General features: G+C 37.1%; 2 protein-coding genes and 2 long non-coding RNA genes across 4 annotated transcripts; 3 read left to right on the top strand and 1 right to left on the bottom strand.

Annotated features, from left to right (window-relative positions):
- Positions 1–20,449: 20,449 nt before the first annotated feature.
- LOC110932589 lies at positions 20,450–20,902 on the bottom strand. The gene has a single exon (XM_022175915.1). It carries the CDS (start codon positions 20,900–20,902, stop codon positions 20,450–20,452), a length of 453 nt encoding a protein of 150 aa, XP_022031607.1.
- Positions 20,903–23,348: 2,446 nt separating this feature from the next.
- On the top strand, positions 23,349–24,571 carry LOC110928336. The gene is made up of 3 exons (XR_002586301.2): positions 23,349–23,465; positions 23,999–24,052; positions 24,309–24,571. It is a non-coding gene; the product is annotated as an uncharacterized LOC110928336 (long non-coding RNA).
- Positions 24,572–25,407: 836 nt separating this feature from the next.
- On the top strand, positions 25,408–28,557 carry LOC110932590. The gene is made up of 2 exons (XM_022175916.1): positions 25,408–27,171; positions 28,255–28,557. The coding sequence occupies exons 1-2, from the start codon at positions 25,408–25,410 to the stop codon at positions 28,555–28,557; spliced, it is 2,067 nt and encodes a 688-aa protein (XP_022031608.1).
- Positions 28,558–30,143: 1,586 nt separating this feature from the next.
- LOC110928337 lies at positions 30,144–31,366 on the top strand. Its single transcript, XR_002586302.2, has 3 exons — positions 30,144–30,260; positions 30,794–30,847; positions 31,104–31,366. It is a non-coding gene; the product is annotated as an uncharacterized LOC110928337 (long non-coding RNA).
- The last annotated feature ends 39,381 nt before the right edge of the window (positions 31,367–70,747 follow it).

Here is a 70,747-nt window from a genome sequence, read left to right as displayed (position 1 = left end):
ATTGGTTTACGTGACCTTGTCGATGGACATCGTTCTAAAATAGGAAGAAATGTAGCTTTCCATGGTCATGCTCAGATGCTCTGGGTTGTGGTCTACACTTAACACTGCGAAAATATTGGGTCTTGTGAGTAGGCTCCAACTGGACTTCAACTTCCATAGTACAGGATGTTCCTGACTTCCTGCTTATGGAACTTCAACCTCCTGCTGATGAAACTGCAAACTTCCTGCTGATACTAATACTGAGCAAATATATGAGAATGGTGCATGCAAACAGCTACAAAAAACTTGCAAAAGAAAGTGGCGAAGCTGCAAACACAAAGGACAGACGATGGTTGATGTGTGATGTTGAGATATTGCAGCTTCGTTTTTTGTTCTTTTTTCCCTTATATTGATTCTGGGGTTCAAGAATCTATAGTTGGGGAGTGTTATTATGGTTAATAAGAGATTACAATTAGAAGGTTCATTTTGTAACTTCTGTATTGTCTAATGTATATTGTGTAAAAGTTAGTTAATGCAGTTGTACTTTTGTTACCCTTCTATCGTGTTCTTCCTCTGATCAGTCTAACACACCTAACATACGAACAATCAATCAATCGGTTGTAGCGTTGCAGGTGACATATAGAACCGTCAATAAGGGTTGGTGAATCGATTGATAAGTTAATGAGTTGAGACCTAGAGCTATAAAGATCGACTACTTAGAAAAATTGGACGAAAAAATCTATAACGATCAGCTTTTGATGCTTACAAAGGGCTCAAAGCCTTAATTAAATTGCCTGCAGTAGTAGGCCAATGCAAAAGTTGTGTTTAGTCCAAACAGATACTTGATCCACTAAATTGTAGACAGCATAAGATAACATAAATGCATGGAAACGCTCCCTAAACTCCCCAAACGCCACATTTTGCTATATGTTCATCAAGATGGAGATCAAGACTAACCCCATTTTGCTTTGGTGAAATTCAGGGCCGAGAAGGGGGTGCGATGTTCCCAATTGAGGCCGACGCCACCAAACCCCTCCCCGAACACATACTGTCTTCCCTAATGAAAGAGTTGAACTAATAATAAGACAACATGACAATCATGACTCATTAATCATGTCACATAATCAGGTGATTAGTTTCATGGGAGTAAACAGCAATGCAATGTATACAATATTTCAAGATCAGACTAATGCAAGCTGGTTATCAATATGTTTTTTTTTTCTGTTTCAACTTTATTAAATAACATACAGCCAAAAGTTCTTGTAATTATTGTTGAATCAATGGCTTCAGTGGTATACATTAATTGTGGATTAGGTATGCTTATGTTTATTTTGTGCTTGAATTGCAGGAGTTAATTTTTGAAGAATGGTTGGGTGATATTCTCCTTAGTCATACCTTCTTTGACGAGCATTAGGTTTGTGTCTTGATTATTATTTGCGTTTTTCTAATTGATCATCGGTGCCGGTTCTTACTTAAAATCAAATTTTATTGGGTGAAAGTAGATGTTAGTCGATTGGAATTGGTGGATGTTATTCTAATTTTTAGCTAGGATTCTTATTGTTGGATGTTATTCTTATTGTATCTATGAATAAATCTATCCTTTTAAATCAATATTTTTTCTCCTTTCAATTTAATCAACTTATGATCTACCGTGTACAGATTTCATCGCAATTATCAAAAGAGTAATATAACATAATTAAAAAACAAACAATATAACATTTTCTATGGGTTTACTAAACAACTTTTAACTCGGATCTCAATAACAATTAAAACGTAATAAGCTTTACACAAAAACTATGAATACACATGTAGACAAACTTAGGATAGTGATGAAACGAAACAAATAAATTATTGTCAGAAGGGAAAGAAGATACTAACGACTTTCAATATGTTGTTTGTGTATCTTTTATTATCGAAAACTAAATTCTCCTAACCCGGGATGTTCCCGGGTGATAGCCTAGTTTATAATACTAAAATGAGGTGATAATTAAGCCACGTTTTCATTTTCATATTCCTTCTCGTTCAAAATATTAAACTTTAACGATAGACAGAAATTAAAAGAAATTTGTCGTTAGAAAAATATATATTTTAAATAAGTACTACATTTTTAAAGAACATATTTAAATCACTTGGTAAACCGATTACCAATTTTATTTTTGCCACCTTATTCATGTTATTCTCACTACATACTACACTTTAAAAGAACATACATAAATCACTTGGTAAACCAATTACCAATTTTATTTTTGCCACCTTATTCATATTATTCTCACTTCATTACTTTTAGTGTTACTTGTGATCCACGTCATTTCCCTCTTTAATTATCTAATAACCGTATTCACATCATTCTCCCAATCTCCCTTAATTATACTGGTCTAGGACTTGAAAGTATTGGTGTTAAAAGAAATCGGATATTGATTTTTAAAAATTTGGATAATCGGATTATCCGATATCCGAAAACTAAAAAAATAGTAAATGTATATTATATGGGAATTATGTTTAGTTCGAATATGAGCATTATATTTAGTTTAAATAAAAAAAATAATAAATAATTGGATTCGGATGTGGATTTATGAATCTTTTTTTTTTTTGTTTTCAACTAGTAAATTGTCCCGCGCGTTGCCGTGGTGTTTCGAAAAAAATTACGTTAAAACGTAGATCAATTAAAAATGTACATAAAAATAAACATAAAAAAGTGTTATATGTGACCCGACTCATTTCCGGAAAGAAAAGAAAAATCAAAACTTACATCAAAACGTATCCGAAAAAGTACATAATAATAATAAGCATAAGAACATATTATATTTTACCGGACTAATTTTCGAGAAAAATAATCCAGTCATGATACGTATTTCACCAAACTTGGGACTTTGTGACGGAGGACAATGCCCCTCCTCAATTCGTAGTCTATTAAGATCCCTGAATTGGGGACGTACCCTCCTCAATTCAGAGTTGATTAAAAGCATAATCAAATGCCCAGTTCCATTCTTCGTCCGTCCAACTAACATATTCATCACTTGGAGGAGGGTTTGCACTAGAGGGGGTTTACAATTGCAAGAGGAGGTACGATTATACGATAAGGAGGGTAGACTATTATACGATAAGGATGGTAGACTACTAGAGGAGGAGAATGAGGGTATACAATTTCACCAACGCAATTATTTACAAGAGGAGTTTCAATTGGATGTGGATAACCCCCTATTTTTAGATATGCAAATGATGTCTTTGAAGCAAGTTCTGAAAGTGCAGGGTTTGAAAGTGGAAGACGAAATCTTGTTATAGCCACTGAAATATAGCCGTTGGAATATGTCCGTTTGAATACAACCGGTAGAAAATAGCCGTTGAAATATTTAAAAAATGAAAATTTTTATAAATATTCAAATAATTGTAAAAGTAGATGATGGTGTGGAGAGTGATGTGGAGTTTGTAGAGATTTATACATTGTGGTCAAAGTGGGGGCATTTTAGGGAGGTTTGTAAATCTGATGTGGTGCTAAGGTAACGGTTTATTTATGTTTTTGAGGTTTGTACATTGTGGGTGCTCTTATATGGACCCAACAAAAAGAAAGTTTATGATATTGTTTTCGATGAGTTGATGTGGAAATATATAATAAGGTAGTATCAAGCATTAATGTACGACACATCTAACATCCAAGTTACCTATTTTTTGGATGATGGCACGGAATATTTCCGGGCAATGTCACTACATATTTTTAAACAATCATTGTACTTTGGGACGGTGTCAGGGTAAGTAAAAAGGATAGACCAGGGTTTAAATCCTGGCATGAGGTGTAATGTAGTATTTATTGGTGTAGTTTAGAAAATGCAACCTTTGTTATTTGAAAAAAAAGAAATAAAATAAAACAGGGAGGATCTGACATGTCAGAGTCTAAATAGACATATCATAACATGAATACAATAAATAGACATCATAATATGAATACAATAGAAATGAGATGTTCAATTACCAATTTTGTAATTAATAAGATATTTTTAGTCAAACCATGAACAACTACTTTTTAAATGTTAAAGAGTGAATTGATGAAGAAAGGAATGCATAAACATTATGAGAAATGTTAAGCGTTATACCATCGTCAACCATCTCTCTTTCGGAATCATGATATGGTGTCGCGTCATGAACTATACGAATACCCGATACCTCTGAATCATGATATGGTGTCACATCATGAATGATACAAATACCTGATACCTAATTCATGGGTCCGGAATCGAGAAATCAGGGCACAATGTTACATGTATATGAAAATGGACCAGGGGCGGATATATATTAGACCAAGGGGTAGCCTCCGCTACCGCTTGGTCGTAAAATTTTTGACGTTTTTAGTGTAAATTTTGGAAAAATTTGACGTTTTTTTGATTTCGTTACCGCTTATTTATAAAACGTTCCCGCTTGATCGGAATCCTAGATCCGCCACTGAAATGGACTAAGCTTCGAGCTCATTATGCGAACCAATCTTATTACTGAGAAGTCCACAAAAAGAAATTTTTGAGGCCCAAGTTATTTTAGTCATTCGGAGCAAAAGAATAAGTCTGTTGGGCAACAAAAGTAATATGTTGCATTAGGCCCAGCCCTGTAGTATGTGGGCCAAAAGAATAATATTGTGGTCAAGTTAGTATGTTTGGTTTATGATCCAATGGATTATCAGGATCAAGTAAGTGGTAACTGCCCATGGCTTTATAGCCTAGTGACATCTAAGGGGTGGGATAAGGCTTTGGGACCAATAGGTCCTGAGTTCGATTCCCACAAGAGGGTTTTTCCCATATTTATTAGGTTTCCTCCTGAATTGGTGTATAGGCATTATGCCTAGTGGAGGTAGATATGATTAGGTGGTTCCCCTGGTATAACGATGACACTTCAGTTGTTCGTCAGTGATCCAAAATTTGCCGTTCAAAAAAAATGTAAGTTGGCTAACTTAATATCTACTCTTGTTGAAAATAATTCACACAGCCAAAAGTTGGATGTGATACTGTGAAGAAAGTGAGAATTAGTTACTGTTGCTAAAGCCAAAGCTAACTAGCTAAGTGGATGAATAACATAACGAGTGGTGGGTTGTGCACAACAATTTCTCGACGTCAAAGAACCAAAATTTTATTTGCGGTCGAATTGGATTTGCTATTCAAAAGTGGGGTTGCTGCGCAACTTGTTGCATGTTTACCTGCCATCCTTATGTAATTTTTCTATCGCATAGTCTATTTATTCACTAAAAAAATGTGGGTTCATTTGTATCCGTTTTTTTAGCTTGTAACTGAATATCGACGACACCCACATAATGAGTAAGTTTACCTTTTCCAGATACGATACACACGATTCACGATAGATAATCTATTTTTCAAAATAGAAATTGTTGATGCATAATTACGTAGTGACTGTCATAACATTTTAATATCTCATTCTCCCAAGTGTTGAAGAATGGTTATACATATGACGTCTCATTCATTAATTGTCATCAATAAAATGTGTCACACACATATGGTTTCCTTTATATGGATGTCCATGTGTTGGTAGTTTAACACGCTTGTTGTCTACTATTGATGAAAAATAGATTTTAATTTCACTTTTTCCTCTAGGAATAGATCTCCACAATCCCTACATATAGTAAATTTTGAAGGGACTTTAAAAGGATTTAAACCTCTAATAGTTAGAAAACATAAAAGGAAGTTCCATCAACTATTATCATTTTAACTTAAGCATTTTTTTTGTTTTTGTTTTTTGACATCAAATTTACATGTCTTTAAAGAACTACCACCACCCTAGACATCTATATCTTTATTGACAAACATTGTGTTTTGATTTGTCATTCAGAAACTTTTTACATACTTTATTGACAAACATTGTGTTTTGATTCGTCACTTAGAAACTTTTTACATAGCTTGAGATGACATTTCATTTTCGTTGTGTCATTAAAAGTCGGCTTTGCAACATATACACTACGGTTATTACGGTACTTAAAAATACAACATTAGTAAAAGCAAAGCGATGAGCCTTAAGTTTTATAAACTTCCAGATGCCCACCAGAGATTTTTATCCGACAACCCAGTCTTCTTGTGTTTCAACCGGTCATAGCCCAAGACCGAGCCTAAACAAAAAAAGTTCTAAAATCCGAAACCAGTGATCGGCCCACAAATATGTATCAAGTTTAAGTCTGTTCATGGTTTGATCACTCGGTTCTAACAAACCAAATGGTTAATTGCTCGCCCCTACCTGCACAAAAAATTGGCTATTTGCATAATGTTGGATAAATTTTTCTCTTAATTTAGATTAAAGTTGTTGTTTTACTTCAATTTTATTAATTATGCATCTTATGAGATGGAGTGATCTCATTGACGGTATAAAGGTCGTGTCATGTAACCCACTAGCTATATCATGTCGACATGACGACATGATTCATATACATAACAAGTCAGGTTTTCCGATAAAGTATAAATAATGCAAATCGAAGTTACCAACTATAAAACATTGGGTAAGATTAGAACTTACCTTGCCTTTACACCGTATAATGTGGGTCCATCATTGATCGAATTAAAACTCAACATTTTCCGAACTCCCAACCCTCTAAGTCAACTCATCCTTCTAGCTAAATGGTCTACAAAGCCAGAAGTCATGTATTGTCTTATGAGGGAGAGAGTTCAGAAAAAATTGGATTTCAAATATAAGTCATTGTGCAGTGAACTAGAAAAGAAGAAAAGGGAGGGAAATTGGTAAAGATGAAGACGACTATATATATTATACACTCGGTATACACATCATTGATAATGTCAAAAAACATATACATGACCGTATCTTTGGTTAATACAATCACATTGCTTGTTAACTAAAATTGTTAACGACTTCCTAGATACATGTGACGTGTGTAAGACAACGTTAAACCTCATAGATTTCAACGGCCGACATACATAGATACTCCTTTGTTGCGGAACAATGATTGGGACCACGTGAAAATCTGGTTAAACCAACAACAACGATGATTTTCGATATATTTTTTTGTCCTAACTAACAAAGTGATACTTTAGGACGATCATAAAAGGACGATATTGCTTTTGTACATATTGTTATATGTTCAATTTTCAAACAAAGTTGAAAAATAAGATTTGTCACTACTAGGTTTGGAAGGCTAGCCGAATTTTCAAGATTCCCATATAAGTTTGTATAAGAATTGAAGTTAGGATATTCTAAAAGTAACAAAAGTGTTGCGTTTATTCTCATGTAGACATTGGGTACCAGAAAATGAGACTGAGATGTATGTTGAGAGATATTTTCTAAGCTTTTTCGAGTCGGAGATGTATACGAGATGTGTATGAAAAAAAAATTAGTTTAAACGTGTCATAAAAATTTCATCATATTTTATCTCAGAATATCATTTATAGTTTCAAAATCTTCATTATTAACTATTTCATATTTTATTTACATAACTCATGCAATACATAAGTTTCTTACATGATGTTTTAATATTATATATTAAGTTTAAACATCATAGAGTGAGTCACAACTAAAACTATACGATGTGGGCGTGAAAAAAGGGCGTGGATGCCCCTTCACGCCGGGAACACCACCCCGCGTATGGCGTGGAGGGCGGCGTTGTGGGTAGGGCTTGAGGATTTCCACCGGCGTGGGGGCAAATGTGTGAGTGAGGTGGAGGCTCTTAATTGGTGGGTGTAGTTTAGGTTTGTTTTGATTGATTGATGTTTATTTTTTAATCTATTTTATTCTCTTCTACGCCGTTTTCCCACCCCGTGCTTTTTTCTCCACGCTACCATGCTGACGTGGTTGCCACGGGTCACTTCACGCCCTCTCCACACCGTGTGGCCTAACGCAAAGATAGTAACTTTCCATTTAGACATAAAAAATTAACCTACTCAGTAATTTAAATGTGTCAAAATCTTATAATTCAAATTGTGTCAAAATATAGAATACTATGTTGTGGTTTCAACCGATAATCGATTGGCCAAAGAAACAAGACGGAAACCAGATAGAAATTAGAGAGAAAATTAGATCAATATTTTTCATTCATAACTCCTCTAGTAAACTAACCATCTACATATATAGCAAAACAAAGAGGACATGACCTAAACTACCCACTACTTAACTTGTTAACCCGCTACTACAAAACGTGTAGGACTTGAAAGTGAAAGACTCAACTGAAAGTAATAAACTAAAGCACACATGACCAATTAATTAACTAGAATGACCATGCATCACGTTCCATTCTATGCACATGTCGGCTACATAACATATTAAAGAGCTGAAAATGAAACGAGTAATAGGTTGTTTGTTTAGCTCTTAATGAAGCTCTTAATGGTTCAACACTTGATGGTTTAAACTGTTTGTTTCGCGAGCAGATGTCTGAATGGTTCAGAAATTTGCCTCTGAATGGTTAAGCATTAAACCGAATCTAAATGGTTAAGACCTCTAGTATGAATTGGTCAGATATTTGCCTCTAAACGGTTAAGCATTATATTGGCTCTTAACGGTTCAGACCTCTTACTAATTCAGCACTTAACCATTCAGAAGTTGTCAAACCGCCCCTAAATCGCATTAGTGGAGTTAAAACTTGAAACCCGAAAGTTCCTATGGTGTTACTTCCATATTTCCAAATTTCAACCTACTAATTCTACATATTATTTTAATAATTAAGTTTTTTCAAACAATATTTAGTACATTAACTTTAGTAAAAGTCAAAAAGTTGGGAGTTATTGCGATAGGTCGTGTTAAAAAGTTATAATTGTTTCATGTTATAGCTATTTTAAATCGTTATTCAACTAACTTTGAAAGTTATTTTCACAACCAAATTGGTTGACACATGAGTCAAATATTACAAAGCTATGTTAAAAATAGGTCATCATGAACCACCACCGATACTTTAATCAGTTACTAGAACGTTTGTAAGCCTTTATGAGTTTATACATTGAAGATAAACATTTTCAATATATTTATTGGCAAATATGTCGATTTGAGTTTTATTTCAACTCAAATGGCTAAAGTAACTAAATATAGTTACAACTGAAGCAAAGAGGCTGGCCAAGCTATGCATAGAGTAGACTCGTACGTTGATTAATAAGAACCATAACGTCTAATTATAAATAATTTAAGACACTAGCTAATTAGGGTGGGCATGTTATGGCCCTTTTTCACGCATGGAAAACAATAGCACACCGCCACCATCTTCAAGTTTCACGCGTTATTTTGAAACGCGTTGAACTTGACAAAAGTTACCGTTGGATTTGATTTTTTGACCGTTTGGGCATTATTTTTTTGAAGGTTTTTTTATATAAATCCACCAAACATTCCTCCCACTCAAAAAATCAAAAAATTCTCCAACTCAATCTAAATAGTTTTCCAACAAAGATGGAAGGTTCAAGCAAGAGAGGTTCGGGTTCGAAGAAAAAAGGTTCGGGTACGAAGAAAAATCCCATAAGACCCAAGGTTCGAGCGAATCTTGGCGAGCCGACGCACTTTAGGTTGCAAGACTAACCCGACCAAGTCCCACATTCAAACCCAACAATATCGACCATTTCAAACCCAACAATATCCACCATTTCAATCACAACCGTATCAAAACCAACCGTTCGTTCCACTGTTTCAACCTCACCAATTTCAACCCCAATCGTTTCAACACTTTCAAACCCAATCCCACCAAGTCGACCCACTAGAAGATGACACGCTCATCCGTCATTTTGCACGTGCATATCGTGAACCACAACAAAATCTCGACGACGACGAAATTGGATGTCCAAGGAGGAAACTTTTTTAAAACAGAAAACAGTCATTTTTTTAAAAACCCGAAAACTTTTTTTTTTTAAACATAAACAGTCATTTTTTTAAAAACCAGAAAACTGTTTTTTTAACAGAAAATAGTGGTTTTTATTTTTTAAATATTTTTTTTTAATTTTTTGTAGAACCGAAATCCACAAAGTGGAGCGAGCGAGGCGACTATCATGCAAACCGTCACCGAAGAGTATTGCCGACTGTACAAAAAGAGGAGTTTTCCACACGTGGCGGCATGGGAGGTTGCGAGACGTCACCAGAAGTGGGTACCGGTTGATTTGGTCGACATGGGTGGGCCTACGGCTCCAAAAAAAAAGAGGAGGTCTAAAAAGATCAAAGACCTCCGAGTCGAGGAACTACACGACTTCCGCGTCAGATAACTTGCCCCAAATGAATTTAAACGACGATCCCGTTGACGAACCCGATCATCCCGTTGACGACCCCATTCAAGAAGATACACCTACAAGGTCGCGCCGCAAGAAAAGTGGTGATTCGTCAAACAAAGGAAAGGAAGCGGTGGCGGAGTCGATTTTCGATCTTCTGAATCGAAGAGGCGAAATTGGCGGAAATAAGCGAATTCAAACAAAGAAGAGAAAAACTTGTGTCCGCAAAACTTGAACGCGTGCATGCGTATATGGGACACTTGAAAAAGGTAGAAAGACAAAATGATTTAAAAATCTTGTGTGAGCCGCACGCCCATCTCGACGAACCGTTTAAGTCGGTCGTAATTCAACAAAAACGCGAGATTTGTGAAAGGTGGGGGTGGGAGATGTCATCCGTTTAATTTAAGGTTTTTTTTTTCCAATGTTTAGTTTTTTTTTTATTTTGCTATGTAATTTATGTTTTATTTAAATGACATTTATAATTTATAATTTTAGTGTTTTATTGTTAATTTATAATTTAAAAAAAATTAAAAAAAAAATTTGTGAGTGATAGAATTCCATCACTAGTGATGACCACCCCCACTAGAAAAAGCTTGTGAGTGATGGAATTCCATCACTAGTGATGACCACCCCCACTAGAAAAAGTTTGTGAGTGATGGAGTAATGGTTGATGAAATGATGGAACTTGATTGGATGTTGTGAGTGATGAGTGATGACTACCCACTAAAATAGTTAAATATGTGGATTTGAGTTATATTTTTACTCAAATCAGTAAAATAAGCAGAGGCGAAGGTTAGTTGGTGTCCGGGGGTGCACCCGCCCACCCCAATGTTTCGGTTAGAAGTGTATAGGTTCCGATTTTTCGTTCAGAAATTTTAAAAATTATATAGGATCGTCTTCCCCCAATTATTTTTCCTAAATATTTATACAATATATAAGTTAAAGTAAAGTTTGTTACCACTTTGTATATCCTAAATATTTATACAATATATAAATTAAAGTAAAGTTTGTTACTATTTTTTATATAAGTGATGGGTAGTTTTGTAAATATATTTTAACTCTTATTTGTTTAACCCTAGATTACCCACCACACAATAAAATCGCAAGTTTTTATGTGTAAGAACGGGTCCTTTGAATGAATGAATTTTTTTAGTTTTATTTGGAACTATTATTATTTGACCTGACCCGAATCGATAGCCGACCCGACCCGAAACATAACGATAGGAAAAAAAATCTGGGACCCATCACTTTACGCCCCCTCGAAACTTTTGGTCAAGCTCCGCCACTGAAAATTAGTAAACTTATTTACCTACAACTAAAGTAAAAGGGCTGGCCCTGGCCAAGCCATGCATAGAATGTGTAGGCTTGTAAGTTGATTGATAAGAACCATAACGTCTAATTATAAATAATTTAACACTAGTTAGTTATTAAGGGAACTAAAAACGCCTATGTGTCATCTCAACCCGACCTATTTTGACTTGCATTATAAACCTACGCATGTCGACATTGCACCTCTAGATAAGACGCTAATTGAATAGGGTCATGATATTCGATCCGCACATTCTATTTCTGAGCATATCTTCTCTGTAAGGCAAATGCTCGCCTGAATCCGTTTGCTGGGTCCAGCCCGAAGGGAATTTTTAGTGATGCTAGTGCCTGTTTTTGGTGATCGATGCAAGTGGTTTTGCAAGCCATAGGCCACAAATCTTTCACTGGTGCAGCCTCAACAGAACCATGGTGCACTTGCAAGTGTAGATCGCTTTCGCTCATTGAACCAGACCATGAAACCATTAACCAGCATGATGCACTCAAAGCATGAGATGTCATATACATATATGAATGAATACAAGTGAATCAAAGCACTAGATGTGACACGTTCATAATGATGCTAGGACAACAACAGTTCGAAAACATTTTAATAAAAATGATGCAAACATATAAAATATATACTTTTCTAGTTTTCTTAAGAAAAAAAAAAAACCTGGTGTGTATATTTCAAAACTATATAAACACCCAAAGGGGTTTTAAGATAAAAACACATGCCCTCCGGGCCAAATTGACACTACTAGAAAACTACATTTTTCCTACAAAAGTTTTTCATGGATTTTTCTTTTGTAGCAACTTTGTGGGTAAGGCCAGTTTCAGACAGATTTGCTATAAATTTGGTTGTTACAAACTCGACAGTTTTCTGGTAGTGTGACCGATTAGTGGAGATCTGCAACAACCCTCTAGGGCATCCAATATCGTAGCGTCACCAACAATATGTGTAATGTACACTACAATATTGGAAGCCTTTGAGGGTAGATAAAGATCTCCGTATAATAATAATGCATACAGTTCTTGCATTTATAGTCTTAGATATGTTACCTTGATCGACTAGCAACTTCTCAAGTAATATGCCTCTGCCTCCTCTAGCTATAAGGGGGCACAATAAATTAAAAAACACAAGACATAGGAAATGAAGATGGGAATGATACTATAATACATGGTAATTCACATCATCAACATCAAGTTCTATGTTTCATGCACATGCACACGAAAATGAACACATATCTTGTTCGTTAACAATAGAAATCAAGTCGAAACACCGTTAGATCTAGTCTCATGTTTGGTACTAGGAATCTATAGTTAACTTTTGTGGTCTTGTCTCTAGTTGTCATCTTTCTTGTACATACCGTTAAGTTCCAATATTTTTGCTACAAATATGCACATCAAATTGATCAACCCTTAGTGATTGATCAGTTAGAAGATGCTTGAACATGTGTCATTATGCAATTGATTATTATCTAAAAAAATAGATGATTATTCTACTAAAAATACGGTAGCTAGACAGTTATCATATATTATCAATTTTCTTGTAACAATCATTTACTTAATTTCTAAATCATATTTTGGTGATAACCTTGCATGGCCGGCCCTGAGGGAGGGCGGGGAGGTCCACCGGCCAGGGCCCGATTTTTCGAAGGGCATGTTATTTAAAAAAATTGATATGTATATGTAAAAAATAAATTAATATACAAAACTATTTTTAAGGTTTAGATTAGTTATTAGCTCATTGTCATTAGGTTTTGACCTCCCAATACCCAATTTTGTTAACGCCTAAGGGCACGTTTTTTCGAGGTCGAACATGGTACACGAATTCTCATGGCCGGCCCTGTAACCTTGTAATGTAAAATTTAAGCGTACTCTTAATCATTTATGTAAATGATTAGAAAACTGATTGTTATGATTTCACATCATAATAATATTTTCTATAACATATCTAAACATAAGGATGCGACTCTTAAGATAACGAAAATACGACACAAACCAAACATGACATTTGTATGCATAGGTAATTTACTTCCAACAGGTTCTGATCTAACCCATTAACATGTTTAGCTAAAAAACTGGCCAGCCAGGCCGGGTTTGGATCAATCTTGTGGGTTCCTGGGTTGACCTATTATTTGTTTTTCCAAATGTGTTTGTGTCAAAATTTAGAATTAAAAGGGAACTGGGTTGTTTTAAAAAAATAGAGTATAAAAATGAAAATGATTGTTTGAGTTTAAACGAGCTATTTGTGCCAACCCACCAATACGATGGCCACGTTTGGGCTCATATGTATGACATTGTTTTTTGGTTCGTTTAGTTCGATTAAAATTTCAAGGTTTGTGTGGGTTTGACTCGCTAGCCCGTGAACACAATTTTAAGACTCCTATATCCAAATATCTTTATAATTAGTTGTCACATTAATTTCTTTTTTCTAATGCATTTGAAGTATTTCAACTTTTGGGTACTGGATGATGTTTATGGGCCTGAACACAACCCATCTTTCAGGTTTATATAAAATGTTGGCCATACAATAACTGTCTACTTTAAAAATGTTTCATTCTGACTAATTTATTAATTTTACTACTCATATGATCATTACACGTTTAACTTTTGTATTATTATGAGCACGGTCATTATGATCATAGTGATGTAAGTTATTATATAACAATTAACTAATGTGGTTGTCAACTCTAGTTAAGTTTAGCCAACTATATATAACATGCAAGAATAGCGCCAAAAAGAGACGAGTTGATCTTGAGCCAGATGAGGAAGACTTGGTGTAGAAAACTTGATTGCGAGTTTGAGTTGAAGAGGAAGGGACTAGTAGATGAACCGAAGAGAATTTGAAGGCGAAGTGAAGATGAGCTGAAAGATTAAATGGAGAGTATTTGAAGACGAAAGAGAATATCGTCATCTTTCTTCTTACATAGGTAACCCTAACCGAGAGCTCCCTGTTAGGTTTCGATAGTAAAGGCTAAGTTGCCTCCTCCATTCTCATTCATTCAATATATATAGTTATTTACAAAACCCTAGAATAATTACAATTGGCATAAATATGGAAATACAATCTTGACTTCTATTACACCCCCGCAGTCGAAACGGGAGGTTGCCGAATGTTGAGACTGGAACGAAAATCATCAAATAGTATCCGCGGCAATCCCTTTGTGAAGATGTCAGCAATTTGGTGACGGGAAGGCACATGAAGAACCCGTACCTGACCTCGTTGAACTTGTTCTCGTACAAAGTGAATGTCAAGCTCGATGTGTTTTGTACGCTGATGCTGCACCGGATTACCGGATAAGTAAATAGTGCTGACGTTGTCACAGTACACTAACGTAGCACGAGTGAGAGGTCTTTTAAGTTCGAGCAGTAAATTGCGTAACCAGCAGATTTCAGCAACCACATTAGCAACGCCACGGTATTCAGCTTCCGCACTGGAGCGAGAGATGGTGGGTTGTCGTTTAGACGACCATGAGATCAAGTTATCACCATAGTAGACACAATATCCACTCGTGGAACGGCGAGTGTCAGGGCAGCCGGCCCAATCCGCGTCGGTGTATGCCAAGAGAGATGGATTAATGGACGGGGCTAGTGTAAGACCGTATGCAGTGGTGCCTTTAATGTATCGAATGATGCGTTTTAATGCGTTCCAATGGCCCGTTTTTGGTGCGTGCATATGCATGCAAATCTGTTGAACCGCATAACTGATGTCGGCTCGTGTAAACGTTAGATACTGTAGTGCTCCAGCGAGACTGCGATATAGCGTGGGGTCATGAAAGTCCTCGCCAGAGTGAGCACTGAGCTTAGATTGCGTGTCAACTGGGGTAGAGACGGGATTGCAAAATTGCATCCCAGCCCGAGCGATGATGTCCGCGGCATACGACTGTTGAGAAAGGAACATCGTGTTATGTTGGCGTGTTACGGCAATCCCGAGAAAGAAACTGAGCGGCCCAAGGTCTTTCATAGCAAATTCGTTGGATAACCGAGCCATTAACTGATGTCGAAGCTGGTTCGTTGATGTGACGAGAAGGATATCATCAACGTATAGAAGCAAGTAGGCGACATTCGTAGCATCATGCAAAGTGAACAAGGAAGCATCACATTTACTTTGTTGGAACCCCAAAGTCAACACATAATCCGTAAACCGTTGGTACCACGCCCTTGGAGCCTGTTTCAATCCATATAATGACTTTTTCAATCGGTACACATAATCCGGAAACGTGTTATGGCGAAAACCCATTGGCTGATACATATATACTGTTTCATTTAACTTCCCATGGAGAAACGCATTGGAAACGTCCAACTGATGCACGGGCCAGGATTGCGATAAAGCAATCGATAAAACCGTACGTATAGTAGAGGGTTTGACGACCGGACTGAACGTTTCGCCACAATCAATGCCCACATGTTGTAAACGACCATCGCACACGAGGCGTGCCTTGTATCTTTCTAATGTACCATCCGACTTAAATTTGTGCTTAAATAGCCACATACTGCGTATAATGTTCATGTTCGGTGTACGTGGGACCAGATCCCAAGTGTCATTTTTAATAAGAGCATCGAATTCGTTAGTCATGGCCCGATACCATACCAGTGTGGACAAGGCCTCAGATGGGTTTTTAGGAAGGGGAATGAGAGGTGAGGCAGTGATAGAGTGTAAATTAAGATGTCGTTTAGGCTTGGTGATACCATCCATTGCACGAGTCCGCATGGTACGAACGAGTTGGGTGTGTGTAGGCTGGGCCGGTATCGGGTTAGGCATAGGGGTAGTTTGCGTAGGTGGACTGGATTGGGTATGTGGCGGAGATGTGTGGGCCGATGTAGGGGTAACAGGTGGTTGGGCCGAGGTGTAAGTAGGGGATTGGGCCGATACAGGGGTAAGTGTTTGGGCCGATGTGTTAGTGGGGTGCGATTGGGGTGAGTGGAGTGGTTGGGCTGATGGTTGATTAACAGTGGGGAACTCCACTGATGGCCACAACAGTGGGGATAATGTGGTTTGAAGAAAGTCATAAGAGGGTGTGGGGGAAATGTTGTTGGCAAACGGAAACGTTGTTTCGTCGAAGACGACGTGGCGAGAGATGATAATCTGTTTCGTTTCTAAATTGAAGCATTTGTAGCCTCGGTGGGTGGGTAGCCAAGAAAAACGCACGGGTAGGAACGATGTTCAAGTTTGTGAATGGTGGTAGATGGAACAAGAGGATAGCATAGGCACCCGAAGACGCGGAGATGGTCGTATGTTGGGATCCGGTGGTATAGTTTTTTAGTAGGGGTGGTGTTATTTTTGTTTTTAGCGGGAAGGATATTAAGAAGGTATGTGGCGGTGTCGAGGGTGTGATCCCAAAAATACGACGGTAAGGAAGCATGCGCTAAGAGCGTACGTAGCATATTGTTAATGGTGCGGATTTGACGCTCCGCTTTACCATTTTGAGACGACGTGTGCGGACACGAGAATCGATATTGCATGCCGTGTTGGTTAAAAAATTGTGTGAAAGATGAGTTGACATATTCTCTACCGTTGTCACACTGAAGGGTTTTGATTTTCTTTTCAAATTGAGTATTAATGTATTTGTAAAAGTGACAAAATATAGAGTAGACTTGGGATTTCTGGGAAATGGGATATGTCCATAGGAAGTTCGTGTGGTCATCAAGAAAAAGAAGGTAATATCGATGACCACCCGAGCTTAGTATGGGCGATGTCCAAAGGTCGCTATGTATGATGTCGAATGGTTGAAATATATTAGTATGAGAAGTAACAAAAGGTAAACGAACACTCTTTCCAAAAACACAAGATTGATAAATGTTATTGTTTAAAGTACTGAAATTAATAGAACAAGAACGTTTTAAAGACTGCATGATAGGTTGTCCTGGGTGGCCAAGACGATGGTGCCAAAGTTGAGAAGAGATAGCTGCAAAAGTGGAAGGATTGGTTGTGCTTCCCGGTCCGAGCAATAACGGGTATAGATCACCGCTGCTGTTGCATCGTAGGATAAGGATCCGGGTCTTGTAGTCCTTCACAAGAAAACCAAATGGGTCAAATTCGACTGAAACGGAATTGTCAGTGGTAAAACGTCTAACGGAAATAAGATTTTTAAGTAGTTTCGGTGCGTATAGGACATTTTTTAGGACAAAAGGTGGGAAGGGTGGGGGTAGTATTTGAGTACCATGTCCAAAAACCGGAATGGTCGAGCCATTACCAACGACAATATCCTGTGGGATGCTATTATTAAAAAATGACGTAAAGTTACCTTGGGTGTTAGTCATGTTGGTCGTAGCGCCAGTGTCTATTACCGGTATCGGATCCTGTTGGTTCAGAGACATGGTATACATTGCCTGTTCAATGTCCGTAGGCGTATATGCGGCATGATGGGCCTGAGTGGGCCGAGATCCAAGAATTCCTTGAGCAGAGGATGGACCGCTAGGAGTGGGGTTGAGTGTCAGGTATGGACAAGGAGGGGCGGCCCACTGTTGATTCTGTGGCGGACTGGCCCATGGCTGCTGGGTAGGTGCGGCCCACTGCTGGGAGGCCCAAGGAGGAGGGGCGGCCCACTGTGTAGTCCATGGGTTTGTCCAAGAGTTCCAGTTTGGCCATGAACTGTGGCTGTTGTTACCACGCCCGCGACCCGAGTTTCGGCCACGTCCTCTGCCACGCGAGTTTCGTCCACGGCCGCGACCACCATATTGGCCGTCGGAGCGGTAGTCACTCGGTCCATAGGTATTGGCAGTTGATCGAGAAGCGTTGGCGTTGAGTGCGGTACCGGCGGTTTGAGATGCTTGAAGGGCTTGCTCAGCTTTACGAGATTCCACCAGGATAAGTTTAGAAAGAGCATCATAGAAGCTGGGAAGAGGATCCTGATTTTGGAGGATAGTGGCTGATGTGCGTGAAGTGTGTTATATTTTTGATGTATATTTAAGCCCTTTTTACACTTTTAGCCAAGTTTTAAATTTATAAAACACGATATTCACTAACACTAAACACACATATGGGCAAGTGCACCCATCGTTGACGTAGTATAGTGTTGGTAAGATACCGAGGTCGTCCAAGGACACAAGAGCTTTTAATACCGGTTTATCCTCAACGTCTAATCAAATCAAAAAATGAGAAAAATGTTTTTTAAGCTAAGGAAATAAAAACTAACTAAATGCTGAAAAATAAAAATAAAATAAAAACAGATAGACAAGATGAATCACTTGGATCCGACACGTGTATTAGTATAACCTTTGATTATTTTCGCACTTTTGCACTTGTTTAAGAGATTATCTTAGTTATTGTAGTAGGCCCCTCTTTTGAAGGCGACGTTACCCTCAACCCAGTAGTTTGAGTCAGCAAGGATACAATCCTAAAGGGTCGGATTATTGAAAGATAATGAATTAAGTTATTAATGCAAATTGTGGTAGGCCCCGCTTTCGGCGGTGACGTTACCCTCGGCTAAGTAGTCTGAGTCAGCAGGGATACAGTCCTAAATAGCCGGGTTATAGTATTAATAGTAGTTAACTTATGAGGGGGTCAAAGAGTTTGGATCCCCGCCATCCAATACCTATGGGCATTGAAGGAGATCCTACTAAATTTGACCCAGGTCCCAAGCAGGACCTCTAAACGCTGAACAAGGGCAAGACCTTTACCAAACCGTTCCCTTAACCCCCGACCAGGTAGCCAACATACCTCCATATAGACCGTGGAGATATGAATGGTGAAAATCTTTTATTTTATATAGACAGTAAAATAATGCCAAGACACCACGGACAAACGATAAGGAAAGATCACCTTCAACATAAGCAACTAGTTATTAAAGTCATTAATACAAAACCAAATAAAAAGTGCAAAAGATTAAAAATAAAAAGTATTATACTAAACACTTGTCTTCACCAAGTGATGTAAGAGACTTAGGCAAACATGGCCTTGATTGTCAAGAACTCTTACGATCAATCTTGGATCCCGAGACGACTCGCACACTCTACGATGGACAATGGATGATGGTGGTGGATGATGGTGTTATGGTGGTGGTGGGTGGTGGATGAAGTGTGAGAGAGGTGGTGTGCCAAGGGATGAGATGGAATGAAACCAAGCACTCCTATTTATAGGCTGAACAGAAGGCTGGGCACGGCCCCGTGTCCGCTGGACACGCCCCCGTGCCCGTCTGACACTCTCTCTCCTCACTAATTGTAATTCGCTATTACAATTAATGCGCCTGCTGTACTTTCACCACGCCCCCGTGCCCGCTGGACACGACCCCGTGGTGGGCAATGGAAGCTTCTATAAGTTTGCCTTTTATGCTGCTTCTTGGGCACGGCCCCGTGCTGGCTGAGCACGGGGCGTGTTCAGACTTCTGCTTTCTCTTCTTTGCCTTGGAGGATGCCGTTGAGGGTCCGGGCAGTCTACTTTTATTCCTTTTCTTGTATTTATGCTAGAATTAGTTGTCTTTTTGCTTCTTTTGTGAATTTGAGCTCATTTCATCCTGAAAATACAAAAGAAAGACAAAAACACTCTTTTTCCAACATTAGTACTTAAAAAGGGTTAGTTTTATGCCTTAATTGATGTGATTTATATGTTGTATTTTACACACATCAGTCCCTTGGCACACCACCTCTCTCACACTTCATCCACCACCCACCACCACCATAACACCATCATCCACCACCATCATCCATTGTCCATCAAAAAAGGGCTTAAAAGCCCTTTTCTGAATTTATGTAGTTAGGAATCAATTACACAAGGAAGTGTAGTTAGGAATCACTTGCGAGTTGATCAGAAAGAACCTTCAACTATTGACAATATGCAGAAACATTCGGAAAGCCGCTGGTGGACACAAGGAAGTTAGTTTTGACCCGGTTCTGACCCATATGTGTGTAATTGATTCCTAACTTTCTTAAAATCCTTGTGTCCCAGGTGGTGAGACATCCATTGTCCACCATCATCCACTGATGAGTTGAAGAACAAGACTCTGATTATCGACTGGAGCTCCAACACTTGCGAGTTGATCAGAAAGAACCTTCAACTATTGACAATATGCAGAAACATTCGGAAAGCCGCTGAGACGTGTGTTGGAGAACTTGTGCCGAAGGTGAATAGCCCGGGAACTTTTGTTGTCGTGAAAGATATTTTCGAGAGCCACCCATGCTTCGTGCGCGGTAGCATTGGGTTTTAGAATAGTGTGTAGAAGATCACTTGATATGGTCGCATAAATCCACTGCAAGACAATAGCGTCCAGTCGATCCCACGAGTCGTCGACTGGTTGGGTGGATTTGTCTTTCTCTTTGTCAGGTTCCTTTGACGAAGACGATTCAGCGGTGGGCTTCGGGGACAGATACTGAATAACTTGGAATGCACGGCAGTGGAGGCGAAAAAGTTCGCTCCAGGAAGCATAAAGGCCGCTATCCATCTCAAGGGTTACGTGGATAAGGCTTTTGATATTATTGACAGTGGAGGCAGGATGAAGCTTAGTATCCATGGTGTGGGATGAGAAGAGAGGAGACGAGAGGCGAAGCAGAAGCGATGGGAGGGGAAGGGACGAAGGAGACGGCTGCGATTAACAAGCCTGGTCTCTTGATACCATGTTAGGTTTCGATAGTAAAGGCTAAGTTGCCTCCTCCATTCTCATTCATTCAATATATATAGTTATTTACAAAACCCTAGAATAATTACAATTGGCATAAATATGGAAATACAATCTTGACTCCTATTACTCCCAACTCGTTATACTATGAACAACCTTCAAAAAGTAACTATCAGAAACTTTGTAATTAGGGAAAAGTCTCAAAATACACCCATTACTTTTTAACTAACCTAAAATAAACATTGACTTTTCACATTCCTAAAAATGAACATATACTCTTAGCGCGAAATCGTACTCCATGTGTCAAACTTTGTGCGAAAACGCACTTCACGTGGAGATCCAAGGGGCCTAACAAGTGCATTTTTGTGCTAAAATTTAAATTCTTTTTTTAATATCTTTGTGTGGGCTAAACAAAGAACTCAATTGTGCCAGCAAGACGCACAAAGAAATCAATGAGGGTCACTCAAAGATTCAAAATCTACTAGTGGGATGCACAAGAAATCAATGGTCGCTGGCGAGACACACAAAGAAATCAATGGTCGCTGGCAGGACACACAACGAGTAAACATGTACATGTGTCATGCAACTGAGGTGTACACATGTCACAAAGATTTTTTTTTCCGAAGTCGTTTTTACACAAAGTGTACACATCTCACGCAACTGAGCTGTTCACATGGAGTGCATTTTCACACAAAATTTGACACGTAGAGTACAATTTCACACAAAGAATACATGTTTATATTTGAAAATTTAAAAGTCAATGTATATTTTGGGTGATTGAAAAGTGATTTGTTTATTTTGAGAATTTTCCCTTAGTTTTACCTAATTCATCCTATCTTGCATTTTTCTAAGGAAAAAAATCGTTTGGTATAGATAATGATTACTACACAAATGTAAGCATATGAATTATGCCATATTGTTTCTCTCCTTGTAGCTAACTAGTGTTTAGATCTACTTCAAGAAGCATATAAGTAGCAATTTGGGCCTTGATACGCCTCTAAAAGGCCAGGTTAGGCAAGATCTTTACATTGCATAAGAAAAAATTAGGATTTTAGGTAACCAATCCGACCCATAGACACTTCCAACCGATAAATTGATTGGAAGAATATCGAATACATTTCCATGTTAGAGATTTTTTAAATCCTTAGGGTTTTGGTTTTACTTCATAAATCGTCATTGAAAAACACATGGGTGATTCCACTTTGTTCCCATATTCTCTAGACACATTCTAGTGATAGTTTTGAAACATAAACACAAACCATCACAATTGAATATTACCAGATAATTGTTAGAAACTTTAACTGAAAGTATGATCTATTACTAAGTTAGAACATATATAATTATATTGATATATAAGATATATAATAAATAATTTACAAGTTTGCATTCTTCTTGATGAGATTCTATTGGGTATGTTGTTGTTGTTGCATTCTTCTTGATAAGAGTTTCACAAACGTAATAGAAAGTATCTAAAATGGAGCTAGAGTATGTAAGCTAACAATGCTTAAAGTAGTGTGCATCTTTCATGTAACGTTGTAATGTTTAGCTGTAAATACATACATAGCTAACAATGCTTAAAGTAGTGTTAAAAATATTTGCTAGTTGGGCTTATATTTGTTACATGTCTTCTTGTCATTCATTGGTTTGTTGTTGGGTTGTTATTTGGGCTCATTATATTCTGGATGTGTTATTGAGCTTGTTACATCTAATGGGTTGTTAAGTTGTTACAAGTTGTTGTAACAGGTATCAAAATATCTACAGGGTGTAATGTGTAAATTCAAGGACTGGAAGTGCTTGTTGACATGAGTTTTGGATCAAAGTGAAACTTGCTAAGTTTCATCCTATTTAAAGAAATTTGTCTTCGTCATTAAGTTAGTTGATCAGATTTAGTTTCTCTCTCTTGTTATTGTTCTCTGCTAGGGTTTGAGTTCAGAGATTTTTGTACGAATAATCTCTCTTCTGTATCAGAGAGATTATTCATCTGGTTTGGTTGTATTCTTGTTCTGATGATTATCGTGAATGATCATCTATGAACTATTGTACTTGTGTTGATTTGATCTTACAGTTGTAAGATCCTTTGGGTATTTGGGGGTGTAACGCCCCAGAATTTAATATTTTTATTTTATATTGCTATAACATGTTATAAGAAATAGCTATGAGTGTTAACCTAGTTAGAATGTGAATTAGAAATTGTTAGTTAGGAGAAGCAAGTTGGGCCATTTAAAAATGAGTATGCATACTTGAAGGGGGGAAATGTAAATAATGAAAGATTTAACTTAACAAAAAGGGGCTAGTAACACAAAACCACACACATATGCGTGTGTTTATGTCGCCAGGAGCAAGCACAAGATGAACCCCCTTCAAGTCTCACTAAATTAAGCAAATTGAGGCTCTAATCAAGACAATTACTCTTGCATGTTGGTAGATTTTGGATCATCTAAGCTTAATACACCATAAGGTAACAAGAATTTTACGATTTGATAATCTTGTATATATGGGGTTTCAAGAAATCTTTGAATTTATATGAAATTAGTATGATTATGAGTTAGAATCACCAATTAGAGAATGATAAACCCTTGTAGAATGTAAAATTGGTGTTTAAAGAGAAAACCCACTTAGGTCAAGATAATGGTTCTATGTAATACGGAATCTTGTTGTAAAAATTTGTATAAAAATGGTGTATGATGATATTCTTGCTTAATTTCGATATGGGAAATTAAATTGGGTTGGAGGTTATATGAGGTGTTGAGTGAAATTGATGTTATTAGAGTTATTGATATGAATGGGTCAATAAGGCATAAAATAGTTGTACATTATGCTTAACTATTAGTATGCACGCCAAGTGTTTGTCAAAATGCTCGAGCGAATTAACCACGGGATTTACAATGTTGAATGGTTAGAATAGAGAGTCGGTTGTTCGCTAATGAAAGTATGTTGATATTGGAAGGAAAAGAATGACGTGAATCTAAAGCATGTGATTTTTGATTATAGGGATCAAACAAGAAAGCTCGAGTCACTCCGGATCACATACAAACAACGACAAAGGTAAGTTCTTGCTTACATAACGTTATTAGCATGTATTGTCGTAGTATACTATTGTTCAATGGTTGAAGTCGTTTATTTGTAACGAGTTATTGCAAGCCGATTATGTAATTTAGGTATGGGTCGAATGAGTTAGAAGAGTAATGTGATAAATGGAAGAAACTTCATGTTCGGAAGAAGGTTTACTTGAGGGTCATGTTTGTAATTAACGTCGTATGAATTTTAGTAACTAAATGTCTAACGGTTTGGTTGTATGTAGGTAAAGCGACTTGTTAAATGGCGTTACTTGGATCGAACACATTCATGATGCACGCTTCCGTGAAGAAACTAGTTTTAGTCAAAATTTTTGTTAAATGCTTTCCTTTTTGTTCCAAACGGGTCTTTTGTAAGTTTTATGATCCGAAAGTAGTAGATGTTGAACTTGTAGTTAAAAGACTATGTTAGTAGTTTAGGTAAGTTTGGGTTAAAAACTTTTGTAACCGTTATGTTGATCGTTACCAAGTTAAATGCAGAATTTTGGTTTGTAAGTTATTCGACCCGTTTACTATTTTGTCAAATGAAAGTTCGCTAGTGTCTTTAAAAAGTTTGGATCTTACAAGTTGGTATCAGAGCCAAGGTTTGAGAGATTCGAGTAAATTATGGTGCTCGAACTCAAACCGAAAGCTCTTGCGAAAGTGTGTTCGTTCCAAGCGCCACGCAAGTAAGTAATTTAAGGATTTCATACTTGTAGACAAAAATGGGAATGGGTTATGGTTTAGTTACTAGTATGACATGGGTTTGGATGATAATGGGTACTATGGAAGGCTTCGGGACCGCCCAGGACCGTTTCGGGTTGGAAAAAGAGGCTGAGAATGAAATTTTTTGATTAAACAGCGATTGCAGGCCAGAAGCACCGTCGGCGACGGCCTTTTTGGGCGTCGGCGACGCACCAGGAGGCTCCGACGGCTTAACTCACTGCCTACGGATAAATTTCAGCGACGGACATTTTGGAGCACCGTCGCCGACGCAGCCTTGAGCCGTCGGCGACGCCCTCTCCTGAACTGTTTTGCTGATTTGTTTTGTTTATGATTCCCAGGTTTCCAAACCCATTCCAAACACTTGTTAAACCTTAAGAACTCCTCAAATTCTCTATGAAATTTAGATTACTGATAGTTATCATGTTTTAATAAGGAATGTGTAAAAGAACGGGACGTTACATACACGAATGAATGAAGTAAGAAGTGTATCTAGAATGTTTGTATAGAAAAGTTGGATGAAATTGTGACTTACGAGAATGAATTAATATTATGATTAAAGTATAGAAAGACTGGGAAAAAAAAACGAATGTAATGATGTTTAACATGAATGTTCAATTGTAGATGGCAAGTGGAGGAAACACGGATACTACCGAACGTATAACTCGAAACGAGTTAAACAAGATGATCTCGGATGAAGTAACGAAGGCGATTGATGCAAACATGTCAAAACTAGCACAAAAAGTGGAGGGCCAAGTACTAAGTACGGTAGAAAATATGATCACGAGCAAAGTGGATGAATTGAAGGAAATGATAGCCGGAATTCAAGGCAAGAAAGAGGCAAGACGGTGCACCTACAAGGATTTCATGGCATGTAAGCCTACAACCTTTAATGGGGAAATTGATCCCATAGAATGCCAAAGATGGATAGCTAACATGGAAGGGGTGTTCATTCGAAGTCATTGTGACAAGGAAGATCAAGTCATGTTTGCCATGGGGCAACTTTTACGAAGGGCTAAAGATTGGTGGGACTCGTATAGTAAGGAGATCGGAGAGAATCGAGTTCAAACTTTGACTTGGCAAGAATTCAAACAACCTTTTATCAAGTACCATTGTCCACAATCAGCGGTGGATCGAATCCAAGAAGACTTTCTCCGACTCCGACAAAGAGATGAATCTGTCAATGAGATCACGAACACCTTCCTTGATCAACTGAAGTTTTGTGAAGAAATAGTTGGAACGGAGAGAAAGAAGATTATCCGTTATCATGGCATGCTTAAGGCTGAAATTTGGGAGTTCATAACTCCTCCAAAATGCGAAACTTTGGACGAGATCATTGATCTAGCGAGGGATAGGGAAATTGAAATAAAGAGGCAAGACGAACGTGGAGAGAAAAGGCAAGTCGAGAAGGGGTCAACGCAAGGTTCTTCTAAGAAACCCAAGACGCACGATCAAGGGAAGAAAGAAGCTTCCAAAGGCGGGTTTCCACGATGCAAGACATGTGGAAAACCCCATTCCGGTGAATGTTTATTGGGAAGGAAGGGGTGTTACAATTGCGGACAAGAAGGGCATCCGTACTATAACTGTCCGAATCCCAAAAGGGTATGCTACAATTGTAACGAATCGGGCCATGTGAAAGCTGACTGCCCAAAGCTTAAACAAGGGGTGAAGAAGGAAGGAAAGAAAGAAGAACCCGCGAAAGCTAAGGGAAGAATGTTCCAAATCTCCACGGAAGAAGCAAGGGCTCACCCGAATGTGGTCTCAGGTATCTATATGATAAACTCTATACCCACTTATATATTATTCGATACCGGAGCTAGTAGATCATTTATTTCTAGTGAGCTTGCACGTTTCCCTTTATTCCCGATAGAAAGAATGTGTACACCTCTCGAAGTAGAAATTGCCGATTGTAAGAGTTACCTTTTGCACGAAATATGTAGAGGTTGTAGAATCACTATAGATGATGAAGATTTTGAGATTGATTTGATTCCCATGGTTTTAGGAGAATTTAAAGTAGTAGTAGGTATGGATTGGTTATCCCGTTATCACGCGGAAATTTTATGCGAAAACAAAATTATTCATGTGACATCCCCTAAAGGGAAATGGGTAACCATTCATGGGGAAAGGGAAGTAGGGGCAAAATTGTGTACTATCTTAGAAGCAATTAAGTACGTGAGGAATGGAAGTAAAGCATTTTTAGCCTATGTTGTCGATACCAAGTTAGGAGTTTCAAAAATTGAAGATACTAAGATAGTGAATGAATACCCGGATGTATTTCCGGACGAATTGCCGGGACTTCCACCCGAGCGGGAAGTCGAGTTTCGTATTGAATTAGAACCAAATGCCAAACCGGTAGCCAAAGCCCCTTACCGGTTGGCACCCGCGGAAGTACGGGAATTAATGGTCCAATTACAAGAACTTCTTGACAAAGGTTTCATACGCCCTAGCGTGTCCCCGTGGGGAGCGCCTGTTTTGTTCGTTAAAAAGAAGGATGGGTCGATGAGAATGTGCATTGACTATCGTGAACTTAACAAACTCACGGTGAAGAACCGATACCCACTTCCGAGAATAGATGATCTCTTTGATCAACTACAAGGGGCAAGTTGGTTCTCAAAAATCGACTTGCGATCGGGCTACCACCAAGTACGAGTAAGGGAAGAGGATGTACCTAAGACTGCGTTCAGAACTCGCTACGGACATTACGAATTCCTGGTAATGTCATTCGGGTTAACTAACGCTCCGGCCGCTTTCATGGATCTAATGAATAGGGTATGCCGGAATATGTTAGATCAGTTCGTCATAGTGTTTATTGACGACATTTTAGTATACTCTCGTAGTGAGTCTGAACATGCAAGTCATTTACATCAGGTACTTGAGACGCTTCGAAAGGAAAGATTATATGCTAAGTTTTCTAAGTGTGCGTTCTGGCTTAGGGAAGTGCAGTTTTTAGGACACGTAATTAACGAAAAGGGAATTTTGGTGGATCCCTCTAAGGTGGAGGCCGTGATGAAATGGGTACCCCCGAAAAATGTTAGTGAAGTAAGAAGTTTCCTAGGTCTAGCCGGCTATTATCGGAGGTTTATCCAAGACTTCTCCAAAATAGCCCTTCCTTTAACTAAACTGACAAAGAAAGAAGAAAGGTTTGAATGGAATGAAGATCAACAGAAAGCTTTTCGAATGTTAAAGGAGAAATTGTCAAGTTCTCCCGTATTAACACTACCAGAGGGAACGGAAGACTTAGTTGTATACGCGGACGCATCCCACCAGGGGTTGGGTTGTGTCTTGATGCAACGAGGCAAGGTTATTGCCTATGCTTCAAGACAACTAAAGCAACATGAAATTAACTATCCAACCCACGATCTCGAACTGGCGGCGGTAGTGTTTACCTTAAAAATCTGGAGGCATTATTTGTATGGAACAAAGTGCACAATTTATTCGGACCACAAAAGCCTTAAATACTTCTTCGAGCAGAAAGATCTCAATATGAGGCAACGGAGATGGTTGGAATTGATTAAAGATTATGACTGTGACATTCTTTACCATCCGGGTAAAGCTAATGTTGTGGCGGATGCACTTAGTCGGAAGGAATACCCACCACCTATTCGAGTGAAATCAATGAGAATGATAGTTACCCCAAACCTTCTTGAAACAATACGCGAGGCGCAAGATAAGTCCTTAAATGTTGGTGATCCGAAAAGTGAAAGAACGAAAGGGTTTGAAAATGAATTTGAAGTGAACGCAAGTGGGTTAAGGACGAGGTTTGCACGAATTTAGATACCGCGACACTGTGAGGCGAAGACCTTATTATTGGAAGAAGCACACAAGTCCCGTTACTCGGTTCATCCGGGAGCCACTAAAATGTACCGAGATTTGAAAGAAAATTTTTGGTGGCCGGGAATGAAACGCGACATTGTTAAGTATGTATCTAAATGCTTGACATGTTCCCAAGTTAAGGCGGAACATCAAAAACCATACGGGAAATTGCAACCCTTAGAAATTCCGGTATGGAAATGGGAAAATGTAGCCATGGACCTTGTAACTAAACTGCCGAAGACAAAGAAAGGGCATGACGCAATATGGGTCATTGTCGACCGCCTTACTAAAAGCGCCCATTTTCTACCCATTCGGGAGACTTTTTCCTCGGAAAGGTTAGCAGAAATTTTTGTGAATGAGATTGTTTCTCGCCACGGTGTACCGGTGTCTATTGTTTCAGACCGGGATACGCGATTCACCTCCCGTTACTGGCGAAAATTTCATGAAGGAATGGGTACCCAATTGCATGTGAGTACCGCATACCACCCACAAACGGATGGCCAATCCGAACGAACGATTCAAACTCTCTTAGACATGTTGAGAGCGTGCGTGATGGATTTCGGGGGAAACTGGGATGAACATTTGCCTTTAGTGGAATTTTCGTATAATAATAGCTACCAAAGTAGCATACAAATGGCGCCATATGAGATGTTGTATGGGAGAAGGTGTAGAACCCCTGTTTGTTGGGGAGAAGTAGGACAAAGAGAACTCGCACCAAATGATGTGGTGGCGATAACTAATGAAAAGATCGACATTGTACGGGCTCGATTAAAAGCGGCGCAAGACCGACAAAAGTCCTATGCGGATGAAAGAAGACGCCCTATTGAGTTTCAAGTGGGGGACCGAGTGTTCCTGAAAGTGTCCCCGTGGAAAGGCATAATCCGATTTCGTAAGCGAGGAAAGTTGGGTCCTCGATACATCGGACCGTTCGAGATTTTAGCTCGAGTTGGAAAGGTGGCCTACCGGTTAAGGTTACCTCCCTCCTTAGAGGGAATTCACAATACCTTCCATGTGTCACAATTGCGGAAATGTTTAATGGATGAAACGGCTCATGTACCTCTTGAAGACATCGAGATAGACGAGAAAATGAATTACATAGAAAGGCCGGTAGCCATAAGGGATTCAAAGATAAAGACTCTTCGCAACAAAGAAATTAAACAAGTTCTAGTTCAATGGCAACACAGAAAGGGGTCGGATCTCACTTGGGAAGTGGAGGATGAAATGAAAAAGTTCTACCCGTCTTTGTTTGGTACGTAATCAGGTTTCGGGGACGAAACCTTCTTTAAGGGGGGTAGACTTGTAACGCCCCAGAATTTAATATTTTTATTTTATATTGCTATAACATGTTATAAGAAATAGCTATGAGTGTTAACCTAGTTAGAATGTGAATTAGAAATTGTTAGTTAGGAGAAGCAAGTTGGGCCATTTAAAAATGAGTATGCATACTTGAAGGGGGGAAATGTAAATAATGAAAGATTTAACTTAACAAAAAGGGGCTAGTAACACAAAACCACACACATATGCGTGTGTTTATGTCGCCAGGAGCAAGCACAAGATGAACCCCCTTCAAGTCTCACTAAATTAAGCAAATTGAGGCTCTAATCAAGACAATTACTCTTGCATGTTGGTAGATTTTGGATCATCTAAGCTTAATACACCATAAGGTAACAAGAATTTTACGATTTGATAATCTTGTATATATGGGGTTTCAAGAAATCTTTGAATTTATATGAAATTAGTATGATTATGAGTTAGAATCACCAATTAGAGAATGATAAACCCTTGTAGAATGTAAAATTGGTGTTTAAAGAGAAAACCCACTTAGGTCAAGATAATGGTTCTATGTAATACGGAATCTTGTTGTAAAAATTTGTATAAAAATGGTGTATGATGATATTCTTGCTTAATTTCGATATGGGAAATTAAATTGGGTTGGAGGTTATATGAGGTGTTGAGTGAAATTGATGTTATTAGAGTTATTGATATGAATGGGTCAATAAGGCATAAAATAGTTGTACATTATGCTTAACTATTAGTATGCACGCCAAGTGTTTGTCAAAATGCTCGAGCGAATTAACCACGGGATTTACAATGTTGAATGGTTAGAATAGAGAGTCGGTTGTTCGCTAATGAAAGTATGTTGATATTGGAAGGAAAAGAATGACGTGAATCTAAAGCATGTGATTTTTGATTATAGGGATCAAACAAGAAAGCTCGAGTCACTCCGGATCACATACAAACAACGACAAAGGTAAGTTCTTGCTTACATAACGTTATTAGCATGTATTGTCATAGTATACTATTGTTCAATGGTTGAAGTCGTTTATTTGTAACGAGTTATTGCAAGCCGATTATGTAATTTAGGTATGGGTCGAATGAGTTAGAAGAGTAATGTGATAAATGGAAGAAACTTCATGTTCGGAAGAAGGTTTACTTGAGGGTCATGTTTGTAATTAACGTCGTATGAATTTCAGTAACTAAATGTCTAACGGTTTGGTTGTATGTAGGTAAAGCGACTTGTTAAATGGCGTTACTTGGATCGAACACATTCATGATGCACGCTTCCGTGAAGAAACTAGTTTTAGTCAAAATTTTTGTTAAATGCTTTCCTTTTTGTTCCAAACGGGTCTTTTGTAAGTTTTATGATCCGAAAGTAGTAGATGTTGAACTTGTAGTTAAAAGACTATGTTAGTAGTTTAGGTAAGTTTGGGTTAAAAACTTTTGTAACCGTTATGTTGATCGTTACCAAGTTAAATGCAGAATTTTGGTTTGTAAAGTTATTCGACCCGTTTACTATTTTGTCAAATGAAAGTTCGCTAGTGTCTTTAAAAAGTTTGGATCTTACAGGGGGGCAAATCTTTTGGGTTGGTTTAATAAGAGTTTTGTCACCTGTTTTGTCGCTATTTCTTGTGTTATTCTTGTATTGTTGTTGAATCTTAAATTTCCACATGGTATCAGAGCTATGAGCACTTGATCTGGGTTTATTTCCCCTGTTGTGTTATTGATTTTTTGTTGATTTGTGGTTAGGTCTGTTTAGAAGTTGCAGATCTGGTTGTTATACTAGATAGATCATCTTGATCTTGGGTGTTTCGCTTCCGTGTTAAAGCATTAGAAACCCTAGCTAGGGTTTCTCTGAGTTTGTGAAGAATCTTCTCTCTTCTGGTGGTTCGTACACGCTGTGTTGGTCTCTAAATTTTTGAAGATTTAGGGCAAACTGACCAGTAGTGTTGTTCTTGCTGATTGATATTATTGGATTTGTTGTTTTTTAAAAAAAACTTCAGATCTGGTAACTTTGGAGTTGCTTTGCACCCTCTGTGAGACTATTCTAACTCTCCTCTTTTATTTTTTCTGTTGATTGGCTAGTTGAAGTCGGGGTAGTGAGGACCGACACTTCTATTTGTTTGATTTGTTGTTTTTTATTATCTAGTTTGTGTATTAATCTTGTTGTAGTTGTTAGCTTAGTTGTTTGGCTCCTGTATTAAGACCTGTCCAGGCACTATAAGTGACGAACCTGGAATCTGGACACTGATACAGTTTCGCCTTAGGGTATTTTTGTTTGTATTCGTCTTTGTGTGTTGTAATCTGTGTTATAATTGTTGGTTGTGGTTGTTGTTGATTTTTCATCATGCCTGATAAAGAAGATAATGCTAGTTCTTCTCAGACTTTGATTAGTAAATTGGATATTGGGGATCCTTTATTTTTACATCCTAGTGATTCTAGTTCGTTGACTATTGTTGGTATAAAATTGAAGGGAACTGAAAATTACAGGGTCTGGTCTAGTGCTATGAAATTAGCTTTAGAAGCTAAGAACAAATTTGGTTTTATAGATGGTAAATGTAAAAAGAACACTGAGGATCCTGTGTTAAGTAGTCAGTGGGACAGATGTAATTCTGTGGTTTTAAGTTGGTTGTTGAACTCTGTTTCAGAAGAGTTATATTTAGGACAAGTTTTTTTTCTAAATTAGCATCTGAAGTTTGGACAGATTTGAAAGAAACTTATGATAAAGTTGATGGCTCTATAGTGTATGATTTGTATAAAAAAAAATTAACTGTATTACTCAAAATGGCAGTTCAGTATCTGAATACTATCATAAACTAAATACAATGTGGAAACAGTTTGATGCTGTGCTTCAACTGCCTACATGTTCTTGTCAAGCAACTAAAGATTATAATGATTTTTCTACTTTAATAAAACTGATGCAATTTCTTATGGGATTGGATGATATCTATTGACCTGTAAGAACTAATTTGTTAACTAGAGAGCCATTACCTTCAGTCAAGGTTGCTTTTTCAATTGTGTCCAGAGAAGAGTCACACGGAAATACTAGTGGTGTTACAAAAAATCAAAATGTGTCTTTTACTTCTAAAACTAATCAATCTTTTGAGCAAAAAAAGAGAGAGTTTAAAGGTCCTAATCCTAATTTCAAGTGTACTCATTGTAATAAAATTGGACATACTGTGGATAGATGTTTTGAGGTGATAGGATACCCTCAGGGTTTTAAAAGAAAACCTGGAGGTCAGGTTGGAAAAAAATTTTCTAACACTAAATCAAATGTGTCTTCTGTTCCTTCTGTTTCTCCTTTTTCTCCTGAGCAGGTTGCTAAAATTTTAAGTCTTTTGGGTGAAAAATCAAGTACATAGTCTCAACCTTCCAATATGGGAGGTAAGACTAGTTATGGTTTTAATTCTTTAGGAGAATTTGTATGTTGTTCTAGTTTAATCAACTTTGGATTTGATTACAACTGGATTTGTGATTCTGGTGCTAATCAGCACATGGTTAAAACTGATAAAGACATGTTTAACTGTATTGATGTCTCTGAGTATGATCTTATTGTATCTCACCCAAATGGAACAAAAGCTAAAGTTTCTAAAATTGGTAGTTTAAAACTTGCTAAAGATGTTGTTTTAAGTGATGTGTTTTTTTGTTCCAACTTATAGTGTTAATCTTCTGTCTGTATATAAGTTGTCTAAAGATAACAAAATTACTGTTGTGTTTAATGAAAATACTTGTATGCTTCAGGATTCGAAATCAGGGAGAACCCTGGTGACTGGTAAACAGGATAATGGTCTATACTTTGTTAATAAAGGTGATAGTGCTATTAACCTGTGTTTTAATAGTTTGAATACTAGTAATTTATGCCATAATAGGTTAGGGCATCCTGCTGATCAGATTTTGTCAATCTTAAAAAATGATCTAGGTGTTGTTGATATTGAAAAACATTCATGTGAAACCTGTCATAGAGCTAAACAGGTCAGAGTTCCTTTCCCTTTAAGTGAACATAAGACAAAAAATGTAGGTGATCTGATTCATTTAGATGTTTGGGGACCATATAGGGTTACTAGTAGAGATGGTTTTAAGTATTTTCTAACTGTTGTTGATGATTATTCTCGTGTTGTTTGGTGTTACTTGTTAAAAAATAAAATGGAAGTTTTTGAAAACATTGAAAATTTTTATGAGTTAATTCTAACTCAATTTAAAAAAAGGGTTAAAATTTTTAGAAGTGATAATGGGACAGAATTTATAAACAGTAAAATGGATAGTTTTTGTAAATCTAAAGGCATTTTACATCAAACAACTTGTGCTTATACACCCCAACAAAACGGTATTGTTGAGAGAAAACATCGACATCTGTTGAATTTGGCTAGATCTCTATTATTTCAAAGTGGTGTTCCTCTTAGTTTCTGGTCTGATTGTATCTTGACTGCTGTTTATATTATTAACAGGTTACCTTCATCTGTTCTTTTAGGAAAGAGTCCATATGAGTTGATGTTTGGTTTCAAACCCTCTCTTGCACATTTTAGGATATTTGGTTGTTTATGCTTTAGCACTATACTTAATAATATGGATAAACTTTCTTTTAATGCTAAAAAGTGCATCTTGATTGGTTACTCAAATGTTAAAAAAGGTTACAAATTGTGGAGTTTAGACAATAAAAAAGAGTTTTATTCTAGAGATGTAAAATTTTAGGAAACTGTGTTTCCTTATAAATCAAACAAGTTAACTAATCATGATGATACTTTGACTGGTAGATTAAATCATCTAAATTTTTTTGATAGTGTTGAAGTGTTAACAACAAATCCTATAGTTCCCAATGATGAAGAGGGGAATAGTGAATCTCATGAGGTTTCTGGTGATGATCAGCAACCTTTCCCCTCTACATCTGCCACTCCAAGCAATGTAGAACATCAACATTCTACAACTGGAGTTGAAAGTAGTAGTAGTGAAGGGTTTGGTAGGGCAGAGGACACTGGTACCTCAAATGATGAGATTAACCCATCTGAGGGAACAAGTACCTCTCTTAGGAGTTCAAGTAGGAAAGTTGTTTTACCAAAAAAACTTGAACATTTTGTGCTAAATAGTAAAGTTAAGTACAACTTGGATAAGGTTGTCAATTATGCTTGTTTATCTGCTGAAAATCTGTGTTTTACTGCTTCTCTAAATAAAACAGTTGAACCCTCTTCTTATGAGGAAGCAGCTAGTGATCCTAGATGGGTAGAAGCCATGAACAAAGAAATGGAGGCTTTGTTCAGAAATAATACCTGGATTCTAGCTGATCTTCCTCAAGGCCGAAAGACTATTGGGTGTAAATGGGTATATAGAGTTAAGTATAAATCAAATGGAGAAGTGGAAAGATTTAAATCTAGATTAGTTGCTAAGGGTTTTAATCAAAGAGAAGGTCTTGATTTTGGAGAAACCTTCTCACCTGTGGTCAAAATGGTAACTGTTAGAACAGTTATTACCTTAGTTATGTTTTTTGAGTGGCCATTATATCAACTTGATGTTGATAATGCTTTTTTACATGGTACTATTACTGAAGATGTATATATGACACTACGTGAAAAAAGGGCTACGGCCACACTTTTAGCAAAACCGCCCTGCCACACATTATAGAAAATGTGTGGCTAAAGGTCTTTCATAACATTTTAAAACATCTTTAGCCACACATTTTATTATTAATGTGACCATTGTATACCAGTTCAGAACCTTTAGCCACACTTTTAGAAAATAATGTGACATTTATTAGCCACAACTTGAAATGTATGACCAAATATGATCTATGGCCACATATTTTTGTTATATGTGACGATAATCACATGTATTTGACACTTTTAGCCATACTTTAAGGAAAAATTGTGACATATATTAGCCATACTAGCAAAGTGTGGCCAAATGTTATCTATGATCACATTATTTGTTTTCATGTGACCAATAACATATGAATTCAAAATCTTTAGCCACACTTTAAGAAAAAAAAATGTGACATTTATTAGACACACTAAAAAGTGTGGCCAAATGTGATCTATAACTACAATATGTGTTTCATGTGACTAAAAACAAATGTATTCGAAACTTTTAGCCACAAGTTAAGAAAAAACAGCCACACTATAAATTTGTGGCCAAATGTGATCTACGACTACAACATATGTTTAATAATATCGTTAAATCTAATACATATGGTCACATATATTATATTGTGTGATAAAAGGTTAGACAATAGCTACACTAAAAATTACAAAATTTAATGTGGCTTTACATAAACATTGGTCACAACATTGTCACTTTGTTTATATTGTGTGACGAGATGTTATCAGATGTCATGGAAAAAATGTGTGACCAAATGTTAAACTTACCATATCTTTAAAAATTCCCCCCAAAATATTTTATACTAAAACTTATACTTCCCCCCAAAATATTTCATCCTAAAACCTCCCCCCAAAATATTTCAATATAAACTTGAATTTCCCTCAAAATATTTCATCCAAAACTTCCCTCTTAAATAATATTCTTACTTAAAAAATTACATTATTTAATATTAATAAAAACAAAAAACAATCTTACAACCTTACAACGTATTTTTTGGGTTATATTAAAAATCAAAATTATAATGTTGTTTGAATTATTTTTAAGGCTTTGTTTATAATAGTTGTTTTATAACTTATAATATAACTCCAAATACCTATGATCCTTACAAATTAATTGCAAATACCTAATAATATAAGATAATATGATGTAAATAATAGTATCACAAATTTTTAGGTATAAAGGAAAATATCATATTTATATTAATACATGTACTTTAGGAAGTTATAAGATAATGAAATCAAATAATATGACGACATAATAATAAAAATAATAATTATCTTTTTCATTATATGTATTAATTAGAATAATAATAATTATTATAATAAAAGTGAGAATAAGTATTAAAAACGATATTTTAATTTTAAAATAATGAAATTGTTTATTAAAAGTAAGGTTACATTAAATTAGATTAGGTAGATAATACAATAGCTTCAAACTTTTGTAGTTTAAGTATTTATATATGAATACTTATGAGTAAAACTTTTGTAGTGTTATCAAATTTGAAGGTATACAATCTCTTTAAACTTTTGTAGTTCAAATAACTCGGCCCGGCTCGTTTACTAGAGCTCGAGCTCGGTATTCTCAATTAAATAATACTTTCAATTAAAAAATGCATTATTTAAGCTTGTTTACGAGTCGAACCCGAACCTAAAAATAAGTTGATTTAGTAAACGAACCTGAGCCCGAGCTTCACTCATCGAGCTCGCGACCCTAAATGAGCAATAGTAAATCATATATGTCTTAATGGAGTATATTTGCCATTAATAGATCACAACGGACAATAGTAGATGAATTTGATGCCTTAATGGACCATATATGTCTTCATGGACCCCGTTGTGCCATAGTAGATCCCAATAAACAATAGTAGATCATATATCTCTAAGTGGAGTATATTAGGCCCTTAATGTATCACAATGGACAATGGTAGATCATATATGTCTTAATGGGCCATATTGGGTCTTATTAGATCCCAATGGACAATAGTAGATCGTATATAGACTATATTAGGTCTTAATAGATCACAATGAACAATAGTAGATCGTATATGTCTTAATGGACCATATTAGGCCTTAATGGATCACAATGGCAAGTGGTAAATCATACATGTCTTCATGGACTATAGTGGGCCTTAATAGATCACAATGGATAATAGTATATCATATATGTTTCAATCGACCAACTAGTGTCTTAATGGATCACAATGGATAATATTAGATCATATATGTTTTCATGGATCATATTGGTCCTTAATAAATCACAATGGATAATAGTAGATCATATATGTATTAGTGGACCATATCGGGCCTTAAGGGATCACATTGGACAATAATAGATCATATATGTCTTAATGGATCACAGTGGACAATAGTAGATCGTAGATGTCTTAATGGACCTCACTAGGCTTTAATTAATGGATAACGTTTGACAATAGTAGATCGTAGATGTCTTAATGGATCATATTGGGGTTAATTAATGGATAACGTTGGACAATAGTAGATCGTGGATGTCTTAATGGATCATATTGGGCCTTAATGAATCTTGATGGACAATAATAGATCATTTATGTTTCAATGAGCCATATTGGGCCTTAATGGACTACAATGAACAATAGTAGATAAAATATATTTTAATGGGCCATATTGGGCCTTAGTGGACGATAATGGACATTAGTAGATCATATATGTCTCAATAGACCATATTAAGCCTTATGGATCACATTGGATGATATTATATTATATATGTTATAATGGACCATATTGGGCTTTAAGAACTTCAACGGGTAATATGGACATAGTTAGCGACATTTTTTCATATTTTTTTCCAATTAAAATAAAAAATATACATGGTTAGGTAATGCTTTTTGATCATCATGTTAAATGAGCTTTTTTCCCACAAAAAATATTTATGAATAGGTAAAACTTTTCATCATGATGTTAAAATGTATTTTTAGGATTATACTTTGATAAAAAAATCCTCATAATTAATCTTTATTAAATTTTATTTAAAGTCGACAATGATGCGTTTAATGTTATACATCATTTGTTAAAAAATTTAATTGACATACACTTATTTAGTATAAAAAGAAAAATTGTATTATATTATAAGTTTTTTTATTTTTATTTGTATGAAAAAATAAAAAAATAAACTTCAATTTTCATTCCCACGACCCAAAAATTTTCCATTTCCCTCTCATTTTTCTTAACCTAGATCTCATAAACTAGGACACTTCCTTTTCTTTTTGGTTTTGGCATTACGATTTAAAGGGTTTTATTGTTTGCAGAAAGAAGTAGAAAAAAGGATCTTGAAACCCTAATTTTGTGAAAGATTCCAAAACGGGGTTTTGTGGTTTTGCAAAAAAGATCTTCAAACCCTAACTTTTGCTCTGTTGGCTTTCTTCCCCGCGATTTAACTCGAACCAAAAGAGGAAATTAAAGGCGATGATCTATTGATGTGGGCGTTTGAGCCCTTGTCGACGTTGTTATCGGCCGGAGTACCCGTATCGTCAGCTAAGGTCGCTGAATTGCTCGTTTCACACTTATCTTGGTCCAATAATGTGCCGATTGCGTGGAAGTTTCTCGAAACCTGCTTAAATTAAAGGTGTTCGACGGAATGGAAAAGTTGCTCTATATTTGCTTCGTTCGGGGTACCCACCATTATCGGTAAGTTTTGTATTTGGATTTTTTAATTTTGCAAAACAGTTGCTCTATATGTGATGAGCAAAGAAGTTTTATGGATTCCTTTAATTAAAACATAAGTCTATGATATGTTGCTATTAAAATTTAGCAGTTCTTCTCCAACTTTATATTTAGTTGTTACAAAATCGAGGACAGAAGTTTTACCTTTCCAGTTTGATGCTGTTTCGGATGTTGATGTGTACAAAGTTGAGCCTTAGGATCTTCCATGTGAGTTCGTAATCTGTTGGAAAATTGATGCATCTGTTTATTCGTATATGATCTGTTTATGGTTTTAGTTGTATTAATGATTTTCTGTATCTACATGTAAGTGTTATGTTAAATCCATTGATAAATTGATGCATAATGGTGCTCACTAGATGCAAATAGTTAAATATAGTGATTAAGTGTTGACTAACCACACACCGCTTCCTACGCCATTGTTCTATAGTGAGGATTCTAAGAACAAATTGTGAAATCCTTTTAACACTCTTTTATGTGACAAACAAAAAATTGGGATGTACAGAATATGAATGCATTGTGTTTGATTTGGTGATAGGTTTTTATCATTGTTTTTCTGTAGGTACATTTACCTTGGATTGTCCAACAGTGAAATTGAACTACCAGGTTAGTAACCTTTTTTTTTTACAAACCATTCATGGTTCATTCTTTTACTCTAAAATGTCATGACTTTCATTGTTTTTTGATTAGGCTTGTGATAAGGTTGCTCTAAAACTCAATGGAAAAGGAGTTCGTTGATAATCATGGTCTCATGTTAGGTTTTTAAAGTGTATCGCATATTCACCAGGTACCTTATTACTCGCCAGGTTTGTGGGTTTCGCCCTTGCCTCATTTAACACGGAGCTTCATTCCTTGATCTTTTCTAAATTAAGAGCCTTTTCATGTCTTGCAAAAGCGACTTCAAAGCTGCCACTTTGTCTGCATATGTCAGCAACATTAGCATGGTGAAAGGAAAACAAAGATTGATGGAGAAAACTGTGTAAGGAGGAAGATGGATGATTTTCAGATGTAGACACTGATAGTGTGTCGGGGTTCCTTTCAGATGCAGGTCATTCAAAGTAGATCACTTATGAATTGTCAATGTTATTCGGAATGGTGCGTACCCGGGTAGGGGAGACGTACTCAGCTAAATTTTCCCTTTTGAGTGTTATCAGCCACTTACAATCCAAATACTATAATAAATTTAGTAAATTTTATACACAGTTTCTTCATTATAGCACGAGACCATACAGTTTGAGAAAAACCCCAGCAACAATGGTAATAATCAACCCGACCCCTTCGACAACAGATACCACATAAACAGGTAACACGTTCCACTGTGCGTACTTTAAATGTCCATTTTCAACTAAATATAACTTTTTGTAATATTTTTTTGATGATACAACTTTTTGTAATATTTTTTTAATGACTTCCAGATTGAGGAACCCTGATACCAACGTGAATACGAAGTTACAGTTATGGTGCAAGGAACCTTCAAAGAATGTCTTATCACGTTTTATATTTAACCTGTTTGATTTGATACGTAAGTTATCCTTGGAACCCTATGGAGTTACTATTGTTCAAGGTCATATTGCATCAGATTAAAGTGTCTTTAGCGGGCCAGATTGCTCTGAGTTTGGGCAGATTGCTACTCTGACTTTGGTCAGATTATGGGTCACTTAGATCATATTGTGATTTTCTTAGTTTACATGTAGAATTACTGATGTATTTCCAGCCTTCCGTACTGTATATACCGACCCCGTGAAAAGAAATTCTAAATCCACTTTCAGCAGGGGTGGTTTCATGGTGGTTTAACGGTGGCGACAGTGATGCAGTCATTGTATTCTTGGGTGACAGCAGCAAAGCCCTGGTCCCTGGCCAATTCACTTACTTCTTTGTGGCTGGAGTTCTGGGACTTCTAGCTGGATTTCAATCCGACTTCGTTGATAAAACCTTTGGTCTGGACGAAAAGGAATCAGAAGATGTGGTAACAAGCCAACAAGGTGCATTGCTTGTTAAACTTGATCAAGGGATCAAATTCCCAGAACCAAGTTGTCACACCAAAGGTAAATTATATGCCAACTTTGATGATGTATCGGGTAAGGTGGTTGTGAAATGTGGTGGAACTATCAGTTCCTTGACAGAAAAGAACTTGCTAGTGCTCAGTGAGATTGGTTTAAGTGCAAAGTTTGTGAAGTTGGAGGGCAGTGCTATGTTGGCGTCGAGTTATGTTGCTGATGGATCGGTCCAGAAATGTTATGTCGGTAAGGGAAGTGGTCGGATTAAGGTTGTGGGTAGCGAAGGAAAGCCTGCATTGCATAGTAAAGTTGAAGAAGGTGACTTGTTCATTGTTCCTCAATTCTATGCTCTTGGAGAGATTGCTAATGATTGTGGATTGGAGGTTTTCTCCGTCACAACTTCTTCAAAGTGAGTCATATAAATAAAGTTGAGTCTTCAAGTGTAAAACTGAAATTTATTTGTTCTGATGTATGATTTTACTTAATTTTGCAGACCTGTTTTTGGACACCTGGCTGGAAATACATCCATAGTCGTAATTTGTAAGCCTGGAATTAGTTCTTAGTTTAGGCATATCCTTTGCAACTTTTGTAGATAGGTTTTGATTAGAAGTTTATGTCTTCAATTAGTCTTTAAGTTGAAAACTTATGTATGGATTTTGGTTTATTATTGTTAATGTCATTTGGTTTTTAGGTTTTCTCATGGTTACTTATGTTTTAATTTTACAAAAATTTGAAAATAAAATGTCTAATTATACAAAAATGGCCACATAACACCACAATAAATATGTGTGACAAAAAGTTAGATAAAAGTCACACTTAAATTGTTAAGTTTCATGTGGCTATACATAATAGTTAGCCACACTTTCGTCAGTTTTGTGGCAGAACCATAACAAATGTCATGGAAAAACAAACTATGTGTGACCAAATGTTAGATAATAGGCACACTTAAAATTACAAAATTTCATGTATCTATACATAATCATTAGCCACACTTTCGTGATATTGTTTTTGTTCGTGTGACGAAATTATAACAAAAGTCATGGGAAAAAAATGTGTGACCAAAGGTAAGACAATAGCCACACTTAACATTACAACACGTGGCTATACATAACCATTAGCTACACTTTCGTGATATCGTTTTTTGTTTGTGTGACGATATTATAGCAAAAGTTATGGGAGAAAAAAATATATGTGACCAAAGGTTAGACAATAGCCACACTTAAAATTACAAGATTTCGTGTGGCTATAAACAATCATTAGCCACACCATAGTCACTTTGTTTTTGTTTGTGTGTCTGTATAACAGAAACAACCACACTTACAGTAAATTCATGTGACTATATAATAGAAACGATCACACTTATAATAATACATGTGACTGTTTCTACCCTTTAGCCACACTAAATGGGCAAAATGCTTGATAACAACAACCATTTTTGCCACACTTTTTTTTAATTTATGTGGCTAAAACAAATTTTTTTGGTAATTTATGTGACTATATAATAGTAACGATCACACTTAAAGTAAATACATGTGGCCGTTGCTATCCTTTTGCCACACTTAACGGAGAAAATGTTAGATTTTAACCAAAAAATGTTTGTACCCTTTAGTCACACTTTTATGTTCTACGGCCACTAAAAAGTGTGTGTGGCCGTATGATACCTACGATGACTCGAGCTTTGGTCACACTTGACCTGAAAAAAATATGTGTGGCGAAAGACATATAGTCACACTTTTTGTGTGTGGCTGTATCCCTATTTTGGCGTAGTGTGAAATTGCCTCAAGGGTACTATTCTAAAGATGAGTCAAAAGTGTGCAAACTTGGTAAATCCTTATATGGCCTTAAACAGACACCTAGGAAATGGAATGAAAGGTTAACTGATGTCTTGTTAAATTTTGGTTTTGTACAAAGTAAATGTGATCATTCTTTGTTTATTTTATCAAGGAAAAATGTGACTGTGTTTCTACTGGTGTATGTTGATGATATTGTGGTTACTGGAAATTCTAAAGATGAAATTAAAAAAATTAAAAATGTCTTACATGAAACATTTAAATAAAAGACTTAGGAGTTTTGAAATATTTCTTGGGTATTGAGGTTTTGTATGATAAAAATGTTGTTTGTTTAAGCCAGAGAAAGTATTACCTAGAACTCTTAAATGAATTTGGGTATTTAGGCTGCAAACCTGTTTCTACACCTATAGAACAAAGCTCTTTGGTCACCTCTAAAATTGAAAAAAACCAACAGTTACTTAAAAATGTAACTGGGTTTCAAAAATTGATTGGAAAACTAATATACCTGTCTTTAACAAGACCTGATATTAGTTATACTGTTCAATTTTTGAGCCAATTTATGCATAGTCCAAAAGAGGTACATTTAAACTTAGCTTTTAGATTGTTAAGGTATTTGAAACAGAGTCCAGGTAAAGGTTTAAGCTTTAAAAAAGTTCTAAGCTTGAGTTATATGGTTTTGCTGATTCTGATTGGGCAAAGTGTTTAAATACTCGAAAATCTGTAACTGGATATTGTGTTTTCTTAGGACAGTGTCTTGTTTCTTGGAAAAGCAAGAAACAAACCACTGTTGCACGTTCAACTGCAGAAGCTGAGTACAGAGCTATGTGCTCAGCTACTTGTGAACTTATGTGGTTAAGAAATTTGTTGTCTGAATTGAATGTTAATTATCAATTACCTATGGTCTTAAACTGTGATAGTCAAGTTGCTCTTTCAATAGCAGCTAATCCTGTATTTCATGAAAGAACCAAACATTTTGAGTTAGATTTGCATTTCTTGAGAGAAAAAGTGGCTGATGGTCTTATAAGTACTACTAAAGTTGACTCAGAAAGTCAACTTGCTGATATCCTGACAAAAGGACTTAATGCTGATCAACATGAAGTGTTTTGTCAACAACTTGGTTTAATAGACATGTTCAAACCAATTGAATGAAGGAGGGATGTTAAAAATATTTGCTAGTTGGGCTTATATTTGTTACATGTCTTCTTGTCATTCATTGGTTTGTTGCTGGGTTGTTATTTGGGCTCATTATATTCTGGATGTGTTATTGGGCTTGTTACATCTAATGGGTTGTTGAGTTGTTATAAGTTGTTGTAACAGGTATCAAAATATCTACAGGGTGTAATGTGTAAATTCAAGGACTGGAAGTGCTGGTTGACAGGAGTTTTGGAACAAAGTGAAACTTGCTAAGTTTCATCCTATTTAAAGAAATTTGTCTTCGTCATTAAGTCAGTTGAACAGATTTAGTTTCTCTCTCTTGTTATTGTTCTCTGCTAGGGTTTGAGTTCAGAGATTTTTGTACGAATAACCTCTCTTCTGTATCAGAGAGATTATTCATCTGGTTTGGTTGTATTCTTGTTCTGATGATCATCGTGAATGATCATCTATGTACTGTTGTACTTGTGTTGATTTGATCTTACAGTTGTAAGATCCTTTGGGTATTTGGGGGGCAAATCTTTTGGGTTGGTTTAATAAGAGTTTTGTCACCTGTTTTGTCGCTATTTCTTGTGTTATTCTTGTATTGTTGTTGAATCTTAAATTTCCACAAGTAGTGTGTATCTTTCATGTACCGTTCCATTGTTTTGCTACAAATACATACATCAAATGTTAGTTTGATGAAACCTAAGTGATTGTCACTTAACGGGTGTTTGAACATGTGTTATGGAATTGATTACTATACAAAAATCAAACAAAATTCGTTTAAAGATACATGAGAGACTTCCTGTAACAATTGTTTACATAATTTTTAAATCATGTTAATTTTTGACAACAACCTTCTAAAAGCATAATAGTTACTTTTCGAATATAGACAAAAGTAATCTATGACGCGATGGAAATATGACATGAATCAGACTCGGGGTTTTGAGTTTGGTCAGTGTTGGATTTTGTAAATACATTTAGCTAAATGGGTTAGGTTCTACAAATGTATCGGTTCGTTTCGTGTTCTGGTTCATGTAAATTACTTCAGAGTCATGTTGAGTGCATGAACACCACACCTTTATCCAAACATCCTATAAATTAGTTTTCTCGAGACATGAAAGAGAAAACTTCTAACAGACATAAACATAACCCGTCTTCAAGTTTGTATAAAAAATTAGAACAATGTACACAAGATTTTAGCTATACAATAACTACTAATTTTCATGATTGCTTCATTGTGTTCTAATAACATACGTTATAACATATTAGAATCAAATATATGATATGCATGTTATAACACATTACAATAAGGTATAAGGCATATGACCCAACATTAGCTAGGGCACCCAAGTTAACCAGTACATGACTTATTAAAACCCATTATAAATTTATAATACATCAAAATAGAATATATAAGACATGTTATTACATCTAAGCATAATTTGCTTTTCTGGTTTATATACAAAGTTTGAAAAAAATAGACAGGATTGCGGCTATACAATAACTATTAACTTTCACAATTGTTTCATTAATTATGTTCAAATAACATATTAGAGCCAAATATGATCTGCTCGTTATAAGGCATTTAACCCATTGTTAGCTACTACACCTAAATTAATTAGTACACGGTACGACTTATTAAAAACCATTATAATACATTAAAATCACATATATAAGCCATTACACTTACGTATGACTTGTGTATATTTAGTATGACTTATTAAAACCTGTTATAATCTTTTTAACACTAATAACATCTATGACACATTGAAACCTTATGACTTATTAAGATCAGTTGTAATATATTTTGGAAAGTCTCACTAGCTTATTATGTTATCTTGGTCTATCAAACTTGTATTTTATTTTATATATTTATGAATATCAATGAAGTTATTTAACTAGTTAGTTTCATCTATGTTTGACTATGATTCAGCCAAATTTGTATACAACTAACAACAATTGATTATATATGTTTCACTATATATGTTTCACAATTATTGATCATGTTTGTTTTGACTGAAAAATTATGATTAGATATGATTGTTATCTTTGTTAGCCAATGTGAGATAACCCACTTGATAAACTAATATACTATTATTTTATCAAAAAGTATTATACTAATTTATTTACTTTTTTTAAAATTCGGTGATGCTAATACAATGTATTTTCAATCACCAACCTTTTAGAGAATCATATATCTAACTATAGATAGGTTTTTTTTTTGGTTTTTTTTTTTTTTTTTTTTTTTTTTTTTGAATTTTGGCAATTGGTAATCCATCACAAATCATGCATGTCACAAATTCATCAATACAAATATTGTGCAGGACTTGCGCACCCAAGATGCTCACATAATCATTGATAGTATGCGAGGTCGAATTTTGTTGCTAATACTAACAGAACTTGTTACATCGATGTTTGTCACAAAATCAACGACATAATATAAGACATAGTGAATATGTAACATATAGTCCGTCGCAAATTCTACCCAAAATCTGGCATTGATTTTGTGACGGGTAATGTGTGTGTATATATATAGGGTAGGGTTTATGCGAGAACCACCTTTATTGCGAGAACCGCGAGAAACAATGTGAACACAACAAAATAAACCCACTACACCACTAAAAACCTAAAAAAACCAAACCCCCCACCCCCTCTCCAAAGCTAAATGCTAAAAACTAAACTCCCAAGAAACCTAAAAAAACCCTAAACCCCCCCCCCCCCCCCCCCCAAAGCTATATGCTAAAAACTAAACCCGCAAAAAACCTAAAAAATCTAAAAACACACAATTTTTTTTATTTTTTATTTAAATCGCTACTTTTAGTAGCCTTTTTTTTATTTTCTTAAATAACGAAAACTAGCGAATTTTCCATAAAATTATATAAAAAAAATTTGTGTATTTTTTAGATTTTTTAGGTATTACTATTTGTGTTCACACTGGTGGTTCTCGCAATAAATGGTGGTTCCTAACGGATCCTTCTCCTATATATATATATAATTGCGCTAAAATAAGAACCACCTCGAGTTGTAAGAACCGTGAGAACTTTTTGATCCGGGCCGAGGTGAACCAAATTTTTTTTTTCATAAACGTAAATGCGTGTATTATAAACACATTTGTAAAAAAAAAATTTCAAAAAAAAATGTCGTGTGTGTAGTTTTGAGCTCCACAAGTTTGTGTTTACGGTACATGTAAATTTTCCGGTTAGATTTACGGTACCCGTAAACACAAACTTGTGGTGCTCAAAACTACACACACGACATTTTTTTTTTTTTGAATTTTTTTTACAAATGTGTTTATAATTCACGCAACTACGTTTATGAAAAAAAATGTCACACCCTCAAAATACCACCTAGGGAGTGTCCCTGATAGGCGTGTGACGTACCAATAACGAGCCACCAATTACATTGAACCCATACAAGTTTTAATTAAAATCCCCATTATTAATAAAAACATCTTCAAATAGTTTAAACGAAAACCAGTAAGTTCAGCGGAAGCAAATAGTAAACGAAGTTAAACTGTTTCAAAACCAAAGTATGATATCAAGAAATCAGTCACATAAATCCTTCCTGTCGACCCATGACCACTCCAGCTACTCCAGACAGCAAGTTCCCCAAATCCAAGATACCTAACGACCTGCGAGCATGCAACAAGTGTATCAGACAACGCTGGTGAGTTCATAGTTTTACAAAAACGTTGGTTACCAAGTGTTTAGTTAATCCATTGAAGTTAATTCCGAAAGTAATATTGAAAACAATGTTGATAATACCCCAATACAAGACGGCTTCTGATTATTTTGCCCTTTCTCCAATGCTCCTATCAAAGCATTGGTCATGACTAGGTCATTAGTTCAACACCCGTCCTCCCAGATACGGGGTGAGGTTGCCAAACCTAAGTAGCGCTACTAACTAATACCATGTTACCTTCCAGGTAACCAAACAACACGGAGGGACTTTAAAGGTGATAGGAAGAGTATATTATCCAACATTCCCGTTTTTACCCAAAAGACTTATCCCTCCCAGGAATACCCACTGACTGTCCCAACCACCGGGACGCATGCTCAAGAGATGAACTCACCTTTGATTTGCTCGGTAAGATTAATTACTTGTTCAACAAAATTGGTTAACCAAGCCCTATGATGGTTACATATAACAATTAGTTCACGTACACTTAAATCACATAATTAATACTTTGCATACTACGTAGAAGATCTCAATATACCCTTTAGTCATTCAGTGCACGTAGTGGTTCATAACACAGATTCATATCCCCACTTGAAAACTTAGCATGCATGCCATAACATTCATCACATATTATGTTTACAATAACTGTGTGGGGCCAAGCATAACACATCAACCACATATATTCATCGTTCTCATAACACTAGTAACATACAAGTAAATCACATAGCCATACTCGTAGTCTATTCATTAATACAAAAGTAAGCAGGTTTCGTGTGTTCCTTAGACAATAATTCATTCATCCTCACGATTCCTTTAGCGTGCGGCCCATTAGCTCAGGCCCAATCAAGCGTATGGCCGACTTCAGGTATTCGGCCTAATACACGAAGCCCAATACTAACCGTTTCATACAACCCTTGAACGGGTGTCCAACCGCAAAAATGATACGCAGTCCGTTACTCCGGCCCAGTCCACTCAGCGTGGCCCGGCCCAACAGTTCAGTGCACTACCCAGCTTGCATGACCAGGCCCACACGAGGTGCGGCCTGATGGGAGTGTAGGACCAGATCCGATGTTCAATTAAAGCGTGTGATTCAAGAGGTATGCATTCAATAACAATGTATCACCAATGATTTCTTGATTTCATGTAACTACACTTTTCATCCTTCATAATAGATTAACAGTTGCATCACTTTGATTCACAAGAGTCCTACCTATCTATCAATTACTATCAAACAGTTAGTATATGCACGCATACACACCCTTCACTACGTAATGTCTATATCTACTAACAGTTAACCGAAACGACCCGTGTACATTTAACATTCTATTACACCACTAATTCCCTTTTTCCGAAATCACGAAATCTGTTAGCAGGCACCCTAGTTTACTACTTGTTCATCATGGACTTATTTATGTTAATGCGTTCGATCCAATCATAACCGGCAATCGATCCGACTTACACATAAAATCACGTTATGTATTCAAGTTCTTTAGATCACGCATACCCTAACTAAACAAATACTTAAACGATCAGGTACAATAGGCGAACTACGACAACCAAAGAAGGTGATATACTAGCCGGAACAATCAATTCTTTTACACATAACCTAACAATCTACTCTTTTGCAAACAACATAACAATCAGCAAGTATAACCTCGGTCAAATATATCAAAGGATCAACACTTTATCGAACAACTTGTTAACACCAGACGTTATGTTGGACCCGTAACCAAACGATTCTAGAACAAATCAGATATTATCGACCAACTACAACAACCCGAGGAGATGTTATGCCAGCCGAGACAATTAAAAGGACTCAAAACTAATCACTAACCTTATTAATCAAGAGATCACAAGCAGAAAAGATCACAGGAACGAAGGGAAGGGGGGTCTCCTTTGCTACGGTCGCCGAGAGAAACAAGGAAGAGAAGTAGGGTTACTGGTTACGTAACCTTTTACATATAATATGGCTGCTAAAGAATGATATAAATAATGCCACTAATGGGCTCGTTTTGGGCCTAACTTAACACAAGGATTATTATGATATTAGAAGTGTATGTATAAACTACTTTCCCTTAGCCGCCCCCCCCCCCCATATTACTACCATGAATTTACTTGGGCTTCATCGGCCCAAACATAATTCCAATCCACTATTTGGGGCCCCGATAGCCGAAATGGGCTCCAGCCCATCTACTTGGGCCGCCCTAACAAGTGTATAATGGGTAAAGGTGATGGCAGGTTTGGGCTCTAGTCCAACAAGGTTCCCTTAGGCTTCGAGGATTCGAGATACGGCCGTTTACGTGAAACACTAAGGCGTGATCCAATTATAATAATGTATAAATATTTAGCGAAGTTATCATAATCATTAAACAAGATTATACTAGCATGGAGCGTGCAAACACATCTAGGAGGGATAACGAGGAGTTTAGATCACGAGATTAAACATTACTAATCTTGAAAGTTAGGGTTGTCACAAAAAATTTGGTCACCCTCGCCCCGCATGGTGTAGTTCTCACGGTTCTTACAACTCGAGGTGGTTCTCATTTTAGCGGTCCCCTATATATATATATATATATATATATAGGGTCGGATTTGGAGAAAACGGTAGAAAGTGTGAGAACGCTTATGGATCGTACGATTAAAACAATCTATGGACTAGATTGGCGTGGTGGCGTTTTCGTAAATAACATCAATTTTGTTACGTGGACGCGCCTCATTAAGGGTAAAAGCGTCTTTACACCTCTATACCAAAACGCCATAATGATGAATAAAACGCCAATACGGACCAAATCACATCGCTATATAAACAAAAAACATCCAAAACATAAAAACACATCCCCCAGAATCTGAAACGCCATATTTTCTACTATATACCATTCAACTTACAAACGCCAAAATTCCCAAAACATCAAAAAAAACTACTAAAAAACGCCATATTTTATACTATATACCATTCATCTTAGAAAACGCCAAAAACTCTCAAACATCAAAAGATTCCAAAAGAGTGACGGCTCTTTCAGATACACTATTTCCTCAATAAAACACCAAAATGCCAAATATCGTTTCTTGTATATTCAAAATATTGTTCTACGCCAAAGTGTCGGATAATGCATTCTTCCATGAGGTGCTGTGACTCAAATAACATTTTGCTGCATGAGATGGACAAATCATAAACAAAAAGATGCTGGGGTCAGACTTATGTCATCTTCTGTGTTTTGTTCTTGATGAATATTTTAATGGCATGAAAAGACGAATGACACTACTGAGTTGTTTGAAGATACATATTCAAAAAAAAAAAAAAAAAAAACCTCATGTCATTTTGTCTTTCCAAACGGCCAGAAAAATACAAGCATGGCTAAGCCAAACCACCAGCGAACATGATTCAAAAAAGAAAGAGACTGATGACAGTGAAGATTTGGAAGATGAATTGTTTTTATTTTTATTTTTTTAATTTTCTTTTTATGTTGTGTGCTATGTATTTTTCAACTTAGAATAAAAAAATACATTATCTTAATTAAACGCCAAACAGTCATAATGCATATGAAAACGCCATAAATGGAGTAAAAACGCCAAAAACTACCAAACTATAATGAAAGTAACTTGCAGAAGTATTAATTAAAAAAAGCTAAAAATGGGGAAAAAACGCCAAAAACTACTTAAACACATTCAAAAACGCCAAACCTGAAAAAGCTGAACAAAAAAAATACACAGTAAAATTGAAAAGACGGCTACTTTATTAATATCATTTATTATAAATAAAATCCTGCCTAAACTACGCGCCAAAAACATCCTATAAAGAGAGACTTCTCTGCACAAACAACTTATCACAAAACTAGAAACAAACGTCATATTCCCTAGAAACCATTCACTTTAAAAACGCCAAAAAAATACTTAAAAAAGCCACAGATGCAGAACCTCGATTTTCCTATATTTAGTATTGATCTGAATGAAGTTTCACTGAATGGATTTTTCTATGAGTTGGGTATCTCTATAATCTTTTGCTGGATGAGATGGACAAATATTCAAGACAAAGAGACTGATGACACTGATATGACATCATGTCACTTTGTTATTGATGGATATATTGATGGCATGAAGGGATCAATACATTAGAGCAGGCGTTGGTCTTCAACATGTCATCAAACAAGTTTATATCCACCCACCATAAAGGATGCCACAAAAAATAAGCATATTCTAAAAACGGCCGTTATGTAGGAAAATAAGGATCTACATAAGGCATTCAAAAATAGGTTCAAAACGCCAAAAGATTAAAGTAGAAGAGGCTGAGGCAGTGAAGATTTGAATGAGAAATTAGATTGTAATTTTTTTTTCATTTTCTATTGTTTGTTATGTAATTCTTTGTTGTTTATCATCTAATTCTCTACTATTTAAAAAAAATGAGTATAAAACGCCAAAATCTACAAACACCAAAACGCCTGATAGTTTGAAAACTGTGAGAACGAATGCTACCAAAGTACGAGGTTGCTATATAAAACGCCAAAAACGCAAACAAAGTATTACTGGAAAAATCAACACTAATTGACAGATGAAAATTGAAAAGAAACAGTAGAATAAAGAAATAGTATCATTTATTGCCAAAAACATTATAGTTATATTAATGCCACTACATGGAAAATTGAAAATTATTTATCTTTTTAAAACGTCATAATTGCCTGTCACATTATAGGCCTGTATCCTAAATGGCAAAACACTTGATATAATAAAATCAAGAAAATTACTAATGTTTTTTAAATTAAAAGCCTGCATCCTAATCTAAAATATCAATAAAAACGCTAAAACAATACTTAAAACGCCAAAATATTTACTATAGTTCTGATCTAAGAACAATAAAAACGCTGAGTATTTAATAAACGCCAAAAAAAACAGAAAGATGAAGGGACACGCGTTAATAAAAAAGAAATATGAAAGGACAAAAAAGCCCCTCCGCCTTTCTCTAAGCGGCGTGACACGTGTTAGGCCAGGAAGCGTTCTCACCGTTCTCACACTTTTGAGCGTTTTCTTCTGATTCCGTTTATATATATAGTAGAAGGATCCGTTAGGAACCACCCTTTATTGCGAGAACCGCGAGAACCGGTGTGAACACAAACAGTAATACCTAAAAAAATCTAAAAAACACCCAAAATTTTTTTTTTTACTATTTCTTTTGTAAAAATCGCTATATTTTGTTTACAATAAAAAAAATTAAAAAAAAAATTCGAGACATGTGCATTTGTATCATTTCTTTGACAAATTCCGTAATTCATTACAAATGTTAGACAATTGCACTTTCATTTACACTACCACGTGTAATACACTACTTTTTACGTTAACAATATTAGAAATGCACATGTGCATCTATATGTATCAACATGAAATAAGTTGTGTTGGTACACTATTTTCTCTGTCACACCCCAACAACCAATGGCGGAAACATCGGGATGAGACGAAGTGTGAAGATTGCTAGAGACTTCATAACACTATTTGCGTCAATATTTAATAAACCGATTTCATTTCATAAACTAAATTGTCAACAATACAAGGAATTCAAATAACAACAAGTTCAAAAGAAATAAATAACAACATAATCAAAATTGATACAACATTTAAACCTAAACGTCTATATGTGTATCTAGGCATCAACGCTACTTCATTTCATAGCATCATCATCATCAACCTGTAACATGTTAAAAATAAAATTCAATGCAAAAGCAAAGGCGAGTACACAAGATTTAAATAGTATAGCATAAGTATAAAGCATTTTACTCGAATCCACATGGCAATTTGTATACAAGGTAACTAGCATGCAATACATTACGTCTAAACCCAAAGTGTCCACTAGTATTTAGCATCCCTCGCCACAAAAGTGACGAGACCGTATAGTATATTGACTTAACAAACCCCCGTCGGGTGGTGTGCTACTCCTATAGCGCTATAATTGTTAAGCGAGGGTATAACATAGTAATGGCATAAAGCATGTATTATCTAGCATAACAAGTAGCATGTATAACGGATTGAGTTCACAAAGTATGTTTAAGTGTGTGTAAGTGTAATTTTTGTATGGTAACATGTTACAACCCAAAAGTGGTTTAAAATGTAAATGGGTCGAGTGTACTCACGGTTTTGCAAGCTTTCCTACTTGAATCCGTGAAGAGTTGATTGATGGAGGGAACACCAAATTATCCTACAAGAGGAAAGTCAAGGTGTATGAGTAATTTGGAAGAATGATGGGATATTCGGACTTAAGATTCAAAGAATGACAAAGTAAATATTATGAAAATATTCACTATGGTATTAGCACTTGTCTTGACACTATAGTAATCCCTATGGATTGTATGTGATTTCATAGGTTCAAGACCTATTAGAATCGTGACAAGGAACTACACACATAGTGATAAACTTATTAACTTGGTAGAGGATTTGTCACACCCCGATTTCCACGTATCTCACCGGTGGGCCCGGTGGGGGATTACCGTGACGATGTTGGCAACAATATAGTCAAACCACACAATTATATAATGCACAGCGGAAGCATAAGATAAATATATAAACTTCAACCTTTGATCGTAATATCAAATGTATTACAAGGGTTGAATATATCCACAGTGGATCGTAAATAAAAGTAAAGTATTGTTCCATCAGATACTGCAATCAAGCTTGCGAGGCTTATCCTGACGCTAGGGAGCTAATACCAGCCAATTACGTTTAGGTACCTGCACTTAATCTTTTTGGGGAAAATACGTCAGTTTACACTGGTAAATACATTCAACTGACACATTTGAAAATGTTTATTAAAATTGATTTGAATGCACAAGGCACAAACTCTTTTATAACTTGGGAAAATTCATAATGATCTTGTGAACGTTTTACATGTTCTTTTATGCGTTCAGTAGCCCGGGTCGTGCCGGGTTAAAGATTTATAGACACACCACGTTTGCGTAAAACCGTAGTATAAAAACCAACGGCTATGTCTTTTAATTTTAATGTCGACACTTTATACCGGGTGTACGCCTACACCGGGATGTCGATGGTCGTGGCCATTTCGTAAAATGATGCCAAGGATATCCGGGACAACGGTCATTAAACCCCCCAAAGGCTTATAAGCAACAAAACTGTTTAAATGAGCCGATCATATTTAATCAATTAACCACCTAAGCGATGGAATTATATAATGCTCAATCAAGCGGTATTAATATACCGTAACCCAAGCCCATATAGGGGAAATAAGTTAAAGTATTTACCTTTGCAAGTATAAATCCTTAATTTAGATCAAGTCACCGATAGCTTTTACTGGGGCTCCTAATCTGGAACGAAGGTTTTAATTAACCTCTTAGAATCCTAACGGTCCTTATATTAGCCGTAGCTTAAACCGGTTGATTCCGATATATAGATATGGTTAATTCGCACGAAAAGGCGAAAACCGTGAATGGAGTATGATTTGGACCCAACAAGTTCAGAGACTTGTTTTATATAGGTTTATAGTTCATACTCTGGATTTTGGGGTTCAAATAATATAATTTGACCCATATCGGCTATTGCACGAAAACTAGTTCCATGAGCCGTGCCGTGTGCGCAAATAGGCGAAACGGTTAACCATAAGTGTCCTACGCTTATTTCCTAAGTCAATATGCCTTAAAAGTATTTTGGTATCAGTAGGATATCTTCCGTAATGCCCGTAACGAGTTTAAGTTAATATTATGCCCCGTAGGGGCTTTTCGGTCATTTTTAAAGACTTTAAAAGGGCTTTTCGAGTTCTACAGGAAATCTGAGTTTCCCGAACAGCTTATAAAGCTTAAAATACTTTATTTATTATTTAAAACCAGTAGCAACTGGAATCGGGTCAAAAGACCTTGTAGAACTCCCGTTTTGGCCGAAAAGGGCATATTCGGTATTTACCGAATCGTAGCCATAACCGCAGGTTATGAGCAAGGTAAAAATTATTAAAAATCTTTAAAATTCCCAAAATATTATTTTACCATAGTGGGTAAAAGTTTTGGTGACGAAAACTTGGGTTAGATGGGCGTTATGCTAATTGCGCCGTTAATTACAAAACTTTCTTAAAAGTGCGCCTTTTAGCATAACTCTCATTCTAGGCCTCGGATTGACGTGAAACTTTAAGGACATCCGTTCACGTGTCCGAAATACTCGTTTTAATTTTAAAAAGGCCGTTACGGTCAACTTTTAGGCGAATGACGGAAATACGTAAAAGACTCGGATAACTCATGAACCGACCACAGAGGCTTATACCAACATGTGACCTGGTCCTAAGAGAGTCCTAAGGTATATTTATACCTCACTAAAACGGGTCAGAACTGAAGTCAAAGCAAAAGTCAAACTTTTGCGACTTTCGGCTCCGAACCGGTTCAATATAGCAAATGATCGATTCAAACGAGCGCAAATAGGTTTATATACTTATTATCATGTTTTATGATTATCAAAACAGGTTCCATAACATATACATTACAGATTATGCATAAATCGCTAAAATAGCTTTCTGTTGACTTTTTAACCGCACGTTTGACTCGACATTTGACATAGTTAGATTGGTGATCAGGGGGAACCATTTTAGAGGTTTATTACCCACATAAATACCAACTCGTAACCACTTTTGATTCGTCATATGACTGAACCATTACTGATTTATTGTAAAGTCAAACCGTAGTTACGACGGTTTGGTTCTTAGCCATTTACTAAGGAAATGTGACACCACAAAGGGTTAGATCACTTACAGAAGTTGTGTTCTTGCTTATGGAGCAGAGAAGAGGACTTGAGAGCTCTTGAAATGATCAGAGGTGTGTGTTTTGATGTTGTGAATGTTATGTTGCATACTAGTGCTATTTATAGCAAGTGTCATGGCTCAAGATCATTACACACAACTCTACAAGTGCCCTTGGATGAATGGCAGGTGTATTAGAGGGTTATGGGTCGAGTAGGGGGCACCCATGCCTCATTGATTGAGGTTTGGTCGTTCATAAGCTCCAAAAGCCATGTAGTTACAACAATTCTGCATCTGGGCACTTTACGCGACCCGCATGGGAGTTCCCATGCATTTTAACGCGGGTCGCCTAAAGTTCAAATTTCAGGCGTGTTATTTAGGAGGCTCGCGGCCCGCCTACACTTAAGCCTAACCTTCACGCGGGTCACGAGAAGTCTGTTTTTCAGATTTTTAAAATCTTTTGTCATGATTATCAGAATCCGGTAATTAATAACGAAATCTTTCGTAATGATTTACCTGACCTTTCGGGTTTGAAGGGGTAACTTTGCGGTTTGGCCCTCGGTTATTTACCGATAGGGGCCTCGTGTTATTTACCCGCGCTATTAAGTCCCCGGTTTATTTATAAATTATTCAGAAAGCCTTAACTTTCATTATTGACGCTTTTAACCCTTCTTCTACGAGTTCGATCGTAACTTTCTCGTTTCATATCGAAACTTCGCGAAATTCATATAAATTATTTTAGTGAGTGCATAATACTGTTACAAAGTCTTTGGAACGTTAAAGGGTCACTCAGAGGTATTATTAAACATGTTGACACAGTTAACCCCCTGTAGTTTGTAATCTCTCACTTTCTTTCGCGTTTTGTTTTTGTACGATCTATAATTTATTCGTTTGAAGGTTTAAGCATTATTTAGGGATACTATACAGTATATTTACCCTTGTTGACATTTTATAACCCTCGAATTTATATACTTTCAAGGTTTGTCAAAATTAGTCCTTTATTTATTATAGATGCCACGTGTAAACAAATGACACGTGTTAACACATCATTGGACACAAAATTTCGAGGTGTTACATCCTCACCCCCTTAAAATAAATCTCGACCCGAGATTTACTCAAATAAATAGGGGTATTTTTCTTTCATTGTAGCTTCGACTTCCCACGTATATTCAGGACCTCTACGAGCATCCCATTTGACTTTTACAATCGGTACGTGCTTTCTGCGAAGCTTCTTCACCTGTCGATCTTCAATCGACAATGGTTTTTCTATAAACTTTAAGCTCTCATCTATATGCACATCTGTGTGTGGAATCACCAACGATTCGTCGGCGAAGCACTTTTTGAGATTGCAGATGTGGAACACATTGTGAATTCCATTGAGCTCTTCAGGCAAGTTCAGTTTATAGGCAACTGATCCGACCCGTTCAATGACCTCAAAAGGTCCTATGTATCTCGGACTCAGTTTGCCTTTCTTGCCGAAGCGCATCACCCCTTTCCAGGGCGACACCTTAAGTAATACCTTTTCACCCACTTCGAAGTGAAAATCCTTACGCTTCGGATCAGCGTAGCTCTTCTGCCTATCGCGGGCAGCCTTGAGACGTTCCCGGATCTGGACAATCTTGTCTGTCGTCTGGAAAACAATCTCTGGTCCCGATAATTGGACCTCTCCTACTTCCGCCCAACAAACATGCGATCTACATTTCCTACCATATAATGCCTCAAAAGGCGCAGCCTTTATGCTGGTGTGGTAGCTATTATTGTAGGAGAATTCGATCAGGGGTAGGTTTTTATCCCAGTTACCGCCTAAATCGATTGCACATGCACGAAGCATGTCTTCTAGCGTTTGGATAGTACGCTCACTTTGACCGTCCGTCTGTGGATGGTAAGCCGTACTAAAGTTTAAACGCGTGCCCAAAGATTGCTGGAAACTTTTCCAGAAGTGAGATGTGTATCTAGTATCCTTGTCAGAGATAATAGACACAGGTATGCCGTGCAAGGCTACAATCTTATCAACATAAAGTTGGGCTAACATATCGGAGCTATACGTCTCCTTGATGGGTAGAAAATGAGCTGATTTAGTCAGCCTATCGACTATGACCCATATTGTATCATTTCCTTTCCTGGTTTTGGGTAACTTGGTTATGAAGTCCATAGTTACACATTCCCACTTCCACTCGGGAAGTTCAGGCTGTTGCAGCAAGCCAGACGGCTTTTGGTGCTCGGCCTTGACTTGAGCACAAGTCAAGCACTTTGCTACGTGGGCGGCTACAGACTTTTTCAAGCCTATCCACCAATAATTAGCCTTCAAATCTTGATACATCTTGTCGGCACCAGGATGGACTGAGTATTTGGAATTATGGGCTTCCTGGAGAACAACATCTCGTAGTCCTCCGTAAATTGGAACCCATATACGTCCATTCAGCCTCAAGATTCCATCCTTGCTAAGAGTCAACTGCTCCTCAGTTACTCCCAGCTTTTCATTAGGATAATTAGCTTCCAACACAGCCTCACGCTGCGCAGCTAATATCCTTTCTATCAAATTATTCTTAACCTCAATGCTCTTGGCATTGATTCGAATGGGTTTTACCCTTTCTTTCCTGCTCAAGGCATCGGCGACCACATTTGCCTTGCCGGGATGGTACCTGATTTCACAGTCATAATCATTCAGGGTTTCCATCCAGCGGCGTTGCCTCATGTTCAACTCTTTCTGGTTGAACAGGTGCTGGAGGCTTTTGTGATCAGAATAAATCACAAATTTAATACCATAAAGGTAATGCCTCCACAACTTCAGTGCAAATACAACGGCACCCAACTCCAAATCATGGGTGGTGTAATTCTTTTCATGCACCTTTAATTGCCTTGAAGCATAGGCAATCACCTTGCCCTTCTGCATAAGCACACACCCCATGCCTGTGTGTGATGCATCGCAGTAAACTACGAATTCATCTGTACCCTCAGGTAGTGTCAACACAGGTGCGTTGCTTAGCTTCTGCTTCAGTATTTCAAAGGACTCTTGCTGCTTCGGGCCCCAAATGTACTTTTCTTTCTTCTTGGTCAAGGAAGTCAAGGGTGCAGCAATCCTCGAAAAATTTTCAATAAATCTCCGGTAGTATCCTGCTAACCCCAGGAAGCTACGGATTTCGGTAGGCGTCTTTGGCTCTTGCCAGTTCATGACTGCCTCTACCTTAGCGGGATCCACTTGGATACCACGCTCACTCACAACGTGTCCTAAAAACTGGACCTCTCGAAGCCAGAATTCACATTTCGAGAATTTGGCGTAGAGTTTCTCGCGTTGTAGTAATTCGAGAATGCAACGAAGGTGCTTCTCGTGGTCATCTTGGCTTTTAGAATAGATCAGGATATCGTCTATGAAGACTATGACGAATTTGTCCAAGTATGGCTTGCAAACGCGATTCATGAGATCCATGAACGCAGCCGGTGCATTTGTGAGCCCAAAAGGCATCACAAGGAACTCGTAATGACCATAGCGAGTCCTAAATGCTGTCTTATGTACATCTTCATCTCTGACCCTTAGTTGATGATAACCCGACCTCAAGTCGATCTTGGAAAAGTAGCTCGCTCCTTGCAGCTGATCGAACAGATCATCGATCCTTGGTAAAGGATATCTATTCTTTATGGTAACTTTATTCAGCTCTCTATAGTCGATGCACAACCGCATCAATCCGTCCTTCTTCTTTACAAATAGGACAGGAGCTCCCCAGGGAGATGAACTAGGTCTGATAAAACCTTTTGCCAGCAGTTCATCCAACTGGGTCCTCAGTTCTTTCATTTCCGTTGGCGCTAATCTGTAAGGTGCTCTTGCTATCGGAGCTGCTCCAGGTATGATGTCAATTCTAAACTCCACTTGTCTATCTGGTGGCAAACCAGGTAGTTCTTCAGGAAAAACCTCGGGGTATTCAGAAATGACAGGAAGATCCTCGATCTTCGGCTTTGGTTCTTCTAATATCACCTGAGCTATGTAAATTACACAGCCTCTGTTCAAACACCTTGAAGCTTTCAGCATAGATACGTCTTCGGGCAATCCGTAATGCGTATCCCCTCGAATGGTAAGAGATTCACCACTCGGAGTCTTTAAAACTATTTGCCTTTTGCCGCAAATGATTTGGGCCTGATTACGAGATAACCAGTCCATGCCTAGCACAATGTCAAAACCCGCAAGTTTGAAAGGAAGTAGAGATAAAGGAAAAGAATGGTTCCTAATGGATATTTCACATCCTTCTAGAACAGTTGAGACGGTTTCTATCGTGCCGTCTGCTAACTCTACTTCGTATTTCACGTCAAGGGTTTTGATTGGCATATTTAGTAGTTGGCAAAATTTCTGGTCTACAAAGGACTTATCAGCGCCAGAATCGAATAGTACTCTTGCAAATATATTATTTACGAGAAAAGTACCTGTAAGCACATTGTCGTCCTTAACCGCTTCCTTTGCATCCAAGCGAAAAACTCTCGCATTTGATTTCTTCCGCCTTCTTGGCATACTTCGGGCAATTACTCTTTATATGCCCCTTTTCATTACAATTATAGCAGGTTGCATCCTTTATCTTTTTGCACTCCACGGTCTTGTGATCCTTGGACTTGCATAGCCCACAGGATGGAGTCTTTTGTTGCGACTGTGAACCAGACGCAAACCTACACTTCCCGGAGTGAGGTTTCTTGCAGACCTTGTAGTAAGGTCTTCCATCAGCTTGCCCCTCCTTCTTTGCCTCCGACCCTCTTTTGCTCTCACCGTTTCCACGGTGCTTTTTCCCAGACTTTCGTGAGGTATCATCCTCACGCTTTCGCTTTTCGGCCTCCTTGCTCCTTTGTGCCCTCAGACGGACAGCATCAAGTGTAAGAGACAAGGAGAGGTCAGTAACTGACCTGAAGGTCGTCGGCTTAGAGGCCTTTACACTGGCCTTAATCGCCGGCTCTAAGCCCCCAATGAAACGGGCAATCCTTCTAGGTTCTGGTGTCACAAGATATGGCACCAGGCGTGACATAGTGTTAAAACTTGTCAGATATGCTTGACAATCCAGGTTTGTCATCACTAGTGAGACAAAATCTGCCTCAATCTTCTCAACCTCGTGCTGAGGGCAGTAGTTTTCTTTTATGAGGGTGATAAACTCCCCCCATGACATTTTGTACAAGGCAGACTTACCTGAAGCCTGTACCAGAGCTCTCCACCACGCCAGGGCCTCGCCCTTGAATGACTGGGACACAAAATTAACCACGTCCCTCTCAGCGCACCCGCTGATGTCCACAATCGTGTCCATCTCGTCTAGCCAGGTGATACAGTCAACCGCACCTTTCTCCCCTGTAAATTCACGGGGCTTACATGATACAAAGTATTTGTAGGTGCAACCCTTAGCACTTGACGCATCAGTATATTCTCTATCGCGATGAACGCTGTGCTCAGTAGACGAATGTTTGTCGTCATCTTTCTTGGGTTCAGAGGGTGGTTTGGAGTGTGTCTTTGGTTTAGAGGGTGGTTTTGACACAGTTCTGCCTTGAGACTCAGTATTTTGACGATCAATAGCTGCCTGGACAGCATTGTCAATCAGAGCCTTCAGTTGTGCGCCTGTCAAATGCACTGACGCATTGTCGTAGTCATCTTCGTTTGTGTGGCTGTTCTCTCCATTGGGATCCGCCATTGTAACTTGAATCTGTTACAGAAGATAACAAAATTTTAATTTAGGAGATTATTATATGATTGTCTTTTATGACAATTTGTCAACCATGGTACAGAGACCATATTTGGTTAACTTTTTATTTCATTAAATATTAGGATTTGAATATATCCTATTTCAGCTATATAAATAATATTGGCGGCATAAGGCCTAATCATGATGATGTTTTATAATGTTAGCCGAGATTTCAGAGAATCAAAGGCATAGAGAGTTGAACCGTAGTTCTTTTATCTCTTTCTGACAGAGAGTCATAGACTACCACTGCCTTTTGTCTTTATAAGACAATTATTATGGCCCATAGGCACTACACCTCTAATGGATGTCTTAATATGGTTGGCCCGTAGGCACTACATCACTGATGGATGTTTTAATAATATTGGCCCGTAGGCACTACATCACTAATGGATGTTTTAATAATACTGGCCCGTAGGCACTACATCACTAATGGATGTTTTAATAATTCTGGCCCGTAGGCACTGCATCACTAATGGATGTTTTAATAATATTGGCCCGTAGGCACTACATCATTAATGGATGTTTTAATAATACTGGCCCGTAGGCACTACATCACTAATGGATGTTTTAATAATTCTGGCCCGTAGGCACTGCATCACTAATGGATGTTTTAATAATTCTGGCCCGTAGGCACTGCATCACTAATGGATGTTTTAATAATACTGGCCCGTAGGCATTGCATCACTAATGGATGTCTTTATAATATTGATCACCTTCATTGGTGATTTAACCCACGATTTATATATCATTTAGTTGGGTTTTGAAATCCTTAAAGGATTATTGTATAAGAATGACGTGCGTGATTTTAACGAATCACATCTGCCATGAATGTTAACATGCGTACAGAGGTTAACAGGGAATTTAGAATCTTTTCAATTAGGTCGTACCATCTTGACTAGATCTTAAAAGACCCCAAGCTAGGTTTCACCTTTTAAGATTCTTTATTTAGGCAGATCAATATAAAAGGAATGGTTTTGATTTATTTTTATATATATTAAAACAAAACTCATAACATACATTCCAAAATCTCAAATACAGTTACATATTGCCCTAAACGGGTCTTTCAAATAGTACATACCTCCAGAGAGGTTTTAAAATAAGTGATAAGTCCACGCAGGGACTAATACAAGATAGGTGTCCATGCAAGGACTAAAGATAAGTCCACGTAGGGACTGAAATATGATAAGTGTCCGCGCAGGGACTTATTTCAAAGTAGAAATTACATTAGTACAACTATTAAGGGCTAATGGTCACGTTTCTTCTTTTTGCCCTTTAGTAGGTTCGCCAAGCCCTTGAGAAATCCTCGGTGGCTCTTTTTCTCTTCTTCGAACTCTCTCTCCACTCGATCTAGTCGATGGAGTATTTCTTCCTGTTCAGGAGGAGAGAATCGTGGTTGTGGCGCTTGATGCGGAACTGGAGGTCTGGGAGGTATTGGATACCCATGAGCTGAGTAGTCCGGTGGTCCCATGTTTCCATGTGCTCCGTCAGGGTAGCGCGCATTATATCTAGCCGACACCACATATGGGTCGCGCTCATAGCCGTAGTTGTATTGTGCTTGTGACGGTTCGAACGGGTTGTAAGCCGTTGGACCCGTGTAAGCAGGTATGGGTTGGTCATACCCAAATGGTGGCGAATTTCGTGCAGTTGGTGCGGAGTTCGCCTCCTGTATAGGACTTGAAGATCCTTCTTCTTGTAGTGGCGGATAGTGGCTACTACTAGAATGTCGAGGAGTGCTGAAGTGGATACCCCCTCCTCCTCGTGTAGACATACGAGCATTTGTCCTCCTACGCCTCGGCGGATCAGGTATTACTGGTTGTGCCGGTGGCGGAGGTGGTGGCGTAACTGCCTCAAAGCGTGAATCCTCAGAGGGATCCTGTGGATGTCTCGGTTGTTGAGATGTCTGTCGAGATGGCGTGTAGTACCATTCATGTCGGTCAAACATCGCTTGGAAACTGTCAGGTCCTTGATAGGGCGTTCCATGGAAGGATGACCCATCAGAAACTTCTATCGGATGCGTGGGCGTACCACGAGCTGGTTCAGTTGGATCTTCATCCTCCTCCATAGGATCTTCAGAAAAATGGTCTTGTGGCCCTAGTGGAACAAAACCTGAAGGTTCCTGTATGTAGTCAGCCGGATTAAACTGACTTATGTAGTATGGAGTAGGGTCGTCGTAATTCCGGTGCGAAACCGAACGTTGTAGAGGTATGAAGGAAGGTTGTGGGTTGTTGGGATTATTTTCTGAATCTGGCCCAAAGGAGTGCCGGTAGGATGGCGTTGAGCTGTGCAAAGTGGAATGCCTCGCGGGTTCGTAAAGATCTCTTCGTCGTTGTGGCTCTTCGCTCCGTGTCATCGAAGGATGTCTTGTACCAGATGGTCCAGCTTCCTTATCGTGATGTGTCACGATTTTTCCTCGGCCTCTTCTTCCCCTTCCTCTTCCTCGGAATATAACAGGTGGCATTTTCCTGCTCCAAAACTTATTAAAAATCAAATCGAAAATAAAGACAAAAAGGAGTATTAATCCGAATTTGTCCTAAGTTCTTGTCTAGACTCAAGTATGTGCAATTGTGTCATTGAGATTAAACACATCAGGATAGTGTTTAATTCACTCAATGTTGGCTCTGATACCAACCTGTCACACCCCGATTTCCACGTGTCTCACCGGTGGGCCCGGTGGGGGATTACCGTGACGATGTTGGCAACAATATAGTCAAACCACACAATTATATAATGCACAGCGGAAGCATAAGATAAATATATAAACTTCAACCTTTGATCGTAATATCAAATGTATTACAAGGGTTGAATATATCCACAGTGGATCGTAAATAAAAGTAAAGTATTGTTCCATCAGATACTGCAATCAAGCTTGCGAGGCTTATCCCGACGCTAGGGAGCTAATACCAGCCAATTACGTTTAGGTACCTGCACTTAATCTTTTTGGGGAAAATACGTCAGTTTACACTGGTAAATACATTCAACTGACACATTTGAAAATGTTTATTAAAATTGATTTGAATGCACAAGGCACAAACTCTTTTATAACTTGGGAAAATTCATAATGATCTTGTGAACGTTTTACATGTTCTTTTATGCGTTCAGTAGCCCGGGTCGTGCCGGGTTAAAGATTTATAGACACACCACGTTTGCGTAAAACCGTAGTATAAAAACCAACGGCTACGTCTTTTAATTTTAATGTCGACACTTTATACCGGGTGTACGCCTACACCGGGATGTCGATGGTCGTGGCCATTTCGTAAAATGATGCCAAGGATATCTGGGACAACGGTCATTAAACCCCCCAAAGGCTTATAAGCAACAAAACTGTTTAAATGAGCCGATCATATTTAATCAATTAACCACCTAAGCGATGGAATTATATAATGCTCAATCAAGCGGTATTAATATACCGTAACCCAAGCCCATATAGGGGAAATAAGTTAAAGTATTTACCTTTGCAAGTATAAATCCTTAATTTAGATCAAGTCACCGATAGCTTTTACTGGGGCTCCTAATCTGGAACAAAGGTTTTAATTAACCTCTTAGAATCCTAACGGTCCTTATATTAGCCGTAGCTTAAACCGGTTGATTCCGATATATAGATATGGTTAATTCGCACGAAAAGGCGAAAACCGTGAATGGAGTATGATTTGGACCCAACAAGTTCAGAGACTTGTTTTATATGGGTTTATAGTTCATACTCTGGATTTTGGGGTTCAAATAATATAATTTGACCCATATCGGCTATTGCACGAAAACTAGTTCCATGAGCCGTGCCGTGTGCGCAAATAGGCGAAACGGTTAACCATAAGTGTCCTACGCTTATTTCCTAACTCAATATGCCTTAAAAGTATTTTGGTATCAGTAGGATACCTTCCGTAATGCCCGTAACGAGTTTAAGTTAATATTATGCCCCGTAGGGGCTTTTCGGTCATTTTTAAAGACTTTAAAAGGGCTTTTCGAGTTCTACAGGAAATCTGAGTTTCCCGAACAACTTATAAAGCTTAAAATACTTTATTTATTATTTAAAACCAGTAGCAACTGGAATCGGGTCAAAAGACCTTGTAGAACTCCCGTTTTGGCCGAAAAGGGCATATTCGGTATTTACCGAATCGTAGCCATAACCGCAGGTTATGAGCAAGGTAAAAATTATTAAAAATCTTTAAAATTCCCAAAATATTATTTTACCACAGTGGGTAAAAGTTTTGGTGACGAAAACTTGGGTTAGATGGGCGTTATGCTAATTGCGCCGTTAATTACAAAACTTTCTTAAAAGTGCGCCTTTTAGCATAACTCTCATTCTAGGCCTCGGATTGACGTGAAACTTTAAGGACATGCTTATAATTTAATAAGCAAGGTTTTGGTCCGTTCACGTGTCCGAAATACTCGTTTTAATTTTAAAAAGGCCGTTACGGTCAACTTTTAGGCGAATGACGGAAATACGTAAAAGACTCGGATAACTCATGAACCGACCACAGAGGCTTATACCAACATGTGACCTGGTCCTAAGAGAGTCCTAAGGTATATTTATACCTCACTAAAACGGGTCAGAACTGAAGTCAAAGCAAAAGTCAAACTTTTGCGACTTTCGGCTCCGAACCGGTTCAATATAGCAAATGATCGATTCAAACGAGCGCAAATAGGTTTATATACTTATTATCATGTTTTATGATTATCAAAACAGGTTCCATAACATATACATTACCGATTATGCATAAATCGCTAAAATAGCTTTCTGTTGACTTTTTAACCGCACGTTTGACTCGACATTTGACATAGTTAGAGTGGTGATCAGGGGGAACCATTTTAGAGGTTTATTACCCACATAAATACCAACTCGTAACCACTTTTGATTCGTCATATGACTGAACCATTACTGATTTATTGTAAAGTCAAACCGTAGTTACGACGGTTTGGTTCTTAGCCATTTACTAAGGAAATATGACACCACAAAGGGTTAGATCACTTACAGAAGTTGTGTTCTTGCTTATGGAGCAGAGAAGAGGACTTGAGAGCTCTTGAAATGATCAGAGGTGTGTGTTTTGATGTTGTGAATGTTATGTTGCATACTAGTGCTATTTATAGCAAGTGTCATGGCTCAAGATCATTACACACAACTCTACAAGTGCCCTTGGATGAATGGCAGGTGTATTAGAGGGTTATGGGTCGAGTAGGGGGCACCCATGCCTCATTGATTGAGGTTTGGTCGTTCATAAGCTCCAAAAGCCATGTAGTTACAACAATTCTGCATCTGGGCACTTTACGCGACCCGCATGGGAGTTCCCATGCATTTTAACGCGGGTCGCCTAAAGTTCAAATTTCAGGCGTGTTATTTAGGAGGCTCGCGGCCCGCCTACACTTAAGCCTAACCTTCACGCGGGTCGCGAGAAGTCTGTTTTTCAGATTTTTAAAATCTTTTGTCATGATTATCAGAATCCGGTAATTAATAACGAAATCTTTCGTAATGATTTACCTGACCTTTCGGGTTTGAAGGGGTAACTTTGCGGTTTGGCCCTCGGTTATTTACCGATAGGGGCCTCGTGTTATTTACCCGCGCTATTAAGTCCCCGGTTTATTTATAAATTATTCAGAAAGCCTTAACTTTCATTATTGACGCTTTTAACCCTTCTTCTACGAGTTCGATCGTAACTTTCTCGTTTCATATCGAAACTTCGCGAAATTCATATATATTATTTTAGTGAGTGCATAATACTGTTACAAAGTCTTTGGAATGTTAAAGGGTCACTCAGAGGTATTATTAAACATGTTGACACAGTTAACCCCCTGTAGTTTGTAATCTCTCACTTTCTTTCGCGTTTTGTTTTTGTACGATCTATAATTTATTCGTTTGAAGGTTTAAGCATTATTTAGGGATACTATACAGTATATTTACCCTTGTTGACATTTTATAACCCTCGAATTTATATACTTTCAAGGTTTGTCAAAATTAGTCCTTTATTTATTATAGATGCCACGTGTAAACAAATGACACGTGTTAACACATCATTGGACACAAAATTTCGAGGTGTTACAGGATTTATATAATCACCACCAAGGGTTCAGTTTTAAGGGTTATTATTGTAGTCATATCATACACAAAATATTATATTTAGTCATGTAGGAGGCGGGAGGTTGAACCTTCCACTTTGGTACCTCTTGGTGTCATATAAGTCAAGTAGGAGGTGGGAGGTGAAATACTCCACTTTGGTACCTCGAATGATATGTTAACATATAGGTCATGTAGGAGGTAGGAAAACGAATCTTCCATTTAGGAACCTCGTAGATATGTACAAGAAAGAAAAAGATACAACTATACTTAAACAAAACATCAAGTGATATGTGGACTTGTATGTAGGTTAGCCTAGGCTAACCAAGTAGTCACACCATCTTAGAGTTCAAGACTTGACACCACTTGTGAGCTAAGAACTCGATTAAAACAGAAAGTTTAGAGTGTTTAGTCACTCCTATTAAGTGTAAAACAACCTTGGTTTAGCTTTACTAATCATTCGATAGACTAGAAGCATAAGAACACAAGTTTGTTTGAAGTAAACAAGAGTTTAGAAAGTTTTAAAACAAAACAGAAAGTTTATGGACATTTTTAGGGCAATTCCAAGTCTGATTTCTCCAAGGAGAGATCAAGGAATCAAGCCCAAAGATTATCCAAGCAATTAGAAAGAAGAATCAAGTGATTTGGTTGAGTTTTGAGCAAGTTATGCTCACTTTTGTAAGGAGATATGAATCTGTCCGAATTTCTGATTTGCAAGAGCTTTGAGAGTGATTTTGTGGAGATTAGAGAGTTGTGAAAGTGTAGAATGGCTTGGAGAGGGTGTGTATTTATAGGGGAAGGATTAGGGTTTAAGTTGGTTGACAATTGGTGGTTTAAATAATAATAAAAAAAAAACAAAAAAACAATTTCTACTTAACACACAAGGTGCGGCCGAAATGACTGTTTTACAGCCATAAAGGCTTCTCGTTTTTGCTGTGATGACAATTAAATGGTAATTACTAGTGATGTATAACATGCACTTTATTACATTACAATTATTAGTGGAGGTTGGAAATAAAAATAAATAATAAAAAAAAACATCCAATTCAACTATGAATGTTCCAGTCGCAATCTGTCATATAATTTTTTTTTTTTTTTTGTGATGACAAGTTAGATAAAGTATATTATTATTATTATATTTTTTAAAGTAATATTTGTAAGAAAAACATCAACGAAAGTTGATGTTGTTGTTTATTATTATTATTATTATTATTATTATTATTATTATTATTATTATTATTATTATTATTATTATTATTATTATTATTATTATTATTATTATTATTATTATATTACTAGAGTTATTATTATTATTATTATTATTATTATTATTATTATTATTTTATTATTAGAATTTAACCACATGTAAGCACGTATAAGTTATGAGTACCAGTTTGTCGAGTATCGGTTGCGCCTATGCATTCAAGATTGGTAACGTATAACCCAAGTATAGCAACACGCATAAGCATGCAAGAATATGTAAAGTATAACTTGTATGAAATAACGAATTTTATTACGATCAAAGTCTCGGATTTACAGCGGTACAACGAAGCACGATTACCAGGAACACAAGATTTCCAAAAATAGAAACACGAACAAGACTTGCTATAAATGGAAAGTACAAATAAGCAGGGCGTTACATTCTCTTTCATCTATCATTCCATCCATAATACACAAACATGCACATGTGCATTTTTGTCATTTCTTTGATAAATTCCGTAATTCGTTACAACTATTAGACAATTGCACTTTCATTTACAGTACCATGTGTAATACAATACTTTTTACATTACCAATATTAGAAATGCACATGTGCATCTATACGTATCAACATGAAATGAGGTGTTTTGGTACACTACTTTGAATACACTTTCCCTTTCATCTATCATACCATCCATAATACACTACCATTACCTCCGACTGTGACGACCCTCGTAATTCCATGTATTCCGTACGACTTATTAATGAAAATTAAAGTGCTTGACGACTGTGTGAAATTACTTAACTGCTCTCTGATTACTGTGTTATACTTACATATGCTTGTTAACATACTAGTAGTATACAGAAAAGTTACTAAATAGTCTTGTGTGCTTTCCTGAGTGTTGAAAAGTAAAAACGTTACAAAAATATATATGTAGGACACTTTACGGGATTAATTAAGCACTTTAACGGAACAACACCGAACCGAACGGCCGGACTTTACCCGGAACACAAAAATATTGTCAAACACATTATTTCTATTTTTCTCAGCTAGTTACGGTCCCCGAACACCCTAACACACCATATATTTCATCACACACCATAACACACTAACTAGAACATTTGATTCTAACTAAACTTGTAACCTTACCATTGAAACCCAACCTTATACCCCCCCCCCACCTTACGATTATGGAAGTAGGGGATATCCCCATGATTTTATTTAGTAGTTTATTAGATATGTATGTACTATAGAAGGCATAAGGACTAAAGGGTAATAAAATGTTGGAAGCCTCCTTATTTAACCCTTAGACCTTTCTAACTTTCATTCCATTC

The sequence above is a fragment of the Helianthus annuus genome, chromosome 4 (assembly GCF_002127325.2).
Source record: "Helianthus annuus cultivar XRQ/B chromosome 4, HanXRQr2.0-SUNRISE, whole genome shotgun sequence".
Taxonomy (NCBI): Eukaryota; Viridiplantae; Streptophyta; class Magnoliopsida; order Asterales; family Asteraceae; genus Helianthus; species Helianthus annuus.
The sequence above is the reverse complement of the archived record's forward strand: the minus strand, read 5'-3'. Positions and strand labels throughout refer to the sequence as shown.

Coding starts and splice junctions, on each gene's coding strand:
- LOC110932589 (XM_022175915.1), bottom strand. CDS start 20,902: ATGGATACTAAGCTTCATCCTGCCTCCACTGTCAATAATATCAAAAGC.
- LOC110932590 (XM_022175916.1), top strand. CDS start 25,408: ATGGCAAGTGGAGGAAACACGGATACTACCGAACGTATAACTCGAAAC. Junction 27,172..28,254: donor ACCGGTTGGCACCCGCGGAA/GTACGGGAATTA, acceptor TTCTTCGAGCAG/AAAGATCTCAATATGAGGCA.